Genomic DNA, 72,089 nt, shown 5'->3' on the forward strand with positions numbered 1-72,089 from the left:
AACAACGATGATCGACTTCTATTTACGACTAGCCTGGGTGCCTAGCGTTGCCCAGGTGTTTGGAGGTGTGTGTTGAGCAAAAAAAAAGTGGTAGTAGGCAGGCAGGCTCGAACCTGTACCGCGAAGTAGAATGTGAAAAGATGTGAAAAAGTGTGACGTCTTTGCTATTGCGCCCATCGCCAAACCTGAAGTGACGTAGGTTTAAATTAAATCTAGAAAATCGAAAAGAGGTGACAACTTTCGAAAATATCGGCGAAAAGAGCGACTCCTCCCTGTAGAAAAGTGGCCAGTTGAGACTGAAGAAATTAATGTTCTGGGCCAATTTTCCGATATTTGTCGTCCAACAGGTCGCGCTTGAAAACAATACCGATTTTGTGAAAATCTGTCGTCTCTCTCGAAAGTTTAAGGGAGACATACAAACATACATACATTTAAACAGACAGGTGAGATTTATATTATAGATGCCTTGTTTGATTTAGAAACAATTCATCATGTTTTTAAGTTTATTTTTTTGATATAAAGGCATTAGATATTTTGTAATAATTCTTTTTGCCACGCCATTGATCTATTTTAATAGGTGTAGAACATGAAAATATAAGTGCAGACAAAAATGCATACTATTATGATAGAAATGTTGGCCATAGTGACGTTTTCTTGTATATTTCAACTTTTTCCACTAGTAAAACAATCAAAATTAAAATTTCTAACATTTAATGGATAAACATTATAAACAAAAGCGATAATAACAACGAAAGAAAAGAAAGAAAGGATAAAGAAAAAAAGGCAAGATAGAAAAAAAAAGAAAAACAACACAAAAGACGAGGTGAAGGAATAAAAGAAACACATAGCCAAATAAATACTGCAAAATGACAAAACCAAGAAAATCACGCAAAACATTTTTAAAGATGATTAAAACATGTCAATACCAACTCTAGACATCGGGTAATGCTTTCCCTTCTATGAGTAAAAGAGTATCAGTGCCAAAGCAAATCTGCATTTATGCTACAAACTATGTATGACAAAATCGAAAACAGCTGTTATTTACAAGAACGATAGGAAAATACATGATCAATAAGTATTCCCGTCGTTCACAAGTGCGTAGAAGTAACTTTGCACAAATATCTGCCACAGTTCCTTAATTAGGAGTTGCTTCTGGCAATATTCATCCATAAAACAAGTGATCTTAGCGTATGAGGACTCAACATCTTACATGATGTGCAGATAAGCTAAACTTCTGGCAGTACTTAATCCAATTTTAAAAAGTTTTCTATGTCTGTTTGCTAAGTTAACCACTAAAATGTTTAATATTTACATATGGGATCGTAGCTGACCGTAATAAACAACTGACCCGAAAAAAAACAAAAAAAAAACACTTGCAGTTAAAAAACTATAGTGCGCTTTATTTATAAAGGTATTACTGGCAACGAGATGAATCATTGTCAAGCGCAAAAAAACTAAATGAAATAGAATACGCCAAAAATGAGCCAAAGAGTTTACAGAACGCCAATGTACTACTAAAAAACACATCTCTTCATTTGTAACATCATAATTATTAGTAGCAACGGCAAACGTCATGATAATAACATTTATAGTAATATTTTATTCTCTATCTTTGAAAAAAACAACAATGAAAATGCAGAGTTTTAAACGAACAAATATATCAGAATTAACATGATCATCAAAGGAAAATATAGAATCTTAATTCAATACTTAAAATAATCTGTTTCCGTTGGTCAAGACAACAACTATATTCCGGATTAAACCGTTTCGTTTTTGTTTAAAATGTAGTAGTAGTAGTAGTAGTAGTAGTAGTGACTTGAGTAACCTGCCATCATATTAGACAAACTGAGTCTTCAGTATGATCTGGATACTCTAGACAGAGAAACATCAGCCTCATTCCAGACTACGGAAATTTCGCTACAATTCTCAAATCGATTGACAAAAGAGATCATATAAAATTGACATTTGTCTCTTGAGGTTTAAAGTTGAAAACAGTACCAAGAGAGCTTTGAAGAAGTTCTTTTTGCTATATTCAAGGTAGCAGATTGAGACCATCCCAACTTAGCAGCTTTTTAAGTCTTGCTAGCTTCCCCCCCCTCCCCGACGCACGAATGATGGATTTTTACGCATCCAACAAACAGTTAGCTTTTATCATTTATGATACTTCTTGTACACTATCTTCATGCAACGTATGATTGCACATGATGTCTCTCGAGTTCATCAGTCGCTATGTGTGCTTACACAGTTTCGTTGGCTATGGTTGTACTGCAACACTTATTGTCACTGACACCTTTAAACGTCGGGCAGAATATCAATTGTTTTCGTCTTTTATTTTTGTTTTTTTCGTTGGGAAAGCATTTAATTTGATAACATTTTACAGGTTTGTGTGTTTATCTTATTGGTATTCCACCTCAAACAAAGCACAGTGCAACTTGGAGCCAAGAGGCTACTATTTGGGAGCAATTCCACAAGGATACTATGTAGAGAATTTAACAGCGAGATGTCACTTCGCACTACACTTGAACATCTGCATGTCAGTACCATCAGGAAAGTGATCATCTCGTTCGCATGTCGTCACATTTATCTTAGAACGTCCAAAATATTTCACATTGTTTTATTAATTTGATTTAAATGTCTTTGATCAGATCCGACTGGATGCTTGGTCAGTCACTGACTGAATCTGTTCGATAGCTGCATTTAGCGATTGACCAGTCATGCCTAGTTTGGTTAGGAATGGAGTAGTTGACTGTCTTAATGAAACCACGGCATCTGACCTCGATTGGCAGCATATGAAACGTCCAAGTTTCTCCACCAATTTGACCCGAAGACATTCATACCGATTCGCCTTTTGCTCATGCGCCCGCCTCTTCAAGGTTTTTCTCCCAGGGGAAGTAACTCCACTAGAAAAATAAATTTACTGGAGTTAGAACACACCACAATGCTACGGCGTTGATTGGTTTGAAGCATATATTCTGTTGACGCAATTTAATGATTTCATATGTTAATTGTCAGAAAAATATGTCCGATTATTTACCTGTAACAGACTAATATTCTCTTATAAGTAAACTATCCAATTTTAAATAAAATCAAGCACAACGTATTAAAATTATTCACAAATAACCCGTAATATTCTATTTAACTGGTATGATAATATATGTGAGTACAACTTTGTGTGTTGCATACACGCATGTCTGTTTGTCTTCACAAATGTTTTTATGTGATCCGTGTGTTGTGTATGTACTATGTAGGGTGTGTGTATCGTTTATGTATGCGTATCGTGTGTTTGTGTACACGTTTATAAGCAATTACGTCCGAATAAGTCAACAGTTTCCCACGGAAAGTCTCTTGCGAAATCCATCTCTTGAAATAAATAAACTAAACTATACTATGCCTGCAACTGCTGGTATTTTTCCTTCAAGGAACACACATGGAAACACTCGTGTGTAAGGCACTCACATAAAGTACCTTTCGTTTTTGTTTTCATTATAAATCAGCAGTATTGTATAATAGTAGTATGTGAGCAGAGGAACACACACACACATCTATACATGCGAACACACAGAAATCGAGTGTCTTGATGACATTTGAGAAACATCATTTTCTAAAATTAATATGGTCCTTACCGAATAACCGACCTTGGATTGATTACACTCGAACATTTCACTTTCTGAAGATCCCAATCATTCTAAACTAGTGTAATCTATATCTATCATAGCAGTATTTTTTATCAAACTTTTATAGTAGAATGCGTGAAATGGAAAAGTAAGATTATTAATAAATCAAACAAAAATCTTTAAGAGTATATTTTATATCTAATTAAATTTTAAAGCATATATATATATATATATATATATATATATATATATATATGTGTGTGTGTGTGTGTGTGTGTGTGTGTGTGTGTGTGTGAGAATTATAATGGTCGGCACAGTCGGCACAGCTCAAGGCTTGATTATGAATGCTTTTAAAAAATGAGTGGTCTTAGACATGACAAGTGCAGGTTCTGCCACACAGAAGTAAAGAGTGTGAGGCACCTGATATCCAGCTATAGAGTTCTGCTAGGAGACGGTGACTATACGAGATGACACAAGAGAGTGTGTAAATATCTTCACTGACGATCTGTCAAAAGTTGAATATCGAATGCAGCATATACGTACATATACCAGAATGATCAGTTCGAAATAAGTCACAATCCACTATGATTACGCAATTTCTACAGCTAAGTATCTAGAAAGCGGAGCCATAAAACGTTGACATACTGATATGGGACAACAATAATAAAAGACGTTAGTAGAATTAAGTGTCCTCAAAGATGCTGGGTTAAATAGAGCTGGGAGGAAAAATATCACGAAATGCCATTATCTTATGTTTGTCATGAAAAAAAAAGTGGAATCTTAGGAAGATCTCTGTCATTCCTATAATTATAGGAGCAACTGTACTCATGAAAAAGTATTTCAAAAACTACCTAGCAAATATACCCAGTGAACCAAGTGCAAAAGAGATTCAAACAATTGCACTTAAAAGGACGCCCAGAATCTTAAAAAAAGATATCTCGGTTGTAATATATAAAATAGCGGGCGAATGTTATGCATCCGGTAGGATTCCCCACCCCAGCTTGAACAAACTGATGTGAAAAGTGAAAAACCTTATGTAAATGTAATGGGCGTATCTTAAGAGTACGCGTGCTTATTTTGTTTACTAAAGGTTAATATTTCGAGTTTCTCATCAATTTCAATCGAGTAATAATAGTCTAAGGAGATGGATTATTAACTAATGCGCAACGGTTGTTTAATTACTGAGAAGGGAAGTTTGGGTGAGTTGAATATTTAACCATCTGTCTTTTCTTCAGAAGCAATTGAGTGATAATAGTGATCGTTGTATTGCAGTTGCCGAAAACTGAATCTATATCTGACACATGGTAATATCCTCAACAAGTGTCAAAAATTAAAAAAAATAAACATAAAAGAAACGCTTCACATAATCCCTGCGGGATGCCGAGTGGGTAAAGACCGGATAGTTGACAACACTTCGGTTAGAATAACCGGAGTGAGACGATAGAGACAAAAGAAGGGTGAATGGGTAAGATGTTTGTTTTTCGCCTCACACATTTCCCTAGAGATGCGGGTAGCCATTTTGTTCGCTCTCTTATAACGAAAGGTTTATTCGGTATTGCACGATTGAATGACCGCGTCTCCCACGTGTGGCCTTACGCAAGACTGAGGTAAGTTTTAAAAATGCTTATATGAGCGCATTGAATACTGCTCCCATACCAGCGTTTTTAAAACTTATCTTTTAAAAAATTAAGATGTGATTCTAATCTCGCTCAGGGGCGGGAGGTCACCAAACTGCGAGCCACGGGCGAAATCCGAATGAAGGCAAGTATAAGTTAAAGAAAGTACAATAGATTCTGACCATAGTCCAGGGCAACAGTAAGGTTTCCGTTTTCAATATTCACTACACAGGGAAGACGCTACTTCTTTTTCACGATTATTTTACGTAGCTTTTATTCTCATCTCATAATCTGAGTGTTTAGCAAAAAAGCCTTAAGTACCATTTTTTTATCATTGGTATGATTCAGCCTCTTGGAAAGTGATAATGTACGTATAAACAGAGATGTGCGTGAAATATAGTGAAGTACATGCGAACAAAAATGTAAAAGATAATTTACATACAAACATAAAAGATGAGTGAACGGTGATAACGTACGTGCGAATAGAATATGTGTGCGAAAGTGATAATGTACGTACAAACATATGTGCGAAAGTTGATCAGATACGTACAAACATAAACCTGTGAAAGGTGATAAAGTACGTACGATCATAAATGTGTGAAGAGGATAACATATGTGCAAACATAAACGTCTGTTAAAGGTGATAACGTACACACAATCATATACATATATGAAATTTCTTTCCTTTCAAGAAGAGAAATGTTTTGTGAAAAAAAAAACTAAATTTAGGGATACCACCTGTTTTACCCAGGATATTAAGTACTCTGGATTATAGCTCTATCTAGGATATTGAGCACTTCTGTCGGTAAGAAGAACCCCAGAGCACTACTAAAAACAGTTTCTTACTCCTCTCTAGAAGAGAAATTATTTCAGTGATCAGGGGAGATAAACGAGGCCTGTAGAGTTTTACTAAAAACAATAACTATAATAAAGGAAGCTCCAGGGTACTACCACACTAAGTGGCCCCCTCTCCTTTTCTTTGTCAGTTAAAATGAATGGCTCTCGTCTTGAGGAGGCCTCAAGTTTTGACAAGCTTCTGGGCTTGACCTTTACTCCTGATATTAAATGGAACACGTACATCGAACCTGGAAAGATGGTGGGATCCTTCTATCGATCCAGTAGATATCTCACTGCTGATGCAATTCTCTATCTATATAAGAGCCAGGTACGTCCTAGGATGGAATACTGTTGCCACATCTGGGCAGCAGCTGCTAGAAATGACTGCTCCTGCCTTGATAGAGTTCAAAATAGACTTCGTAGCCTCGCAGGAGATATCCTTTTCTCTTCCCTGCAACCTATATCGCACAGAAGAGATGTTGCGAGTTTGTCTCTGATGTATCGTTATTTTCATGGAAAGTGTTCGCCTGAGCTTCAGTCTATGATCCCCCCTCGCCAAACTTTCACAAGAAACACTCATCTAGCTAAAAACACTATCAATAATCCCCCACTCGTTATCTGTGCCTAAACCTAAACGTAGATTCCACGAAAAAAAAGCTTATTTCTTAGAACTGCACGTCTGTGGAATTGTCGTCCGTTTTCCTGCTTTCCAGCTAACTACAATATGGTTGTCTTCAAGTCTAACGTAAACAAGTTCCTGATGAGTCGTTCCACTTGTTAACAAATTTACCGAATTTCCATTACTAACGATTACTATACTGTCCAATTTCTACTGTACACTCTTTAACCCTTATCCTCGAGTGGCCGCTTGGCCTTGATAAGTGGTGATGCCTATGTAAAAAAAACAACTTAAAAATGAATTCACATAATATACTTTTCGACTTCATTTCAACATGAAAAGTTTGCTAAAAATGACTCTATCATGACGTTAAAAGTTGAAACGATGACATCGTGGCAAGTTAATGCAGAGTTTTAGATTTTGGTAAAAAAAAATGTCATAGTTAAAAAAAAAGTTGTTTCTTTTAATTAATAAAAGACACCTGGATAATATCAAGTTGATATGGCTAATATGTCCAAATTCTAAATATGAAAGAGAAAAAATAATTTCATTCGATGCAAGTAATTATTACAACAAAGGAACTCATTATATTCTGAATTTCATCAATAAAAAAGCGAGGAGTTATTATCTACACGATAACTAGTGTTGCCTCTTGGTCGGAAAAACTTAATGTATCTCTCATCTGATTCTTAGGTTTGGCGACACTTGGTCGAGTCCATTATTATTTTTGTAGATTAAACTCGACAAAAGTTTACATCCATTGGGATGTTAATTAAGCTTTTGAAAACAGTAGTTCAGCTAAAGATGGCGGAAACAAAGAACATAATAAATAACTTTTGATTTTCTTTTTTTTTTTTTACAAAGACGTCATCACTTATCGACGTTTAGAGGCCACTAAAGGTTAAGGGTTAATGAGTCTACGACAGTCGTTGAAACAATAGTGTAGTAATCGTTAGTAGTGGAAATTTTGTATAATTTGATTATTTAAGGGGGCGGTTTAAGAAGAACTTGTTTACGGTGAACTTGAAGACCATCATATTGTAGTCAGCTGGAAAGCAGGCTTGCAGAACAGAACCCCCATAGCCGAGTAGTTCTAGGAAAGAAACTTTGTTCATGGAATCCGATTTATGTTTAGGTACAGATAGAGAGTGGGAGAAATTGTTGATAGTGATTTTAGCTAGACGAGTGTCATTTGTGAAAGTTTGGCAAGCGGGTATCATAGATTGAAGCTCAGACAAGCACTTGAAAATAACGATAGAACAGAGGTGGGTTAGCAACGTCTTTTCCGTCGGAAATAGGTTGCAGGGAATAAAAGGGCATAACTTACTAGGTTACGAAGTCAGTTTTAAACTATGTCAAGGCAGAATAGGGTTCTCCAAGCAGCTCTCGTCCATATGTGGGAACAGTACTTCATCCTAAGACGTACTTGGCTCTTATAGAGGTAGAGGATTGCATCGGCCGTGAGATTAGACTTAATATTAATAAATTGATTATAACGTAAGGTTCTCAGTTTCTTGAATGGGCGGAAAGGATTTAATTAACAATAAAAACACCACCCAGAAGCATCTTAATATTACATCTACATGGGGAGTAGTTTACTGCAGAAACATGAAAAATTCACAGGAGTTCTACATATGATAATTATTCTCAATGTACACCATTCAATTTCCAAATTGATTAATTCTCCGGTCAATATCTTTACTTCAATTGTTTTATCTATTGGTAGAAGCTTCAAGAATAAACATATCTTGTTCTTCGTTTATTGTAACCTTTCCAATAAGTTTGTTTCTTGCAACTACCCAGCTGGTCAATCCGCGTAGACTCCCCGCAATGTTTTTATAATTTTATTTGTATAAAAGCTCTACAAGCATATTGAACTCTTTTGAAGACACATTGGTTTTAGTTTATGTTAGCAATATTAATTAATATATATATATATATTACTAGCTGTACACGGCCACGCGTTGCCGTGAGTCAGTTTGGTTAAACGAAACAAAAAGAGAAAGTGCACGTTTCTTATGTGCTTAATTTGATACTGCTTTTAAATACACAATACTTTTGGTTGTTTGAGGTTGTCTGCTGTCCCACTCAAGAACATGAACCATATACTTATCCATATAAGAGGCAACCGTTGTGTTTAAATTCACAGTTGTAATAACGGTCATTTAGTTTTATACAGTAATGCCGCAGTAATATTTTTATTCTGCGACGCCAAACACATTTTATTCTAATAAAATAAAATTTTCAGCTTCTGTCCCAGTAGTTTTTTAAATGTCGGAACGGTGCGTTATTCACGCAGAATTCACATTAAGATTTAACATTTAAAAAACTACCGTAAAGACAACAAACGGACTTCTACTTGCTGATTCTCTGCTCCAACAACAACATGGCAAAAAATAGAAGGAAAGTCATACTGATGATGAACTATATTTTCGAAATATATTTATGCATTTCAGTATAAATTTTAAACAAAATAAATGTCTGTTTATTTTGTAATAATGCGTTGTTTTTGGCTTCAAACGTATATAATACGTATTTTATTTTAAGGAACAAAAATCTTAAGATTTTATTCTACTTTTCTAGATATATAACGAAATCAATAAATATTTAGCAAACTAATATATTGTTATAACTCAAAACAACAACAACAAAAAAAACAGATTCAAAGCATTGAAAAAAAAAACAGTTATTCAAAATATAATAAAGTATTACATTTTTTCTGTAAAATATAAAATGTAGGCAAGTTGCTTATTTATTTTAGACTAAAATAAGAAGTCACGTTTCATAAGCGCAATACTTTTATATCAATTCTCATTGTATTATTAAATGAATATAATGTCGGGAATCACTTGTTAATTATAAAGTTCTACTAAATTATATTACTCAATTTTAGGTACAGTAGCAGATTATTAAGCTGTCACGTGTCCGATGATAATTCCCGTATAATAAAATGCCCACTTCGTTACAAATAAAGTCAAATAATTTATCAAATGAAAATTTAGTAGAACGTTATAATTAAAAAGTGATTTCCAACGTTAAAAGTTATGTATGTGTGAAAGAACAGCAAGTAGAAAATGCTTTTAAAAAAAGGGGGGAAATGTTGACGAAAAAATACTTCTTGCTTGTATTGTGTGTGTGTGTGTGTTTGTGTGTGTGTGTGTGTGTATGGAAATTCTGAATTAAATTATATAGAATTACAACAACAGTTATTGTTTGACAAAAGAGTACAAATAATTTTGAGTTTTTCCTTGATCACTGAATTTTCAATTAATGGCTCATCTTATCGGAGGAAAAACTTAGCTTTCTTTATCTGCTTGAGGTTGTTCATATAGATATTGATGCTAATATTTATTTGGACTTAAGGTTTACAGTACCATATAATCTGTAATCCTACGCCATGTCACTATTTCATTATATATGTTTATGGGGAAAATATGCTTGTTTAATTATATTTCACCTTTTATCGAGCTTCACGACGGTTCTAGCTTCAATCCTTGGCTTGGGAGAAATGCTAGTCTAGCGGCACTGATGAGTTGTGATACATCGAAACAGGACTATATGTCGATGGCTACAAATATATATATGTATGTATATATATATATATGTGTGTGTGTGTGTATGTGTGTGTGTGCGTGTGTGTGGTCCGTAGAGTAAATGCGGTATTGTGGTTAAAGTGATGGGCAAATTGTTACTTCCCTTCTTTCGTCATTTGCCCATCACTTTCTAGGATGAATGGGAAAAGTGTTAAGAAAGAGTGGAGTAGGATAGACAGGCGAAGACCTACGAATTGTTTAAAATTCAATTTTCACCCCAAACAAGGCACAGTGCCACTTTGAAGTAGGGGACTACTATTGGGGACATAAGTTGCAGGGATATTATGTAGGGAGATGAGTAGCAAGATGTCTGTTCACATTACACTTGAACTTCTGCATGTCAGTATAGTTGGGAAAGCAGAATCCCGGAAGGGAGTTGCAAAGTCTAGCATTTCTGGGGAAGAAACTATTGGAGTAGAAGGCTTTCTTACACCTAGAGATCTCTTCTGTGAAGGGGTGGGATTCAGTTGCTAGTCGGGTTTACCGGGGGTATTCACGTCGAGGGGGTACTTTTAGTTCGTCAGAGCATTCACCATTAAAGTACTTGTATAACAGGTAAAGTGATGTAACATTTCGTCGCTGGGACAGAGGCTGAAGCCTAAGTGGCAGTTCAGGACCTATCAGGTTTGCGACTCTCTTTTGAACCCTGTCCAGGAATGAGAGACTAGAAGCAGGTGCACCAGCCCACTTCACCATTTAGACATTAGAGGGCGATATGCATACTTTGTAAAATTTGTTGATGTCTTTTTTGCAAATGAATCATTTAAAATATTGTTCTTATTCTGTTTCAGGTAACTCCCGGGCATTATCTACAATTCTTAAAGGTAGCAAAGGATGTATTGCTTTTCCACTCGTTTAAATGTGAAGAAATGCTGACAGAATAGAGCAAGTTACCTTTTTATTTTATTTTATTTATTTATTTATTTTTTTTTTTTTTGCGAGAGAATCAGAGTGCTCATTTGAAGGGAGCTGGATTCACGTTATAAACTAGCTTTAATTTTGTGGAGAAAATACAAACAAATGTTCGCTTTCAAATTAAAATGTGTTGTGTTCTTATGAAGTTTGCATCGGACGAAATGTGTCAAGATTAATCATTTGCCCCTCATCTTTTTGCGTCAGATATTTATATTTTTATTTTTATTCATATGTAGGCAATAAAACAAACAGAAAGTAATTGTTTTGCTTGAAGAAACAATTTTGGTCAGTATGTCCCACCCTCGCCATTTTCAGCGTTTTACAAACTCTGCCAAAAGACATCAAGTGGACAATGGAATCAACAACGGAAAATTGTCTCTCGATACTTTCTCTCCTATTTCCCTTCTCTTTCTCAATCTCTTTCTTTCTCTCTTTCTTTCTCTCTATTTCTTTTTCTCTGTTTCTTTCAACATCTCTCTTCTTTCTATTTCTCTCCCTCCATTTCACATTTTCTCTTTCTCTATTTCTATATATTTTCTTTCTATTTCCCTCCTTACGCCTCTTTCTTTCTTTCTTTCTCTCCCTATTTCACCCTTTCTGTCTTTTTCTCTACCCCCCTCTCTCTCTCACACACACACATTTCTTTCTATGTATTTCTCTTCTTACACCCCCTCTCTCTCTCTCTCTGTTCTTCTCCTTCTATCTCTCTCTTCATCTCTCTCTCTCTTGACATTCTCTCTATATATTTCTTTCCTTACACATCTTTCTTTCTCTCTCTCTCTCTCTATATATTTTTCTCTTTCAATCTCTCTCTCTTTCTCTTTTTCTGTATCTCTCCATCTCTTTCTGCATTTTTAGCCAAGAAAATAATTTGGCGAAGAACAGCAATCTCGCACTTGGTCTGCCGATGCTTTTAAATCACTTTTCCTGTGTGAGGGGGGGGGGTCGAGTTCGGCCTGGCGAGTTAAAGATAAATTGGAGAGGACCAAGGCAGAAAACTAGCCAAGAGGCCAACTCGTATGATGGCATCTTGACAAGGTAAACATTAACCCATAACTGACCATTGTAAACTTCCTCCTTCTTCAGCCAACCAACACTTTACATCCCCCCTTCTCATCGCACTTTGGACATTCATATTTATAGAAGATAGAAATTTTGCGTTGGGATAAAGGAAACAGACATGTTCCAACGAAATTGAAGTATGATACAAACGTAAAATATAGAAAAATAATTAAAAAAAATTTTTTTTAATTACATTTTCACCCTAAACAAGGCATATTGCCACTTTAATGTAGGGGGCTACTATCACGGACCTAAGTTGCAGAGGTACTATATAGGGAGTTTAGCAGCAAGATGTCTGTTCACATTACACTTGAACTTCTGCATGTCAGTACAGTTCGGAAAGCAGGAAACCGGAAGAGAAATCAAAAGTCTTGCAGTTTTGGGGAAGAAGTAGAAGGCCTTCCAACATCTAGGGATCTTTACTGTGTAGGGGTGGGATTTCGCTGCTTGTCGGGGGTATTTTCGTCGAGGAGGTACAAGGGCTTACAGTTCGTCAGAGTAGCCACCATTAAAATACTTGTAAAACAGGCAGAGGGATGCAACATTTATTCTATGGGACAGGGGCTGAAGCTTAGACGACAGTTCGGGACCTATTAGGTTGGCGACTCTCTTTTGGACCCTGTCCAAGAGCGAAAGATTAGTAGCAGATGCACCAGCTCAAATGTGACAGCAGTACTCCATACATGAGCGAATGGTGGCTTTGTAGAGGTACAGGATACTTTCAAGCCTAAGTAAGTTTTTAGCACGGTAGAGAGTCCACCTTCTTCACAGCAGCCTTGGCAATGATCTCAATGTATCTATTCCAACTCATGTTTCATGTGAACGTTAAGCCAAGGAGCTTGAACGGAGTACTTTCATATAATGTATCTTTAGCCATAGCTATTGGTGGTTGGTAAGATTTAATGTAATTATTAAAGGAAACGAGCTTTGTCTAAGCAGCATTGAACGTTACCATCCATTTTTGATCCCATTCCACTATAGACTGAAGGTCTTCTTCTAGGGTTTCTGCCATTACCTTAGATATGTGCTTATTAGTTTTCCCCACATGCCTGCTATAAATATGTCTTCGGCAAATATACCCATCTCAGAGACAATTTTATTAGGTAAGTCATTTATGAATTGAACTAAACAAAACTAAAATACAATTATAACATTTTACAATAATAAAATAAATTAGCATAAAAATAAAGGTTAAAATAGTGATTAGACTTAAATACATAAGACCAAGAAGTAACCAAATTAGAAAGTCAAATAAGAATAAACTAATAAAATTGAGACAAATTCATGAAATTAAATTTCACGAAAATAATAAAGCCAAAATATAAAGGTGTCACGAGGCAAAATACAAAACATTAATAAAGCCGAAACAAATAAAATAAAAATAGTAAATACAAAAATAGTGCGAAAACAAAATGGGGCACAGTAAAACATCTACTATTATATATAAGTATGTGTGAGTTTGTTCCCTATGGACTCCTAAACAGCAAGGCCGATTTTAAAAAAAAATTCACACAAGTGTACTTTATGTGCCAGGCAGTGTTCTTGGACGGGCTTTGTATCGTAAAAATCCACAAATACGGGATAAAGAACACATCGTAAAAAGAACAACAATTCTTGCCGAAAATAGGATTTTACAAAGACGTCATCAAAAATCCTTATCTTGCTGTTAAAAAAGCTACTAAAACGTAAACTGCGAGCTGAAATAGAACTCATAAGACGAATTGCATGGAGAATTATTATTACTGAATTAACGAGACCAAGTTTTCAGTAAGTACAAAAAAATTTTTGTCGTTCTAAAAAGCATGTCTTGCTAATACGTCTTATGGTTAAAAGCCATTAGCGTTGGAAAAAGGGGGAAACTCCTGCAAAAGTAAATGATATATTTTATTTTATTGGCTAAAGCAAGTATTTGCACAAATTAAAAAAGGCGCCGATATAAGACGCCGTGCTTTAAATAAATTAGAATCAAAACCTGATTTGACGCTTCAGAAACTGGCTGAAGATTGTCAGCGGTTCGTGGCAATGAAGCAAGATTCCCGAAACATAGAGGAAGCAGGTATCGCTCACATTAAAAAAATACGCTTTAAAAATAAAAGAACACCCGCCAGCAATTACCAACGAAGAGGCAAAAAGAACTCTTCAAAAAATTATCAGGATAGAGAAAATCCTAGGACGTCGTGGGTACAATGCATGTCAGTACCAAGGAAATAACACGTGACCTATGCAAGCGAGCAGGGTACAAGGCCTCATATTGCAGAGCAAAAGTAGCAAAAAAGAGCTACGTAAAAACTGCAAAAATTTACCCTTCACCATAAACGCCGTGTTGCGGTGAGAATCAGAAATAAAGAAGTAAAACTGCAGCTCGATCCAGGGTCGGATTTATCAATTATAAATTTTCACACGTGGAAGAGAATAGGAAAGCCCACGATGACAAGGCGAATAGAGTCGCAAGATCGGTAAATGGTGAAAAAATAAATTTTGAGGGTAAGTTAGTTATTAATGTGTCACTAACAAGAACGACAAAAAAGCACAAAGTGTTTGTTCTAAGGAACGCAACAAATTTATTCGGGACCGATTGGATTCAGGAATTTAAATTATGGGACTCACCAATGAGTGATTTTGTCACAGTCGAAAACCTAACGGCCGAAGCCGACAAACTCAAAACGGATTTCAAAAAATCTCTCTCTCTCTCTCTCTCTCTCTCTCTCTCTCTCTCTCTTTCTGTCTGTCTCTCTCTCTCTCTCTCTCTCTCTCTCTCTATATATATATATATATATAGTTTTAAATCTATATATCTATAAAAGTGAACGTGTCTGTCTGTGTGTCTGTCTGTCTGTCTGTCTGCGTACATTTCCCTACGCAATAACTCTGTCAATTTTTAGTCTATAGACTCGAAATTTGAAATACCGGGTACTGAGATTTGGGAAAATCGATGTGACGGGTGTCAGCCAGAAATTTGGCTGTTAAGGGGTCAAATTTCAACGATTTGACCTTTAAGAACTCTACCAAACTCCTCCGACAATTTTGGGTCTGGACACTTGAAATTTTAGATTTAGGTTCCATGAACATGGATCTAACTTAATAAAGTGATTAGACCCCGAAACAATAAATTTTAAGGGGTCATAATAGGGGTCAAAGTTTTTAAAAATTAACCATTTTTTTTGTTTTTTTGCTATTTTTGCACAGCATATACCTCCAAACACCCGAGCAACGCCGGGCCCCCCTGCTAGTATATATATAAAAGTGAAAGTGTCTGTGTGCTTGTGTCTGTGTATCTGTGTGTCTGTGTGTCTGTGTGTCTGTGTACATTTCCCTATGCAATAACTCTGTCAATTTTTAGTCTACGGACTCGAAATTTGATATACAGGTTACTGAGATTTAGGAAAATCGATGTGATCCGTTTTTGGCCAGAAATTTGGCGATTAGGGGTCAAAGTTCAACGATTTGACCTTTGAGAACTCTACCAAACTCCTCCGACAATTTTGGATCTACGCACTTGAAATTTTACATATAGGTTCTTTTGACATGGATCTAACTTAATAACTTGATTTGAGCCCAAAACAATAAATTTTAAGAGGTAATAATAGGGGTAAAAAAAATTGACCTCTGCGGTCTCTTCCAAATTACTCAGAAAATTTCTGGTCTAAATATTTGAAATTTTACATAAAGGGTATTCAGAGATAGGGCAAGTTTTGTCATCAGTATGGATCGAAAATTTTTAGTTACCAATATATAAATGCATGTATGTATGTCTGTTTGCATATCTGCCTAAAACGTTCAATAATGGCGACGGATTTTACCAAGATCAGTATCGTTTTAAAGTTCGATCTTTCATACGACAAATATCGAAAAATTGGCTAAAAACATTAATATCTTCCCTTTAAACTAGGCACTTTTCTACAGGGGGGGTCACTTTTTTCGCCGATATTTTTTAAAAGTTATCCTCTCCTTTAGATTGACTAGCCTTAATTTTAAAAAATGTCGCTTCCGGTTTGGCGGTGGTCATAACAGCATAAACGTTAGGTTTTACCCCATTTTTTTTCCTTCTTTGCGGTACGGGTTTGAGCCTGCCTTTCTACTACCACTTTTTTTTTTGCTCAACATACACATCCAAATACCCGGGCAACGCCGGGCTGAAATGCTAGTATTATTCTAAAATGAAAATATGTATTTAATTCATACTTATAAGGTTGTCTTTAATTTTTATGTAGTACGTCTTACATGAGTTTCATAGAATAATGGGGAACTACTAAACAACTCGTCAGAGGCAAATGTAAGTTCTTCGAAAAACTGGAAATGTTGGTTTCTTTTTATACGGAATGAAAACGAATTTGAAAAAGAAAAAAGATAAAAGGAAATAGTGATATGTAAAGTCTGCAAAAACATAAAATAAAATAAAAACACTTATAATAATGTTTATAGGCACCCACGCAAAATATTTGATTTTAAAACACACGTAGGAAAACGTCTTATAAACGTAAGTCTCCCCCTCCCCTCCCTCTATCTCTCTTTATATACATATATATATATATATATATATATATATATATATATTTATATATATATATAACTACTTAATTTACTCACATAAAATTAATATACGAAAGTATAGATTTATGCGTAAACTTTAAGTATTTACTTCAAAAGTGCTCAATACGTAGGTAGAGCTAGTTAGTAAGTTATAAAATGTATATGGCGATTAAGCTACACTGAATATTCCGCGTTTCATCCACTCAAGGATCATTCAGGCTTATGCGCGGATTCTGTGGTTGTTTGTCGTTTTCATATGCGCCTCTTCTATTGAAGTTTTAGTTAGCCAATCAGCTTTCTAGTATCAACCGCGCCCTTCCTATCAGCCAATGAGAATGCATTTGTCGGACAAAGACAATTTCGCCTCTGGTTGACCTGTTCCTAGGACTCCTCAGGCTTATGCGGAGTCCTAGAGTGGATGAAACGCGGAATATTCATTGTAGCTTAATCGCCATATATATTTTATATCTTACTAACTTGCTCTACTTACGTATTGAGCAATTTTGAAGTAAATACTTAAAGTTTACGCATAAATTTATATATATATATATATATATATATATATATATATATATATATATATATATATATAATTACCATAATTATTTTTAATCGGGAATCATCAATGCAGGGAGTAGCGATTATCCCCTTCGGGATATTCGAACCAGGCCACAAATCGCTCTCATGGTTCCATTACCAAGGAACAAACCGCTCAGCCAACATGAACCGTGGTGAGAATATAGCTGAACTTAACATTTATATAAAGCGTAAACATCATTCATGAAGGTCGAGAATGACGAAATGCTTTTTACATAACGATCTGCGCACGTGGGCTTAGGTAACCGAAAGTTTCCATTTCAACGTAAAATGTTCAACAAGAAGAACCTAGGCAGACATAATTTATACTATAACTATTTTTAATAGCTGCAGACACTAGTGCAAGAGTCACGATTACCGCCGATCGGGAGATTTGAATGACAAAAAAATCTATATTCCAAATTCCAAGATATTTTTTATCTTACCGCTTATTTATTTCGGCGTATTAAAATGTTCAATTCTTAACAGTACCTGTTTCGTATCGCAGAAACAATCATATAATTATTATGTCAAAACAGGAGTTGTCAAAAATTGGACATTTTAACACGCTGAAAGATACAAACGGTAAGAGGAACATGTTGGAATTTTGAATATAGACTTTTTGTAATTTATTTGTATATGCTCTGTGCTTACCTTTCACATACATCGAGCTTCATCAATAAAAGGCTTGGTATAAATAAAGGGAAAATATAATTATATAAGCATATTTTCTCATAAGCATATATATATATATATATATATATATATATATATGTATATATATATATATATATATATATATATATATATATATATATTCCTCCCTCGCTCTTGCTCTCTCTCTCTCTCTCTCTCTCTCTCATACACATACATACACAGACAACCATTTCACCACTACGTTATTCATTCTCTAAAATTCGGCCATATTACACATTTTAGAGGCTCATGAAAGAGTCGCATAAAAATTCCAATGATTCTTATTGGGTTTTGTTTTACGGCATATCAATTCTTTTTCATGTTATTTAATATCCAGGCATTTTTTGTGCACGTGTTTATGTATTAATGTTCTAAACCAAATAAGGATTGATACGCTCTGTCTGTCTGTCTGTCTGCCTCCATCTGTGTGTGTGTGTGTCTCTCTCTCACTCTCTCTCTCTCTTACACACACACACACACACAACAACAACATTCAGTTTCTATGGTGTTCATTGCTTAAAATTCGGCCATGATACTCATTTTCTGTGCTCATGAAAAATCTACATAAAAATTAGAATGGCAGAACAATGATTCTTTTTGTGTGTGTTTTGGTTTCGTCATATCAACTCTTTTTTTTCATGCTATTTAACATCCGATCATTATTATAAACGTTGATGCATATCAATGTTTTCAACTAGAGAAGGAATAATATTATCTCCCTTTCCTTCTTTCTCTTTCTCGCTCCTTCTACCCCCTCCCTTTCTCTCTAACTCACTCACTATATCTTTCTATACAAATTTAAAATATCTGTTCTTGATGTAAATATATACATAAACCACAAATTGAAGTAACATTTTATACACAGAGCAGATTCTATTTAATACATGGATGGAACATTGTTAGGTATTATCATGTCATGTGAGAGTGGACCTGGGAGTTATGACCAACTTTTCGAATTATTTAATATTCAGTTATTTTGGTGAAGGTTTAATGCACCAAGATCTAATGCATTAAAATGTTTTCTTTAACAATTAATTAATGATGTAAATGTGTATGCGTATCATTAGATGCCGAATTTCTCCGCTGACAGTCAAACGCAGAAGAGATATTTCATTGAACTTACGGATCGAACTCAAGCAGATGATATTAATTCGATTACGAGTTGAAATGGCAACAAAAGGGTAGCTTCACTCTCAGACAAGCTGACCAACTTCGTTCCTTAGACACATTTTCATTTAGAGATGTTGGCAATCATCACGTGTCTTCTCCCGTAAATCTATCTATACTCCTATAAATTCGTGTTTCTTTTGTGTGCATTGATATTCATATTAAAAACCCTATTTTCTATTTAGTTAAAAATAAAATAAAATTTTCTTATACATGGGTCATGGAATTAAATTCAAAAAGATCTAGCTAATTTGCATATTAAACATTCATTTTAATTAATTCCCTATTAGCTTTTTCGATTTTCTTATGGGATTATCATCTTTAGTTAACTATTTCGTGTAATTATATTCATGCAGATATTCTACATGATTTATACTTACATAATATGTGCGTAAAAAGTTTACAGGACACACACTATTGTTTCCATATATATTTATGTACACGTATATATTTTTATTTAATCTATCTATCTATCTGTTTGTTTGTCAGTCTACCTCTGTACATTTCCTTACGCAATAACTCTGTCAATTTTTAGTCTACAGACTCGAAATTTGATATACCGGGTACTGAGATTTGGAATATCGATGTAATCCGTTTTCGGCTAGAACTTTTGCTAATAAGGGGTCAAAGTTCAACGATTTGACCTTTGAGAACTCTATCAAACTCCTCTGCAACTTTGGGTCTAAACACTTGAAATTTTAGATATAAATTCCTTTGATATGGATCTAACTTAAAAACTTGATTTGAGCCAAAAACAATAAATTTTAAGGGGTCATAATAGAGGGCAAAGTAAATTTTTTTTGCTCGACATACACCTCCAAACACCCGGGCAATGCCGGGCTGAGATGCTAGTACTATATGTTTTTATAGTGTTAGTTTTCTTTTTATTTTGCATTCGCTCTTAACATTTATTATTATTTTTTGTTTGAGTATTAGTTTTTGTAGTTTTTTTTCTATTATTCCGGCAACAGTAAAATAGAATACATCAATGTAAGTATTTTAAAGCATGCTCAGCCATGATTTTCTTTTCATCTAAATGTTGTTATATGTTTCATATAAACCTGATATAACCTGTTTCATCTTGTATCAGTCGCATTCTCTATTTAATCGCAACTTACAAGTGAAACGAGGAACAGGCGAGAATTAGAATAAGATATTTCCCGCCTATTTGTTGCCGGATATCTACATCATTCTTATCTTCTTATCTATCTCCAAATATGTAATCTTTATCATTCAGTTTATCTGCTCCACCCTCATCTGTTGCCCCACCTCACACCTCTGTCTCTCGCACATACACACACACGCACTACACACACGCGCGCATACATATGAACACACGCACACACATACGGACACACGCACACAGTCTACCACTAAAAAGAAACAAAACCAACTTCTGTAGCATCCATTCTTTATATTTTGTCTTTCCATCTCAATAACTTTTCGTCTTTCTCGTTTCTTTTTCTTCATCTCAGCAGACTCCAGGTAGAGCTTTCTCTTGTAATTATGCTGCTTGGTGGTTTCATCTTGCCAAAATGCAGCTGTTGGAGCAGATGTTTAGCATCGTCAGTAATCAATCATAAAATGCATCTGGAAACTAAATCAATTGGCAACATAATGTAAATATCCAAGGGGATGATCGGAATAGATAGATAGATAGATAGATAGATAGATAGATATAAAACAGCTCCGTTCAGCCTTGTCAGACTATGGAAACCCACTGAAGAATGTATGCGCATGAAATTCTTGTGAAAAGAGTTGCGCAATCTCTAACCACACCTCTCCTCATTCGGCACTGTTTTGATTTCAGATGTAAGTAGATGTAAGTTTAGGACGACTGGAAACAATGCCGAGATAAGCGGAGAGCATATACAGCGCCTAGCGTTCCCAAATGGTCACCCATCTGGTACTGGACAGGCTCATCGTTGCTTAACTTCGGTGATTTTACGAAAACCGGTGTGCCAACTTGACCGCGCCCTATAGAATGGTAAAACAATGATTAATTATTTATGTGCGCTTTCTTTACGGCATATCAACTCTTTTTTCATGATATTTAATATTGGTCCATTTTTGTAAAAGTTCTTAAACATCAATGTTCTAAACTAAAGAAGGGCTAATATCACCACTCTTTTCTTCTCTCTTTCCATCCCCTCTCTCTCACACTTACTCTCTCTTTCTATACACATCTTAAACTATCTAATTGTAATGTAAAGGCATGCATAAACGATGAGATGGAGTTTCATATCAAGCCCACAGCTGATTCTATTTAACTGATGGATGTGAGGATTTTCGTTAAATAATTTCATATATGGATAGAACAGATAGAAATGCACGTATGAATAAACTAATTTGTTCGAAATACAGCAACTAAGAAAAGGGCAATGTTTCTTAGAATAGATAAAAAACATCTATTGTGTTTAATGAAATCTGCTTTGTATATATATATATATATATATATATATATATATATATATATATATATATATTGAACAAAATATTTGAATTTGTTTGTCGCTGTCTCAATATTTTTACGTCGTGACATCATTTCTAGCAAACTTTTTAAGCTTAATCACTAAGGTATGAACACTATGTTTTGGTTTCGATTCTAGCTTGTAGCACCCACTTCATATTCTTTTTAATTTTTGAAATCACTACTATGTATTGGATACAATATAATAATCAATGTGTCATTGGAACTATAATAAATACAAAATATGCATGAATTAAAATATATTTAAGCGTATTTTACGACCGGTCACACGGGGGGGGGGGACTCTACAATACATTTGGTATAATGTTATAATCAACAGAGAATTAGCTCTTTAATAAAATATACGAAATCTGTATTTAGTGATGTATCATATTTAAGGGTATCTTACGATCGGGTAACGCCAGGAATCTTTTTAGTATATATATATATATATATATATATATATATATATATATATATATATATATATATATGTATATATATAGGGGGAGTTAAAAGGTTTTAAAAAATGGGATCGATTCTTTAGGAAGAGACTTATTGGGATAATGCAAATCTCAACAGATTGCTGTGAAGCTTATATAGAGTATTAATAAAATAGCTGTACACACTATCAATAATTCCCCCCACTCTTTATCTGTGCCTAAACCTAAACGTAGATTCCATGAACAAAGCTTCTTTCTTAGAACTGAACGCCTGTGGAATTGTCTTCCGTTTTCCTGCTCTCCGGCTGACTACAATATGGTTGTGTTCAAGTCTAACGTAAATAAGTTCTTGATGAGCCGTTCTATATAAGTTATCAAATTTACCAAATTTTCATTACTAATGATTACTATGTTGTCCAATTTCTACTGTGCACTCTTTAACCCTTATTCTTGAGTGGCCTCTTGGCCTTGATAAGTGGTGATGCCTATGTAAAAAAAAAGGAAATCTATATACTAATGTATATACAATTACTTTATTCAGTAAGGATGAAACGTCGATTAGTTGATTAAGATAAGCAAACCACTTTATACCATGGAATTTCGAAGTCTAATGCTTCTCATCAGAAGAGGAGATTATATGCTAGGTAGCCTAATAGGGACGATGAGGGATCTCTTAACTGGCCGGCAATTCAAGCCGAAAAAACAGCGACTTCCGCTAGTGTCCAGTTAAAAAAGGGAAAAGGGGCAGCGATAACTCTTCCGGTTTCCCCCCTTCCTCTCTGCTTCACAATCTCCAGCCGGTAAAGTCTCTGTAAGTTTTAATGGGGTGGGTGGACATTAGTAGACGCTTGCTCAGTTCCAAAACGACTACTGCACTAGCCTATCTTGTGAGAATCGTGTTTTATTTTACCTCGGTGACGAAATATAAAAAAAAACAAAACCGATATATCTCGTCAGCCTAAAATTAAGTATTTAAATTTTGATTTAAACACATAGCCCAATTTAAAGATCATGTCACAATATATATATATATATATATATATATATATATATATATATATATATATAACCCTGTTATATATATATATTAAAGGTTATGACGGTTTTTTGAAGCATGAAAAACGATGTTACTTTTTGTATTTAATATTTTTATTGTTATCTTTTTAATATTTCAAGCTGACCTCCCCTCTTGGTCACAAAAAAGTATCGAAATGAAAAAGAAAAACAAAATGAAAACCGTTATAAGAACTGGAAATTTGTAGCGTGGACAACATTCATTCCTAGCAATCATGTTCGAAAAAGTCCACGTGAATTATTTTAGCCGTTTGTGGAAGGAGATTGTATCTTTTATTTATTTTATTTACTTTTTTAGTGTTTGATTTTTTTTTAATGTTGCAACGCAAAAGCGTTTAATTAAAACGGCAAAAATGAGACGCAATTGATTTCAATATGTATAATAGAATTGAAATGAAATTGTTAAACGGTACAAATAATGTAATTAATAGTTATGAATAATAGTAATAATGAAAGTCCCGAAGAGGGCAGCGTTAGAGACAAAGTGGCTTTTTAATGGGGAGTAAAATCCGTCTCTCTCTCAATAAAGATGGCACACAGGATAGGGACGAAAAAAAAATAAAATAAAAAATAAATAAAATAAATAAAAATAAAATAAAATAAATTAATAATAAAATCAATAAAATTAATAATTAAATGAGAATAAAAATAGTCTCGGTCTTGAAGGAAAATTATCTCAGTCCTGAAGGAATTCTCATACATAGACCGAGGATAATATCAGAGCAGGTACTTAAATGTATGTGCTTTTTGGCTCGAAACTCACTCTGTGTGTATTGATAATAATGACAATATTTATAAAATATTGATAATAATAATAATAATAATAATAATAATAATAATGATACTAATACTACTACTACTACTACTAATAATAATAAAAGTTATAGTAATAATAATAGTTATAGTTATGATAGTATAAATAATAATATTTATATTTAAACCATAGACCAATAGTAGCTTTTACATAAAAAAACATGTGCATAAGGGCACAGATATATATGCATGCACAATTAAAATCCATATATATGCATCCATTACAATACATAGTTACATGCAACGACCATACATATATAATATATGCACCCCCATACATACAATGCATATATAGTCATATCCATAAACAGACATGCACGCAGGCACATACATACACGCATACATACCCATACACATGTATATAGATACATAGACAACTACAGATCCAGGCATGCATATGTACACCCATACGCATAGTAGATATTATATATATATATATTACACAGTGGTCACCACTTATCAAGGCCCGGAAGCCACTCAGGTATAAGGGTTATTGCAAGTACATTACGTTAGTGTGGAGATTTGATGAAGTGTTTAATTAAGGAGGTGGTTCATTAGAGATTTGTTAACGTTGGACTTGAACACATCCAAGTTGTAGTCAGGTGGGAAGCAGGCAGACGGAACAGAGTTCCACAGGCGTGCAGTTCTAAGAAAGAAGCTTTGTTCATGGAATCCACGTTTTGATTTAGGCACAGATAAAGAGTGGGGGAAAATTTTCACAGTGGATTCGGCTAGACGGGTGTTTTTCGTGAAAGATTGGCGAGAGGGGACCAGAGATTGGAGTTCAGACGAGCACCTGCCATAGAAATAACGATAAAACAAGGATAGTCTCGCAACGTCTCTTCTGTGGGAGAGAGGTTGCGAGGTAGAGAAAAGGGCATCCCCCACTAAGCCACGAAGTCTATTTTGTACTCTGTCAAGGAAGGATAGGCTGTTTTTAGCAGCTCCTGCCCAGATATGGCAGCAGTATTCCATCCTTGGACGTACTTGGCTTTTATATAGATAGAGAATTGCATCAGTAGTGAGATATCTTCTGGAGCGGTAGAAGGATCCCGCCATCTTTCCAGCGACCTTGGCAACAGACTTGATGTACGTGTTCCATTTCAGATCAGAAGTAAAGATAAAACCCAGAAGCTTGTCAAAACACGGGGCTCTCCCAGACAAGAGCCATCCATCCCAATTGATGCCAGATGGGGATCAGAGCGTTGATGGTGTAAAGATAGGAGTTTGGTTTTAGATGCATTAAAGGTAACCAGCCACGTCTTCCCCCACTGAACAACGCGCTCGAGATCAGAGGAGAGAGAATCAGAGAGAACTTTGTCATTTACAGCCTTTGATGTGTCGCCGTAGATGGTCGTGTCATCAGCATAGATGTCAATGAATGATTTAAGTATGTGTTTAGGGAGGTCATTGATGTAGATCAGAAAGAGAGTTGGGCCCAGGATTGAAAACTGAGGGACTCCAGCATTAATACTGCAGGCGTCTGATTTTTATCCATCGGCCACTACTTTTATGAGCCTATCGGAGAGAAATGATTTACTGATTGAGAAAACATTTCCAGTTATACCGTAGCTGGAAATCTTGTGAAGTAGACCCTTATGCCATACCTTGTCGAAGGCTTATGATATGTCAAGAGCAATTGCACTAAAAAGGAAGCCTTTGTCAAGAGATTCGCTAATCCTGTGAGATATAACCGTCAGCACATCTTAGGTAGATCTTGCAGAGCGGAAACCATATTGTGTGTCACTAAGAAGGTTGTTTCTGCTGAGGTGGTTGACTATCTCTCTATCTAATAGTGATTCCAGCAACTTACTTACATATATATACATACCCATACATACACACGTATACATATAAATATATATATATACATATATACATACATATACACATGCGCATATATATACGCAAACACACAGAATCGCACTTACACATCCATATACATATATACACATTATGACATATCCACATAACATACATATACATATATAAATAATATACTACCATATATATATACAGATATATGCATACATATCCCCACATGATGATTGATTGTAACGTCCTGTCAGACGAGTGCCACTCCCTCAGACACTTAAAATCCATGAGCCCAAAAACGACTTTTTTTTAGTCCTACAGGTGAATTCACGTGCTCAAGCAGGCATGACACTGAAGACGGTCATTGAGATCAATTATTACATGCTCCAAGCATTTCAAGCCTCCACTCGTCACAACTTTTCCATCGCCACAGGACCATTTTTATAGACAAATGTCTGAGGGAGTAGCTATACACAGATCATGTTACAGTGTCTTTGTTGGCCGTTGACCCCCCCTCCCCCCCAAAAAAGGGTTCACATCCACAAAAAGGGCTCATATCCCCATATAAGCACATGCATACGTAGGCGCATATGTACATAGTTATTTAATAAAATAAAGTGAGTGAATAAGTAGAGCTATGAGGCTAACGATGTAAACATAGATGCAAACATATATATAGGAAAATGGTGCAGGAAGAAGGTTAGGTATAACGAAATTAATAGTAGTAGTAGTGATAATAATAAAAATAATAATGAAGATAAATAAAGTAATAATAAGAATAACAAGAGAATAATGCATGTGTTAGCTATAAAACGAAAAGATATAATATACATAATGAAATCAATATAGAACAAGAACAGGTTAATACATACGTATATATGTATGAGTAGGTGATTGTGTTACTTAATTAGTTTTTGAAGTATTTGTAGAATTTTAGTTGGCCAAGTCTGTGTTAAGACCTGTCTTATGAGTGTTTAGTCGGATGATCCATGGTATTTCTTTTTGTTTTCGTATTTTTGTTGATGGGAAATTTGAGTCTATTAGAAGGCACCTAATATTGTCTATAGTGCGTACACGTAAATTGAAGTGGTTTGCCAGTGGGGTGGTGGATTTTTGTCTGATTGTCGCCTTATGATTGTTAAGGCGGATTCGAAAACGTGTTAGAGTTTCGCCAATATATCCTCCATTGTAACAAATGGAGCAATATATATATAATATTTGACATTAAAACTGTCACATGTCAGATGCGGTGGTTTTATGTGAATGTTACTTTCAGGTATATTGAATAGTGGTGTAGTATTGAGGTGTATGCATATAAGGCATCGCGGTTTATTGCATCTATAATTACCATTTTGTTGTGTGTCCTGTGTGGGTTTGCAGGTGAGTATGGTTGAGACATGGGGTGGTTGTTTGATCGCATTAATTGGTGGAAGGTGAAGTATAGACTTAATAGTGGGGTTATTTTTTTGTTGTAAGTTTTCGTTAGGTGCGTTGTAATTTTATGCGTGTGTTGGCCTTGGTAGAAACCCATTGAGATACGTTTGTTAATGTTGTTTGGTTTGTACTGGAGAAGACGGGATCTGTCAATTTTATTAGTGTTTTATGTCTTGTTTAATATACTTAATAGGATATTCATTATTGAATAATTTTTGCGTAAGCTTTGTGATGTGATGTTTGTAGTCTAGGGGTCGGAGACGATGCGTTTTATTCGTATGCATGAACTGTAAATGATAGATTTTTTTTAGGTTTAATGGATGGTTGCTATAGAAATTGAGGAATGTCTGATTGTGGGTTTAATACAGAGGGACGAAGATAGTCTATTGTTATGGGATATGATAGTGGCATATAAGAATGCAAACACACACACAGGACAACAAAAATACGAAAACAAAAAGAAATGCAATGGATCATCCGACTAAACACTCATACTAGCTTTTACTAGGAGTGGTGCACGTTCTCCAAGAGATGTTACCTCAAGTAATAGCACGAAGCTGGATGCTCCACCAGACTAGATAAATTCTTGTCCTGGAATCCAATAAGACCAAGAGACCAAAACGAAAGATATACTACAACATATGAAAATGTGGAGAGGAAAATTATGTTCTCAATTCCTTTACTAACTCAGTGTTTGAGAGATAAAGAATTTTAATGGAGCATTCGAATATCTATGTATCTCATATAGAGTTTAAGTGTAAGCCCCAGGTTGTGGGCCCCTTGACTACTGAGAATTTCAACTGAAGCAAAATAGAACAAAACAATGTATTATTATGTATGCAGATATATGTGTGTGTCCTGTATATATATATATATATATATATATATATATATATATATATATATATATATATATATATATATATATATATATATATACGAAGGTTGTTCCAAATGTAAAGCTCCTGTTTGTGTGTTTGTATGTGTGTGTGTGTGAGAGAGAGAGAGAGTCTAAAAAAGAACTGATGTATAAGGTATTCGTTAAATAAATGTTTCCGACAGCTGATAGATAAGTAGATACCTAGCATATATGTAAGCGTCAGTTTGCGGTGGAATATTACTTAATCATCTACGGAATAACTGTATATCAAAGTATGTGATTCATCTGATATTACAGCGAACCATGTGCTGAAACACCTGCACTGATTCATCAGTGATTCTTACTCTAGTGTAATAATAAAATGCTGATCTACTGAAATAAAAAAAATGATTTTATTTAATGCAGAAAGCATTAAATAGTGCTTATTCACATTAGCACTTATAGCAATAAACAAAAATGAAGAAAACCTTTTATATTGTATCTACTTGTCACGGAATGAAGATGCTTATATTCCAAAAGTCACAAAAATTAATCAAGTAGTTTTTTGCTGTTTTTTTTTTTCGTAAAACAAGTTTTCCATTTTTATGAAAAAGTAAAAAGTGAAAAGTGAAGGGCAAAGCCATTTTAATATTCTTTCAACTTTTGTTTTTTACTTTTACAAGATGACTCTTTTAATGTTTTCATAATTTTAAAATTTTATTCTTTGAAAAAAATACACGTTATGTTAATAAATTATTGTCTTGTTTTAAATTTTACATATCGTTTGTCTTTCCGACATTATAAAAAAAAAAAAAAAAATTGAAATGAAAATCGATAGTCTACCCTGGAGTTTACCATCGTCGCTAATTTTATCCTTTTATGGACACGGAGTGAAATTTGATTTTCTTAAACAATAAAAAAAAAAAAGCAGCTTCATCAAATTACTTGATTTTTGGAATATATCATCTTCGTTCCGTGACTGGTAGGTGCATCATACACATTTTTCAATATTTTTTCTTTACTTTTAATTGCTGTTATAAGTGCCATTCCGAATAAGCACCATTAAACGAGCAAATGTATCGTATGGTATGCATTTATTGATTGCAAAAGCAAATAGATGTTAGGTGCACCTCACCCCATCATCCTCCGAGAAATTGGTTCGTTTTTATTATCGGAAAATCTAACTACCCCAAATTAGCACCCTAATCTAGGTTAAAATTTTACTTGTTTCAGTTTAGGTTTTCTCTTTCACTGTCAAAGAACAGGCAAAAACGAAGTGCAGTATCGAACCAGATGCTACGCTTTGATCCTAAAGGGTAATCTTCAAATCTCATGTCCACAAATACTTACCGAGTAGTCTTCTTAAATAATCAAATTCTGCAAATTTCACCCAGCGTTCCTAATCTGTACATAATCCAAAACTGAAAATGTCATTCACTTTTATTCTTGACCGGTTTTCGCCTTGGTAAGTGCTGAACATTAGTATATAAAAAAAGTAGTTGCAATATTTTGGATACAATGAAAGAGTATGATTGAAGAAAATTGGAAGTTTTATTTAAAGACACTGGCGATACGAACTGACTAATCAAATAGAGCCATATTCTGCTAGCAACCAACCTGAAACCGGAATCGCTCCATAAAAATAAAATTCCTGTGCATAGGTTTCCGTATCCATACAAGAAAGACCTTTACTCTTCGTCTGCAAACTTTTACAGTTTATACAGATCAGCTACCCAACGAAAACCCTTTTTCATTTCCATGACTTATGCAGATTAGTTGCCCACCGAAAACACTTCTAAAATTAAATATGGCTTTCAATAAAAAAAAGTGGCAAATAAAATATGTATGTTACCTCCACACATTTTCAGATATCTATTGTCAAGCTGTTCTAACTAACGTTAACTTTTTTTCATTTGTGAACAGATAATATGACATTTTGTCAACAAAAATGTAAAACCTAAAGATAAGTTTTTTTGGGGGTCACAAGTTGAAGGTTATATTTCTAGATTACGTTCCCTGATTTTGCGATACTCATATTTTATTCTTACAGGCTCTTTATATCAAATGGCTTCATGCTGTGTCTAGAGCGATTTCTAAAAAATGTTGAATATGGATTCGTGTAAATAAAACTATTTTATTATTACAAATATTTCAATCAAATTTATATCTTCATTTGTATTAATAACGTGATTTTAATTCATTTTTAATCCAATCATTAATAAATCTGAATAAAATCTGAATTTGATCCTACAGACATTTTTAATTCAAGCAATAAGAAATGTTTGCGTAATAAAGGTTTATGCAGACCATCAGTTCAAAAACCATTTTAATATGCACGCATATATATATATATATATATATATATATATATATATATATATATATATATATATATATATATATATATATATCATTATCTGAGATGTACTTAGATTGTTCAGATATTCTATCACACAACGGGTTTCTAACCTGGTTTGCTCGTACTCTTTAGGGATGCGAAACGATATTCCATCGGGTGTGAGAAAAATTCATATAGAGTATAAAACAGAGTATTGGCTATATGTTACTCTTTTGTGACTTTTCGTTTGTTTCTTTCTTTTTTTTTCTTTTGCAATGTACTAAGTTCTTGCTTTAATTTTAGGGTTAAGTATTGTTAATAAGTGGCCATTTACATTCATGGCTGAATAAAGTTACGATGTTCTTTTGATAAAATTTAACTTGAAATTCACAAAACTTGTCCTTGAACATAAATAAGAATTTTAAGTGGAGTTCTTGGTGGTGCGGACCCCCCCTTCCTCAATAGAAAAGGTTGGAAATTACTTTTCTAGATATTTAAGTCATGAAATCTTCGAGAATCAAATAAATTTTCGCTCACTGAATAAAACGCGATGACCGCGTTGAGATGTAACAATATTTGATGTGGATGTGTAATAATGGTATTAAAAGCGGAAGAAACTCTATAATACATTTGGAATAAGTAAGAAACTGGAACGTTCTATTAGAGATCAATTTAAAAAGAAAACGTTAATATCTCTCAGAAGTTGTGACATGGAAGGTAGTAAATAAAAACGAGATATATTCAGCTTTTTGGAAGTTTAACGTCAAAACGATCGATCGGCTGATTTCGAGTATTTCGTCAGCTCTTCGGTGGTTACAAAAAGTGCTGCAGTTCATTTAGATGCAAATTGCTGCAAAATATAAACTAAATACCAGATCACATAATGGGGTTATTTATTGTTTTTATTGCTTCTCTTATTCGAAAAATGAATAAAAGTTCCATACAACTGCCGCTGAGAGATGTCACTATCTAAGGAGCCAACTATTTCTTAGCATTTTCTTTAGTTTAGACTTGGGTAACTACACAGGCTGTGCAAGATAAAATTTTGCTATAATAATAAGATGGTAATCATACTCAAATAATATGAATTGCAATCAGTCATCGAAATGCCTTAGACTAATTATTTATATACCAGCAGTTCAATATCACAACGAATAACGAATGGACAAGGAAATATCTGATGCATCCTCCCCCAGGATAACAGTGAGGACAGAAAACGATTTTTAATTTGTGAAAACATGATTAGCCGTTGGGCAAAATACAAACGGTGCAGTCGAATATATGTGCAACTATTGGAGATCACATAAAGGGTGGAATATCGCATTCTTCCTACCAGAGGGAGCCAAACAGGAACAATAACAAATTGATACTGTCTCTCCATCACTAAGATACGCGCGCTTAAATATCTACTACTTATTACCACGTCTGTCATATATCCAGGACATTCATTTAACTAGTTTCATTATATACGAATATGAAAAGAGGATACACGCCGACGACTGACGCGTCTTCAGCTAGACCCATGTCAAGGCTGGGGTGTCATCCTTCAGAGGCTGTCGTACAGAAACAGCCTCTCTTCTTATTCTTATTCTTCTTCTTCTTCTTCATATCATTATTGTTATTATTATTATTATTGTTATTATTATTATTATTATTATTATTATTATTATTATTATTATTATTATTATTATTATTATTATTGGTCTCCCCCGACAAAAGGAGGATGGATCTGTAAATTCACCCTTGTCCGTTCGTCTGTTCATCTGTCAGCATTTTTCTCAATAACTACACCTTGGCATTTTTTGAAATTTTGCACAAACATTAAACATGATATGAGTAAAAATAACAGAACTGATTTTCCGGGAAAACCCCGGTTGCTCCTCCCCTAGAGGTGCCTTTCAGGCTAAAATGGTTAAAATTGACACTTTTGTGATTATTAAAAAAATTTGATGCCTTCGATTCTTATAAAACTTTCTGAAAAGTTTTAACTTACTGATTTTTATATAATTTTGGTTGTCTATACTTCGCGATAACACTTGGGTGTACCCCAGGGGCTCTTTTAGGGCTAATAAAAATACTCAATTTCGAGGACTATTTTATCATATTTGTCCAAAATTTTCTGTGTATGTCTACTTAGCAGATTTACACGGTGCTAAACTCAAATTTAAATATATTAAGGCCCTGGGGACTTTTGGGGCTAAATGGGGGGGGGTGCAAATGATGGACTTAGTCATTTCTTTTTTTTTTTTTTTTGTATGGTGCAGAACTCAAATTTACATATGTTAAAGCCTAAAACTGCACCGTTTGTTCATTTCCACTAGGATTTGACGCCCCTTGTGGACGTTTGGGGCTAAATGGGGGGGGATGCTAAACTGATCATTTTTCATGCCTCGTTCACTGGGCCCTCACGGGGGATCATAGATGCTTCACTTGTTGTTATTATTATTAATATTAATATTATTTTATTATTATTTATAATAATGATTATTATTATTATAATTATTAATCTTACTATTTATAATTATAATTATTATTATTGTTGTTGTAATTATTATTATTATTTATAATTATAATTATTATTATTGTTGTTGTTGTTATTATTATTATTTATAATTATTGTTGTTGTTGTTGTTGTTGTTATTATTATTATTATTATTATTATTATTATTATTCGTTTCTTCTTTTTGTAGAATTAAAATGAATATGTGAAGAATAGATGCATCTTGTTTTTTTTTTAAGTTAAAAATTGATTTCGTCTACCAACAGACAACAGTTAACACAAATACATTCAGCTTCTGCTGACGGCAGGGTTTTCTCTCGTTCTCCTATCAGATCCATCCGAACATTAGAAAGAAAACTTAAACCTTTTCTATCACTCAAATGCTCTTTCTTCTACTCTTTCCCCCTATTTCCTTTTTTCTCTCCTCTGATTAAACCTAACGCAGTGTATGTACAATTTATACATTTTAAAAAGTTTAATACTCGATTTTGTATTTCATTCGACCAACAAGAGAAGTTCGACCACGAGGCAGAAGACGATCACCCATGCGAGAAGTCCAACCGACGACACTACAAATGATAAAAAATATTCCCGATATCATTTTACTGATGTGTCCCCTTTTAACAAGGCCAAACTCAACTCGAAGATAAGGGTTAATGGTATTGAATGATTGTCAATTGAGGGTAACTCTCGCCTCCCTTATTTTGTCCTTTAGTCCTCACATTCCATGAGCAATGTTTCTGACAAACAGGGAAAAATTGCTGTCTTCTTCCGCGTCAGAATCTATTTCTGCTAATACTTACCGTTGGCAAGTTTTTACCTTGTAGTATATATATATATATATATATATATATATATATATATATATATATATATATATATATAAGAGCTAGTATATATATATATATATATATATATATATATATATACTAGCTCTTTTCATCAAGTGATTGCATGTATTGTCTGAAGCGATTTCCATAAAGAAAAGATGAAGAATATTCTTAGAAGTTTTGGAAAGAGTGATGGAATAGACCAGGTTCAGATACTTGGGATAGACCAGGTTCAGATACTTGTGGGTGGGGGTCATAACAGAAAACTATTGGCATTTGGGTTTTGAGACGATAATGTTGTAATCTGTATGGAAACAATCCCGTGGTAATGCGTTTTACAGAAGGGAAGAATTGTAAAGAAGTTATGTTTGTGAAAATTCCTTCCGGCGCTATGGCCACAAACGAAATCATTTTTCGTGATGGAAAAAATAGTTCTTGCTGTGAATATTGTTATAAAGAAAAAGCAGAGATTTGAGCTCAGTCGAGCACCCTATATGAAAAACTGGCAAACTACGTATATTTACTTTGTTTATTTGCTGGTGCTGCTGTTGTTGTTGTTGTTGTTGTTGTTGTTGTTTTCATTTTTACTCTATTATCTGCGGGAGGGGACAGCTTTCAGCGATTGTGTTCTTCTTACTGATTATTATAACCTCCAGTCACCTTGATTATAGGATTTTATGATTTTCATCCTCGATTAGTTTAGTTTGTTTTTATATCGATTGTCTGCGTGTTCAATATACAGACGTTTGCATAGTTTCCATTTATATTATTTTGTCAGTGCATTCGTGTCTGTTTTTGTATCCCTTTGGAACTAAAAGGTTTCATTCTTTTTTTATCTTATTCAAACTTTTTGTCTCTTTTACTTCCTGGTCTATATTCACCAATTTCGTGGATTTTTTTTTTTTACATAGGCATAACCACATTATCAAGGCCAAGAGGCCACTCAAGGATAAGGGTTAAAGAGTGTACATTAGAAATTGGACAATATAGTAATCATTAGTAATGAAAATTTGGTAAATTTGATAACTTATATGGAACGGCTCATCAAGAACTTATTTACGTTAAACTTAAAGACAACCATATTGTAGTCAGCCGGAAAGCAGGAAAACAGAAGACAATTCGACAGGCGGCGTGCAGTTCTCAGAAAGAAGCTCTGTTCATGGAATCTACGTTTAGGTTTAGGCACAGATAAAGAGTGGGGGGAATTATTGATAGTGTTTACAGCTAGACGAGTGTTTCTTGTGAAAGTTTGGCGAGGGGGGGCCATAGATTGAAGCTCAGTCGAACACTTTCCATGAAAATAACGATACATCAGAGACAAACTCGCAACATCTCTTCTGTGAGATAGAGGTTGCAAGGAAGAGAAAAGGGCATCTCCTACGAGGCTACGAAGTCTATTTTGAACTCTATCAAGGCAGGCCAAGTCCTTTCTAGCAGCTCCTACCCAGATGTGTCAACAGTATTCCATCCTTGGACGTACCTGGCTCTTATATAGATAGAGAATAGCATCAGCAGTGAGATATCTACAGGATCGATAGAAAGATCCCACCATTTTTCCAGCGGCCTTGGCAACAGATTTGATGTACGTGTTCCATTTAAGATCAGGAGTAATGGTCAAGCCAAGAAGCTTGTCAAATCTTGAGGCCTCCTGAAGACGAGAGCCATTCATTTCAATTGATGCCAGATGTGGGTCAGAATGTTGATGATGTAAAGAGAGAAGCTTGGTTTTAGATGCATTAAAAGTAACCAGCCACTCCTTACCCCATTGTACTACGTGCTCAAGATCAGAGGAGAGAGAATTGGAGAGAACTTGGTCGTTTACTGTCTTAGATGTGCTACCATAAATGGTAGTGTCGTCAGCAAAGATGTCTACAAATGATGTAAGGATGTGATTTGGAAGATCATTAATATAGATCAGGAAAAGAGTTGGGCCCAGGATGGATCCCTGAGGGACACCGGCATTAATACTGTGAGCTTCTGATTTTTGTCCATCTGAACTTTTGCATAGTTCGCTCTGATTGCCTTGATTTGTTTAAATGTCATTAACAATCATGTTTCATTATGTAAGTGTCTTTTTCGTATATTATTATTATTATTATTATTATTATTATTATTATTATTATTATTATTATTATTATTATCGTTGACTTCACGGTGTTGTAATTCTTTACACCGGTTAATTTTTCACTCAAAAGCGAGCTTTTATACCTAAGCTAGTAAGCATGGTCAAAGGGTCAATTAGATGGAAAACACTAGGCGCAGGATGTTTGCAAAGTACAGTGATGTACTTGATTTCCAAGAGGTTCAACAATGTCTCAAGCTGATGATTGTCACGATGGAAGTTTTCTTGTTCCACAACCTAGCAATCTCAACTCTCGGTTTCTGATAGTTCCGTTTTTTTTTTCATCTTCAAGAGGATGATCAAAGAGGCAATCAGATGGAAAGCATCTGGCGTAGGATGTTTGTTGAGCCAAGCAGATCTGACTTCTGGAGTAGGGTGATATTGTATCTGATTCCCAGTGAGTTCAGCTATTTCATAATATTATCAGGAATTGAGCCAAGTGCACCACCCTCAGTTTCTAATAGTTCTGTAGTTTCTTATTCTTCTTGCCTGTTAAGCTGATGTCGTTTGGGCAAGCCACATCAATAATTTTGCATCTATTAGTCTTTTTGTTCGCAACTACAATATCCGGGTTCCTGTGAGTTATCTCTCGGTCACACTGGATCATAAAATCCCAGAGAATTTTAACGTCTGCATTTTTCACTACTTCTGTGTGATGTTGCTAAAATTTGTCCGTCACTCGGATTCCAAACTTTTGGCACAAACTCCAGTGCAGATTTGTACAAACTTTGTTATGGCGACGTTTGCACTCTTTTTGAGCAAGTATAGAACATGCACTACAATGTGTGACACTGTTTGAAGAGATATACCACATAACCTGGACTTATCAGAACAGCCCTTCCCATAGATGTTTTTATTTATCGCGTTTGTATTTAGTGCTTGTTCCTGAGCAGCAAATATAAGATTTTCTGTTTCTCTTTTTCAAGTCACCTTTAGACAGAAAATTACGTGTACTGACATGTTTTAGCTCAAACTGACAATGAAGTTTCGTTCTTACCAACTCAGTCAACTTTTTTGCTTCGATTCTTTTCTTGTGCTTCTGCTTATCTTCCAATGAATCTTTATTTAGCTCTTCCTCTTTCACCATTGTTCGCCAAGTAGTGGGTAACAATTCTAAGCTCTTCAATCGCAATTAGCCCTCTTCCTCCTTTCTTTCTTTGTGATATACAGCCTGGGCACATTATTATTATTATTATTATTATTATTATTATTATTATTATTATTATTATTATCATTATTATTGGCTCACAAGGGGCTTTCACACAGGTCATTAAGGACAGCCGCTTATCATTGATTTCTCGCTAGCAGCGGCCATTGGTCTCCACTGGAATTTGAATGGCAATAAACCTCCCCGAACCCCCAGTTCTCTTCGCACTTGTCCAGCTGATGTTTGGTCAGTGCTCTCTCCTCGATCTTTCCATCCTTCTTGATCCTTCTCGGCTATTTGGTATCATTCTTGGGGAGGGGCGGTGATTGGCTACTGGGGGGGGGGACGGGATAGAGAACTTATGAATATCCATCTTCAATGTTTTTGGTTTCATGTAACGCTTCTTCATATTTTGTCTCTGCAGTAGCTCGTCTAGCCGTGCATGTGTCTCACGTGTATTAGTCTCTGTATTTAAGTGGTTTCCTTAATATTTCAGCCGTTTTCATTAATTTTAATCGTTGTATCTTTACAGCAATTCCTCTGATTCCAATGTCTCCAATTCTTTTTTCAAAGATTTTCTGAATTGTTCGTAGTGCTCCTACTATTATAGGTACTATCTTGATTTTTTTATCATCCATATCACTTTCAGCTATATGGCTAGCTCTGTGTATTTGCTCTGTTTCTCCTTTTCTTTGATATTCACCCTGTGGTCAGCTGGAGCAGGATTTTTCTTTTTTGTTAATTATTACGACATCCGGTCTTCTTGCTTGGATTGCTTTATCCGTTTGTATGTTTATGCCCCGTAGGATTTTGTGATTTTCGTTTTCAATTATTGTTGCTGGCTTATGCTTGTACCATTTCTCCGTGCATTCGATGTGCATTTTTTTTGCACAATTCCCAGTTTACTACCCTTCCTACTTGGGCGTGCCTGTTCTTGTATTCCCTTTAAGCTAGTTTGCTACATTCACTTACTATATGGTTTATCGTGTCGTCTCTTTGTCCACAGAATCTGCATTTGCTGTTTTCTTGTGTTTTGTAGATATTTGCTTGGATGCGATTCGCTCTTATTGAGTTATCTTGTGCTGCCTTTATTAGGGATTCAGTTTCTCGGTTTGCGTGTTCTTTTCGCATCCATGTTCAGGTGTTTTCTTTACTCATCTTTCGTTATTCTTGCGAATCTTCCGTCTCTTTCCATCTTTATTTTCTTGTTTTATTCGTTGTCTCTCTGTTTTCTGTTTTGTTGATTTTTTCCGTGTCTCTCGCTGCCATAATTATACGTTCAGTGTTTTGCATGATGCATTTTTAAAATTCTTTTTTGATGTCATTTAAACAGTCTACTATACAAAGCAGTCACCTCTCGCTATCTTTCCGTTTCACGTAGAGTCGGTTAACATTGTCCTTCTGGTGTAGTGCGTTGTGCAGGGTCAAAAGTTTCCTGGTCTTCTGATCGAGCTGTCTCTGTTCTTCTTTAGTCCGCCCTATGAACGGTCCAGAGTATCTTACTAGTGATACTGCCCATGTATTTATACCTTTTATGAGGTTTCTCCTATATAATTTAGTTTCTAGAAGTTTTTTTGTTCTCCCGAGGTATTTCCTTTCAATTCTTTCTTTCATTTCTGTGGCTTTGATGCTGTTTGCTTCCAGAACTTCTAGGTATTTATAGCGCGTCTTGTTCCTCTAGTCCCCTCATCTCCGTTTGGTTGGGTAGTTCCATGCCTTCTGTCGTCTTCAGTTTTCCCTTTCTTATAACTAGTAGTAACTTTTCCAGCCTAATTCTATTTGGAAATCCTGGCTGATGATCCTGGTAGTATTTATTAGTGTCTATAGTTCATTTTCGGTCCTTGTGATAAGTTACAGATCGTCCATGTACATCAAGTGGTTCATTTTTTCCTCTGTATTGGAGAACTTGTATCCGGCTTGGCACTTTCTCTATATATTGTTCAGGGGCATCATGGCTATGATGAACAGCAATGGTGATAATGAATCTCCTTGGAAGATGCCTCTTTGTATATTAATTTCTGTTATGTGTTGTCTATCAGCTGTCAGTTCCAAACTCCATGCTTTCATTGCATTTTCTATCACGTCGATGATCTTACTTGGTATTTTATACAATTTTAAGCATTCTGTTAACCATGTTTTGGGGATCCTGTCGTATGCTTTTTTGTAATCGATCCACGCCATGGCGAGATTTTTTTCTCCTTTTTATCTCCTTTAGAATCTTTTGGTCTATATATATATATACATATCTATCAGATCATGTGTTCCTCTTTTTCTTTTTTGGAGTCCTTTCTGTTTTTCGGGAAGAAGTCCACGATTATTCAGGGAGTGGTAGATTTGGTTTCTCAATTGTGTTGTTAACATTTTCCACGTAGTGGGTAAGCACGTGATCAGCCTATAACTGCTGGGGGTTGTTCCTTTCTCCGTGGCTTTCTGTATCAGTGTGGTATTATCTTTTGCCATTCAATCTGGCACGTTTGTTTCCTGTATACATCTTTTCAGGTTTTAAGCTAGCCTTTCGTGTAATGTTGCGAATTTCTTCAACCAGTATGCATGTATCCTGTCGTGCCTCGGTGCCCTCCAGTTCGCCATTTTTCCTGTGGTCTTCTTCATGGTTCCCTTGCTAATTTCATTCACTGTTCCTGCTTCGATATCTTGTAATTCTTCTTTCATATTTTCCAATCATTCGGCATTTCTATTGTGACCCCGTCGTTCCTCCCATATCTTACTAAAATAACGTTTTGTTTCTATCGGATTTAATTGTTCTTTTTGTTTTTGCTCCGTTCACATTGTGGTAGAACTGTATTTCATTGTTTTCAAATGTCTGTTTTGCTTGCAGTCTTCAGATTTGTATCTATATCGTTTCAGTATCCCTTCTTTGGCTGCTATTTTTGGTTCAGTTCTTCATGTTTCTTATTTAGCCTGTCTCGGTTAGTTATATTTCCATTTTTCCATCTTAACCACGTCGCTTTCTTCCTGTTTATCGTTTTGGCTTCATTTTTATGTTTGTTTATTTGGTTTTCCGATTCTTCTTCTTCTTCTTCTTCTTCTTCTTCTTCTTCTTCTTCTTATTATTATTATTATTATTATTATTATTATTATTATTATTATTCAGATTTCACAGAGGCCATCATCTAAGAATTCTCTTTGAAAGCAACCTGTGGTGTTCTTTGGGGTCTGAGTGACAAGTTTCCCTAGATTTCCAATACTCTTCATCTCTTTTGATAATCTTTACAAATTAATTTACGCAAAGCCATCTATCATTCATTTTTCCTTGGTAGCTATCATTAATTTTCAGTGAGATTTGGATAGTCATAAGCCTCCATAAGGTCCCAGTACTTTTTGTACTCATCCAGCGGAGGTCTGAATTATTTTTATTATTATTATTATTATTATTATTATTATTATTATTATTATTATTATTATTAGCATCAGCATCAGCATCAGCATCAGCATTAACATTTCTATGCTAAAAGATAATTAAATAAATTTCACCAAACTTTACGTAGATGCTTATTGGAATGTCGGATTTAATAAAACCAAATATACTAAATACAGCACCGAGAGAAGCACTCCCTCGAAGACTAAACGACACCAATTAAACGACATTTTGTCTCGTATTTCCAATCTATAACACAGCATAAACGAGTACTTCAGCTAGTATAACATGAATCATTTTTCACATTGTGGCAAGAAAACAAAAAAAACAAACCAAAGTTTTTTAAAGCGATTTTCTTCATCGTCGGATTAGGAATTGATTTCATTGTTTCTTGGATTAGATTTCAAAACAATCCTGGATTTAAACAACAAAAAATTGTCTGAAAGAAGCAACTGACAGCCTGCACTAAAATGATATGAACACCATTTGACATAACTGTGTGGAACCGGATTGATTCCACTGATCAGGAAAATCGGATTATTCTAAACTGATTTTTCGTAAGAAAAATGAATGGAATATTTTTTTTGTTTGTTTGTTTTGTTACGCCAATGAAAATTATTTTCACTCATTTTTTATAAAATCTGCCGTTTATTAGTTGTCAAATTATCTTCTTTACTTTTTATGATAGATCTCATTAATTGTGTGATTCAAACCTTGCAGATCGACGTAATAAAAGTTTACTGAAAAGATCTGTTTTGGACGGTTTTTATACGGAATTATATTATTAAGTCTCGATATTTTTTAACAGTATATAAAATATATACATCATGTAGTTAAGCGATATTTATGACATCAAAGCACAGTTCTTTGTGAAAGATCAATATTCTGATGATAACAATAACCTAATTAAATCTTATATTGATAATTCTTTAACCATCCTAATCCGTAGACGTACATGTCACATATACTATAAAACTACGCATTCGTTATATAAAAAAAACAACTATATTAAAGTATTCCTAGTGAACATTTGATAAAATGGTTATTAAACTTTTAGTCTAATTTTAATAAAGTTTTTAGAACTAAAAATGATTTACAAGGTAAACAGTAGCAGATTATCTTTATATATATATATATATATATGTTTGTGTGTGTGTATCTTAGATAATGATATATATCTATATATGTTAGTTAAATATATATATATATATATATATATATATATATATATATATCCTCACTGTAATCTCTGAACGTATATACCATTCACTGGACAAAGCGGGGGAGGGCAGAGCGGTAGCTCTAGATATATCTAAGGCTTTTGACAGGGTATGGCATGAGGGTCTCCTCAGGTAAATTAAATCATACGGTATCACTGGTAGAATACTTAACATAATTAAATCCTTCTTAGATAAGAGAAAAAACCCAGGTTGTCCTTGACGGTCGTACATCTAAACAGCGTGATGTCTATCCTTGAACCTTTATTATTCCTGGTATTCATAAATGACCTCCCTGATAAAATTGTTTCGGAGGTGGGTATATTTTCTGATGGTAAATTAAACAGGCAACGAAGTTGGCTGACGAAAACACGCTTTCTTCGAAACGTTGAAAATGGTTCAAAATTCAAACTAAAAAACAAAATCGTGATAGAAATCCACTCAGTAAGTGTCATTGTGACACTTCCTGGCACATATTGGGCGGATTTCTATCAGTATTTTATGTATTTCTGGAATTTCGAACCGTTTCTGCGCCAGTCAATTTGATTGCCTGTTTAACTTACCAGCTCGACACTAGTTCTTTTTCGAACCGAGCAAACGTTTAAAATATCGTTAAACCCACACAACGTTTTTAGGTAAATATATTTTTTAGGTAAATATATATTTGCTATATATTTGTGTTTCTTAACTATTTTTCGTTTCTTGGTTTCCCTGCTAAATACCCACAGAATCCATTAAATATTTCTGCTCTCTGTCTCTCTTCCCCTGTCTCCTTCGTCTGTTCTGTTACGCGACATTGCTCGGAGAATGTTAACTGCAAACATGATAGAAGAGCGATGTTATGTTATACGTTTGCCTGTCACAGCGTATGACAGCTCGTACGAAACCTTACACCTTGTTCTGTTAGCATGGAAGAATAATGCACATAAAAATAGAGGACTCGCACGCAAACACTACACACATACATATATTTAACTAATTAATGGTATATATATATATATATATATATATATGCGTGTGTGTGTGTGAGCGCACGTGTGTGTGTATACGTGTATACTTTGGAGTTTATATATATATATATATATATATATATATATATATATATGTATGTATATATAAGCGAGATAAGCCACTGATAGTATTCAGATGAAAAATCCTGATAGATATTACTTGAAGTAATACTTTCAAGGAGATCCTAGCCTAAAAGAAAAGCTTAATATTTAAGAATAGAGCAATATATAAGTGTCGTGGTTCAATTTGAAATTCTGAAAAAAAACTAACTTTTTCTATATATTCCTTTATCAAGCAATAAATTCTTAAATCGAATATATGTCTCTATATGTTGTTTTTTCAGAATTTAAAATTGAACCGCGAAACTATATCGGGTTTCGATCCTGGCTTGAGGTAGTTGCTTGTCTAGCCGCACTGATGAGTTGTGAAACAGCGAAGCAGCACTGTATGTAGATGACTATAATGCTCCATATCTTAGGTTGAGCATCTGGGAAGCGATATACAAATTGCCATTACTGTATGAAGCAATGCTTTTTAAATAAAGTTAGCTTAAGTACTTTGGACAATGTCAAAACATTGTAAATTCACTGTCCGAATAGCAGCAGCCATATAGTTAGAAGCTCCGACTGTCGTTTGGGTGATCGGCTTGAGATAATTGCTTTTCTTGCCGCACTGATGAGCTGTAAAACAGCGAAACAGTACTGTATGTGAATGACTATTGCGTAGGCAATTATTATATTATCTGCAATTATAATTTTTAGACTGTAAGTTGGCTACGATACGATGTACTTTAGTATCTATTAGAATTTCTACTTTTTTATGAGCTAAGTATCTCGTTAGAGGATCATCATTTTTCCATATTTTCTGTTAGCTATTCTACATATTCAATCTTAATTTGATACGCTCCCACTAACTACACTATCTTTTCTAGGGACTCTTGCTTTACTATTCAAAGTACATTATTTCACATTCTCGATTTACCTGCTCACCCACACTGAGACGTCTTTTTCATGGGATAGCTATTTACGTAAAGTTACGCGTTTGACCCCATCTTCTGAAGCCATTCTTTTACTTGGATCCGATAAAAAATACAGATGGGAATATAATTTTTTGAAACTGCTTCAAAGACTCTTGAGAGTTTTCACAAATCTTGGTTGCTTCGATGAAGCGAATTCGTCGACCTCGACCTTTGCGTGGTCTTGTATAACATCAATGTTTTGTCTAGTCCTAGTGCTTATCCTCGACCAGATGACGTATCCCTCAAAGTTTAGAATTAAGGCTTCGTACAGACGTAAATGCTATACGTTTCGGAATCCAATCTAAAGTTATTTTGCTTGTAAAGCTCTATGTAGATAAGTAAGATTTGTTGAAGAATTAGATCTATACACAAGCTATTTAACGAACACATATTAAATTTCATTAACGTGCCAATGTTTTAATAACAAATTTTATATTCGCTGAAAAAGATCAATGAAGAATAACAGTTTCTCTTTTTAATTTTTGAGTTTTTATTTCTGGATTGGGGACTACCAATTACATGTTAAATAGTAATGGGTCGATTTTAATCTTTTCCCGATTCCAATACAGTTACTGATTCCGTACTAAATTCCCGATTCCGATACAATTACCGATTCCGATTTCGATTCTTCATAGATCTCTTAATATATAACGATAAATTTGTTATTTTTCCCAAGTACTGTAAAAACTCATATTAAATGTGCGGATATCTTCTTAAATGTAAAAAAAAATACACTTGTGGATGATGATCTCTAGATTTTAGTTTTACACGTAATTTAAAATCAATACATATTTACTATTTTATGTTTACTACTAGCAGTGGAAGATTTTCCTTTAAACAAAATCAAATAAAAAAACAATTTAAAAAATCGTTATTGGTATCGGAAAATAAGCACAAACTTTTCAGATTCCGATGCCCCTAAAAGTTCTGATTTTTTAATTTTCGATTTCGATTAATCGACTCAACACTAATTTTAAATGGGTATTTTAATACTTCCAGATATCTCAGCAGTCTGTAATTGAAAACACATATAAATACATGATTTCTCTTATATTCCTAATGATGATCTACAGGTGTGATTGCTGACTACTCTCAAAGCGATCTGGTTTCGAATTTCAACTTAAAATACTTACCATGTCTAACCAAACTGAAGAATCATGACACAGCGAAATAGCTGTCTGTAGTTGCCGATATATGTATTATACAATTAGGTCATAATCTTGTCTGCAACGAGTATTTATACAAAATATAGACATTTTGGTTTTCCCAATAAAGAGGACATTTGGCTCACAAACAGTATTTGTCTTTTTATTTATTTTTTTTATGTTTGTTACACTCTTGAATATTTTTCAAAATATTACTCGGAACGTTTTTTTTTTGCTTGCAGACTATATACATTTATGTTTGTGGGTGTATATGACTGTCTTTATATTTGTATATGTGTGTATGTGTGTGTGTGTGTGCGTACGTTTAGCTTAATCCCATTTCTCTCATGCCCGGATGTAAATGGCACCAACTTAATGTTTCTTCCGGGTTCCTTTGTCCACCTCTCCCCCTTCGTTATTTTGTCTGGAAATTATGCTTGATTTCAGCAATTTCTGTTAATGACATGTTGAATTCATTTCCAACCGAGAGGAAAACATTAAATTGAAAATCCCAAAGTCAGTATCATGTGAACCACTAATATCAAAAGTGATGTTTGAGTGCTCAATACTTTTACATATAATAATATTAATAATAATAATAATAATAATAATAAAAAAATAAAAATAATAATAATAATAATAATAATAAAAATGATGATGATGATGATGATAATAATAATAATAATAATAATAATAACAATAATAATAACAATAATAATAACAACAATAATAACAACAATAATAATAATAATAACAATAATAATAACAATAATAATAACAATAATAATAATAATAATAATAATAATAATAATAATAATAGTAATAATAATAATAATAATAATAATAATAATAATAATAATAATAATAATAATAATACACATGAGCTTCAGGTGCAAGCCGGAAACTGCTACAGATGTAAAACACGAAGAAACACTATATGGAATCATGAAAACTGAAATGGTTTTATTGTAAGTTGACTTCTCCCCCCCACACACACACACATTTTTAGTGTCACCGTAAACAGGCGCTACTCCAAATAAATGAGAAAGGTGAATGAGGATAGATAGACCAAGGAGAGAAAGCATTATACAGACTCCACTGGACGGCTGCGAAGAGGAACCTGACCATAGGGAGGCTTCTTGCAACCAAATTCCAGTGGACATCAATTGCAAGCGGATCTTGCAATAACACAAATTCAGTTGCAAAGTATCGTTTCAAGTAGAGTTAATTTTATAGGCTAGGCTTTTTGCTTAATTCTCAAATGCACTTGAGATGATAGGTTGTAGAAATGTGTCAAAATCGGACTTATTTCTTCAATCGGATTATCGATTGTCGATTTTCGATACTCATCGGACGCATTCCAATGCAGAACCTACTAAGACAACCTCAAAATACATCAAGTATCTTAGTGTAAATTTTTTAAATCGGCCCAGCCGTTTCCGAGTGCATAGGGAAGGTACTCTCACACACACTGTATATATATATATATATATATATATATATATATATATATATATATATATATATATATATATATATATATATATATATATATATATATAGTGATGATCATATTTATTGGCACGGTAAAATAAAAGTTAAATTTTGTCTAATAAATTCTAAAAAAGGGATTAAATTAAAGAAAATAACAAAGTATATTATGTATTTTTAACTGGCCTTTCCGATGCAGCAATCGGATTTTAGAAAAAATAAATAACAAAGGAACAACAAACATAATTGCAAAAAACCCTTGTTCAAAATTATTGGCACGGCTTTAGTTTTCTTTTAGTATCAGTATAATATCAATCAATTTCCGGTTTACGTGCTTTCTGAACTTTTTATAGCCATATTATGCTTGTTTAACGCTAATTCAGTGAATAATTTTTTTCAGATAATTTTTAGATAGCGATTTATTTAAACTATTATAAGTGACTAAATTATAATTTTCAATCGCCATGGTTAAAACTAAGGAACACAGCGAAGACGTCAGGAAGCTTGTTGTAGCATGCCATACCAATGGGGAGGGCTATGATAAGATTTCAAAGAAGCTAAACCTTCCCAAATCCACTGTTAGAGCCATAATAAACAAGTTCAAATCGCAAGGCCACGTTATGAGTTTAGAGGGTAGAGGGAGAAAAAGGATTCTTTCCCCAAGAGATGAACGGAAAATTGTTCGACAAGTAAAACAAAACCCAAGGATCTCTGTTGGGGAGATTGTTGATGAACAGAGCACCTCTGGAGTGAATGTATCTCGACATACAATTGGTAGAGTTTTGAAGAGAGCTGGTTTAAAAGCATGTCGTCCGAGAAAGACTCCCTTATTGAAGCCTATGCACCTGAAAGCAAGGCTAGCCTTTGCAAAACGTCATATTGATAAAGATGTTGCATTCTGGAAACGTGTTCTATGGACTGACGAAACGAAAATAGAGTTATTTGGCCATAATAAAGTGTCTTATATTTACAGAAAATCTGGCGAAGCTTTCCTGCCTAAGAACACCATACCCACAGTGAAGCACGGTGGAGGCAGTTTGATGTTTTGGGGATCCTTTGCTGCCAGGGCGACTTGTTAAGGTCACAGGTAGCATAAAAAAGGAAGATTATGTTAAAATATTGGATGAAAACCTGAAAGACTCTGCTAAAGAGCTCTCACTTGGTCGTCGTTGGTGGTTCATGCAAGATAATGACCCAAAGCATTCGGCTAAACTGACTAAGAAATGGCTTGAGGACAATCATATTAATGTTTTGGAGTGGCCATCACAAAGCCCAGACCTTAATCCAATTGAAAATTTGTGGAGAACATTAAAATTGAGGGTAATGCAAAGGAAGCCTAAGAATCTTATTCAATTGGAGGATTATTGTCAGGAAGAGTGGGCTAAAATTACTACTGAAGAGTGCAACAACTTGGTTGTAAACTATGAAAAGCGACTGAGGAAGGTAATCAAGGCCAAAGGCTATACAATTGATTATTAAATAAATCGTGCCAATAATTTTGAACAAGGGTTTTTTTGCAATTATGTTTGTTGTTCTTTTGTTATTTATTTTTTCTAAAATCCGATTGCTGCATCGGAAAGGCCAGTTAAAAATACATAATATACTTTGTTATTTTCTTTAATTTAATCCCTTTTTTAGAATTTATTAGACAAAATTTAACTTTTTTTTTACCGCGCCAATAAATATGATCATCACTGTATATATATATATATATATATATATATATATATATATATATATATATACTAGCAGGGAGATTCGATGTTGCCCATGATTCAATGATGATGAACGAATATTTCATACTCCCATATTTTTATTGTCAGCGAAATCTGTGAAATCGTCTATTATTAAATCAAATCAATTAATTGCCTGCTCTAGTTGTGACACCCCGCGGTGCTCCGGGTGAAAGCATTACGTGCCTCTCCGCAGTGAGTTAGTTCACAATTATAGTTACATTGCACTGTAGAGAACCTGCGTTTAATTTTATAAAAATATTTTTATAATGGTTTAATACTTGACTTTTGTATTTTAAACTTTAATTAGTTTAAACTACAAAGTCAAGTATCATGCGTCAATTGTGCTCTAAACAGAATCATTAATTAGAAAACGCTCTTATATCAAAGAATATACTATTGCCTTTTTGTTCCAACAAGGAGTACGGATAAACTAGAACGACTTTATTCCGCGGAGTTTCGAAAAATGCTATTCTTGTTATCAAAGGAAAGAGGTTTGCAAAATATATAATAAATTTTGCAGATTAGTGCATTAAAAGAAACTACTAAGATAAATTGAATCATATTTTCATAAAAGAGTTTTTAACATTTTGTGAAAGTTTATAACGTTTAATAATGATTATGAAAGCAGCAACACGAAAAAAAGTTATAATTAAAAATACATATGGTGAAAATACATTGAATAAGAAGGTAAAATCCAGGAAGGATACGTTAAATCCAATACTTTGTCTGTGTATGTGTGTGTATGTGTGTGTGTGTGTGTGTGTTTGTGAGTGTTTATACATTGTCGTAGACTCTTGAAAATTCAGTATGATATTGGTATACATCTGATGAGATGACTGCCCAATGTTTTATGATTTCTTGTTCAAATTTACAACTTAAAATATTGCAGTATTAAGAATTTAAAAAATTCAATTTCACATTATATAATCAATTCTTAACGCTGCAATATTTTAAGTTATCAATTTATTATATTTTTTGCTAGAATACCTTGTCTTTTTCTTTTCAAGATTTAACAACTAGTCCTTTTATTTTTCTAAGTTTAATCTAAACCATCTTACTTTCCATGCTCGCATTTTTCTATATAATCCATGTTTTTTCTAGGCTTTGCTTTGTCAACAATACATTAAAAAAAAATAGTACCAACTTCTTAAATTGACTAAATAAAAAAATCAAATAAAAAACGTATTTAAGTAAATAAATAGTCAGCAGTCAGTTTTGGCAGGTGAACAGGTGAAACGTCGGTTAGCGATTGAACACAGCGACGGTGAATTATTAGTGACAATATAGCTGAGCAACAGATCGGGACAGCGGTGAATTATTAGCGACAGTAGTGGTTGAATCGACGTAATATATATATATATATATATATATATATATATATATATATATATATATATATATATATATATTATTGTTGTCTTTGAGAATTGGATATCCCTATTTTTCCCTACGTTAGCACTTTTCTACAAACCCGGGACAATTTTCTTTTTTTTTATATCTTCTTAGGTCATCATCTTCGCCGTTTCCAACCGATTTGAGGTAGCGTAACAGATTTGGTTGTTATGGTAACAAACAGCCAATCAGAAAAAGAAACAACTTTCCGCTTCTTACAGATTCTGAGAACATTTGAACACCAGTCATTTTATTTTAACTTTTGGTTTATTGAACAAAAATCGAATTTTCAAAATATAGCTGAGAAGGTGACCTATGAACTGTAAAAAATGTTTTAAATTTGGTTGCAAAATGAAAAAGCGGTGAAGCTTTAAAGCAGTTCTAAATGAGTAAAACTCACATTTAACCATGTACTCGAACACTACTGTGTTTGAATTATATATATATATATATATATATATATACTAGCCTGGGTTCCCAGCGTTGCCCAGGTGTTTGGAGGTGTGTGTTGAGCAAAAAAAAAAAAAAGGCTCGACACCCGTTATGCGAAGGTGGAAAAGAAAGTGAAAGAAAATCTACGTCTTACTTCTACTCCATGACGCGACCGGAAGTTCGGAACGTTAAAATTATGCAAAGACAATCAAACTGATACGATGCCTTGCAAAAATGGCAAAAAGAAAAAAAAAAAAAAAAAACCCTCCTTGTAGAAAACTGACTAGTTGAGAGTGAAGGAATTAATGTATTTGGCCAATTTTTCGATATTTGTCGTCCAAGACGCCGTCTTTCAACATGATAAAGAATCTCATGAAAATCTGTTCTCTCTGTCGAAATTTTTATGCAGACATACAAACATACATACATTTAAACAGACAATTGATATATATATATATATATATATATATATATTTATATATATATATTTATATGTAAAAAATATTTTTATAAAATAAACATATATATATATCCATTTGACGTAAGGAGCTACTATTTGAGCTACTATTTAGGAGAGATGAGAGGTATATCAATGTACATTTAAACTTCTGCATGTTGGTACAGACAGGGAAGAAAATTTCAGTGTCAAGCAGTCAAAACGAAGAATCTTTTAGAGTAGAAGGAACTCAAGCATGAATGGTTTTGATTTTGTTGCTAAGCAGGTTTATCATGAGTATACACGTCAAGAAGATGCAAGTGCGATGGGTTCATTGAAATACTTGTAAAACAGGCACAGGAATGCAACATTGGGGAAGGGGTTGCAGTTTAATTTACGGAACCTATTAGACAGGATACTCTTCTTTGAACCCTGTCCAAAAGGATGCACCGGCCCAGATGTGGCAAAAATATTCCATGCATGAGCGAATAATGGCTTCGTAGAGGTACAGGATACTTTAAATTACTAGTGACATGGCAACAAGGACAGACAGAGACAGAAAAATTTCCGACATCTCAGACTACTGTTCACCAAGTACTACCGACCTTTAAGCAGCTTTTTCTTCACCCTTTGTCAGAAAAATCACTCATTGAATGAGGACTGAGGGACAAAATAGGAGAAGCGAGAGTTACTGGAGCTGCCGATAACACATCCACTGTATTATCTACTCTCCATAGAAAAAATTGGAGGAGGGGAATGGGTACTTTCAGGGTTGAGTAATTTTTTAGCCGACTATGGAACGGACTATCCTTGTAGCAGCCTTTGTAATGTCCTCAATGTTTTGGTTCAAGTTCATATTTCATGCGACTATTAAGCCAAAGAGTTTGAATGAATAACTCTCAGGTAGGATGTAATTAGTCATAGCTATTAATGGCTCGGACGGATTCTTGTATTTATTAAAGGAAAGCAGCTAAATCTTAGTAGCACTAAATGTTACCATTCATTTACGGTCCCATTCCATTACGGACTGGAGGTCGTTTTCTAAGGATTTTGCCATTCTCTTTTATATGTGTACACCCGTTTTCTATTGTGTTTATTATAGAACGGATTGACATTTAAGTAAGTTCTTTGATATGACAAGGGCGCGTTCAAAATGATTTTTTCTGTTTAAAGCACAATCGCACAAATATACTGTAAGTTTTCATTTTAAACTTAAATTCAAGCCATTATCACCGCACAATCAGTAATGTCAGGCATATAAAACCAACGGTTGGTTTTTTGATATGACAAGGGCGCGCTCGAAATGAATGTTTCTCAATTAGAGCTCAATTGAAACATATGTGATTTTTGCATTTTAAACTTTAATTTAAGCAATTATATGTAAAAAATATTTTTATAAAATAAACATTAGGTTCTCTACAGTGCAATGTAGACTACAATGTCATATGGACTAAGTCACTGCGGTGCATCGCAATGCGTCTCAAACTAGAGCAGGCAATCAATCGATTCAACAATAAAACATGGGAGGTTAATCAATCGTTTTTCAAATCCCGAGTGACGTAGAATTTTCTGTGTGAGTATACACACACACACACACGCACGCACATACACACACAATATATATATATATATATATATATATATATATATATATATATATATATATATACTAGCTGTACCCTGCCACGCGTTACTGTGACTCAAATTGGTGCAATGGAAAAAGTTCCCGAATGAGAAAATGCATGCTTCTTATAGATTTAATTTCCCATTTCGTATGGGTACACAGTTTTTGTTGTTCCATTTTTCTCAGTTGATATAGACATTTTCTAGATTGATGATTCTTGAACACGTAACATAAATTGTCCATGTGAAAAACAGTCAGTGTGTAATTGTAAGCCACACAATTGTAAAGATTGTTCCCTGAGCTTTGTTGATAGTTATGGCAAACGACAATAAAATTGGAAAGTGCAATTTCCTAAAGTGTAATGGTGTATCTGGTGGAATCATAGGAATGCGTGGAATGGAAATATATTCAGCTGTGAAAGGTCCTGTTAAGATTGTTGTTTCTATGATATTGTTTGCTAATTTTTTACTGCAAGCCATGTGCGATTGCAAAGCTCGGATTGGTTTATATTTCACAACATGATAATTAGTATGCCAATTTTCAGTTGCAGTACATGCGGTGGCATCCCTGGCAAATATAGCTGTTGAATAAGTAACCACTTAATCTGCTTCCACAACAGTCTCGATGGATTTGTATTTGACTACCTCATTTGGAATTTTACGTTGAATAATAATGTTAAGTTCATGAACGTCTTTGTATTGACCTGCAAGAATAGCTCGTTCACTCAGTCAAGTGGAATTCGTATAATTAATTTCAATATCTGCAAAAACCTTTTAAACCAATTCTTCTTTTGATGTAATAAAATTACAGAAGTTAAGAGTTAAAGAATTTCGTCCGCCCTTAACTTGGATCAGCCGGCACTTTTCCGTACCTAATTTCCCACAAGTGATGCAAAAATTTCTGTCCGGATCAAACAGTCTGCAACTGGACACGCATATTTTGAGTTAAGTTTAATGTCTTCACATAGCACCAAAAAGCAGAATATTTGAAGTAAGCATTTATTTCATCTGCTGGTGTTAATTGAGGAATTACAGGTTACATTTGTCTAAAATCTCCTGCAAGCAATATTGCTGCATTCCCAAATGGTCCGACATTGCCACGCAAATCTTGCAAGGATCGACCAAGAGCCTCAAGTGATTTTTTGTGTACCAGTGTGCATTCACTCCAAACAATAAGTTTGCATTTCTACAATATTTTCCCCATACTGGATGTTTTTGAGATGTCGAACATGAGATTTTTGAAAAATTGAATGTTTCAAAGTAGAATAAATAATTCTTCTACTTGGTAGCAAGGTCGCAGGCATTCCGCATGCAGCAAGGGCTAATGTGATTTCATTATGTCATCGAATAGCTGCCAAAATCAATTTAATTAGAAAGGTTTTATCAGTTACTCCTGGCGCTGTTAAAGGGAGCAGTAATTTTCATATAACTTCTATTCTCACAGTAAGTAAATTAGGTGACTAAAATAGGATTTATCCATGTTTTTACAATGCCTTATTCACTGTAATTAATTTAGGAGACTAAATTATGATGAGGCATTAGAGATGGATAGATAAAGAGGAGGATATGTAGATAGAAAAGAGAAAGTGAGAGAGAAATAGAGAAAGAGAAGGAGATAGAGAGAGATAGAGGGATTGAAAAATAGACAGAGAGAGGGAGAGAGTTAGAAACAGAGGGAGCGAGACAGAGGAAAGGAGAGAACGGGAGAGAGATAGAGGGAATTAGAGAGAGAAAGAGACTGAAAGAGAGATGGAGAGGGTGATATAGAGAGAAAGATAGATTGAGAGAGAGAGGGGGGAGAGGGAGAGGGAGAGAAACAGAAGGTGAACTACACTTCATCGTTTTTTCCCTCGATCAGTAGAGGATAAATCCTTCGAGACTGAAGCAGTTTTTATTTTTGTTACTATCCAGAGTACCCTTTATTTCGGGAGCTAGATTTTCCACACATTAGAAACCGACCGTGTTATCTGTACTTTCACCTAACAATTTAATAAACAAAAAGATATTGTAAAACTTGAATTTAACGTGAAAATACTATTTTTAAAAAATAAAAATTTTAAATATTTATTTTCTAAAGGACTGCTTGAATAAATCCACAATGAATAAAAATTTAAGTGTTGTGTAATTATTTTTTCAGCGCTCGGCTCGGCTTAACACTAGGAAAAGTAAAGTAAAATTCTAAATGCAGAAGCATCAACATAAAAAAATAGAGAAAAACAACAAAAAAAAACCTACCGTGCATTTGTATTTTTTATTTAACGTTTGTAAAAAATGTTATTTTTTTGTCAAATAAATAAATTTTAAGTAATTTTTACAATAAATAATAGCAACTATGTTAATTTTTACGACTTGGCCCAGCGTATTATAAACACCTCAACCTCACCATGTTAAAAACGGCTTTCGGAACACCTCCCCCCCCCCACTAACCTCCCAACAATCAAGATATCAAAGAATGGATTGATAGCAACAAATAGTGTATTTCATCGTTCATTACAATTGTTTCAAGACCATTCGGACAAATTCAAACCCTATATCGTTCGAAAATTTTCCCAAGAACAGCCTCTCATCAGACGTTTTGAAAAAAAAAAACAACACTTTTACAATGAACAATATGGAATCCATTTCCCTTTTAAGGAAAACTATGAGAAAATATTTTTCTTACATCTTTTCTTTAAAGGTTTTTTTTAATAAAGGTACCTATTTACAATGCCTCGCCACGGGGCAGAGTTAGACACCAGGGTCGTTTTTTAAGGTGGAGAAAATGTACAAAAATAAAAATTGTCTCAGTCGTGAAAGCTGTGTCCTTCACTGACAGAGAACAAGAAATTGAAGTGCAGCATCTGAAGAACAGATACTAAGAGTATAACATATCTGTCATGGTGGGTGTAATAGGTGTACAATATGTGTGATGAAAGTCTCGGGGAGAATATAGGATAAGTGAATTGAATGAAGATTCTTATTTAATCGTGTGTATTAATAGGCTATAGCTATGGACGTGGTTTACTTGAAATAGGGGATTTATGCTATGTCGGTATATTTTAAAAGAGATATCTGAAATTATGAATTTATTTAAATGAAATATAAATGAATAGGAAAAAATACTATAGTAAGATAATAAATGTGATGGGATAAATTATAAGGGATGCGATATAGAAACATTTTTAAGTAAATAAGGTAGAGGATGAACAGTTGATAGAATAAGGGGATAAAAGGTACAAATGAGTATCGGATAAGTATTCTCCTAAAGAGTTTAATCACACATATTGTACATACATATTAAACTCGCCATGGCAGATATACTATGCCTACCTTCGTTATATAATAAAATATATATCACAGAGATCCCTATTATGTTACTTAGCATGTTATATCCTATACCACCGTATAAAAGCAACGAGAAGAGTTCTTACTTACCCTACACCCCTAATTGATGCATCAACTTTATTGAATACATGAATAAATCCATATATATTAATATGTATTTTATATTGTCATTTTCTTACTTTATTGATATCTATATAAGCTCCAAAACAATTGCTGAGCTTTGCATCATCCTGATAAGTCTCCTCTTAAAGAATCGATATTATTCTTTTTTAACTGCCCATATATATATATATATATATATATATATATATATATATATATATGCATATATATATGTATATATATGTATATATATACATATATATACATATATATATGTATATATATGTGTATATATCTTCTCGTTGCTTTTATACGGTGGTATAGGATATAACATGCTAAGTAACATAATAGGGATCTCTGTGACGGTTCTAGGTTCGATCCTCGGCTTGGGAGAGGTGTTAGTCTAGCGGCACTGATGAGTTGTGAAACAACGAAACAGGTCTGTATGTCGATGACTAAAATATATTTTATAAAGCTCCCCTCTTCGGTAGAGCACTCTCGTAAATTATCTTACTCGCTACTTAATTTAGCTGAAATAATGCGAAGCTCGCAATTTGTTTACAAACAAAACGTTTGAGCCCTCTACGAGTAGCGGACGGATGTTTATTTAAATACGCATTCGGATAGTTTAATTTCGGCCACCGATTCCGTAGTCAGGGGGTAGGACTGCCGACTGTCATCACGACGGTTCTAGGTTCGATCCTCGGCTTGGGAGAGGTGTTAGTCTAGCGGCACTGATGAGTTGTGAAACAACGAAACAGGTCTGTATGTCGATGACTAAAATATATTATATATATATATATATATATATATATATATATATATATATATATACATGGTGTTAAGCGTGACACCCCGCACTGAAGATTCTCGAAAGGATGAAACACTAGTGACTGGTGTCTGTGGGCATTTAATTATTATTGTAAATAATCATGTCAGCCCCTTTAAGGAACTCGTTTCTTATCATTGAGCACTTTCAGTTGAATAAGGTCAGTCAATTTAGCTCTTATGCATAGATCATCATATAATGATTAGATCACTCTGACTGACGTAAAAAAAAAATTAAAAATAAAATGTTTAAATTCAACGTTATTTCACGCGGTTAACGGTAGCCGAATGGTTACCATCTTTGCTAATCAAGCCAGAGATGACTTGTGTCGCTGGGCTCGAATCTATCGACTGGTGCACTAAAGATTCCCGAGAGGGTGAAACACTAGTGTCTGTAGGTATTCAATTATTATAGTAAATAATTATATATATATATATATATATATATATATATATATATATATATATATATATATATATATATATACACGGTTTTTAATCTGAAATTAAAAACAATATACCTATAAGGATTGCGTATTGTTTCATTTTTTTCAAATACACGTGAATATTTACAGACACATGGTGAACTCGAATCAGTTTAAGTATGATTGTGAAGGGAAGCTAAAGCTTTGAACCATGCAAGAGCAACTTATGAGGAGCGTATTGTATTGTAGCCGCTGGCAAAATTGCTGTCAAAGGCTTCACTCAGACATCTGCAAACGGAGAAATCAATTTAGGTGCCAACGCAAATTGCTGTTCAAATTGAAAATTCGATTGTGAAACTTCATAGTGTATTATGGACACCTGGATTTTCTTTTCTTTTTTTTTTTCAAAAGCCATTCGCAAAATTCCTGAGTAAAATAATTAAAAACAATAAAAAAGGTTAACAGCATATATGCATTCAATCTATGCGGAAGCGTGACATATCAACAAAGATGCTATTTCTGACTCGGATGTAAAAGAGGAAAAGGATTTATTATTTCAAACTTTGCTGTGACAGATCAAGAGGATATGATGTTTTAAACTCAAGTGTGACAGAGCAAAAAGATTTGGTTTGACATATAGAAGACGATATGCTATTTTGAACTCTAAACAATAGCATGTGCTATTTCAAATATGTTAGAGCAAGAGGATAATGCTATTTTTAAATTTAGGTGCAACAGAGAAAAAGGGTGTGCTGTTTTAGATTCTGGTATGGCCGAACAATAGGATATGCTATTTTAAAACTCAGGCGTAGCAAAGCAGGAAATCTGTCTTATCACTTGCAAGCATAAGAGAGTAACTAAAACGCTATTTTAAGCATCATGATTAGATACCAACGATAATACTATTTGAAACATGCTAGATAAAAGAAAATCCTTTTAACATATACGGATCGAGAGACATCACTTCTTATAGAGATTCGTGTACACAAATTAAATTAAAATCTATGCGTCAATAATCGAAAATTCTATTTGAAATTGAAATGTGTCCCAACAATTCACAAAGACTGTTGTTGATAGTAATTGTCTGTATTTTTGAGATGAGGTGTTTTCATTGATTGAGATTGTCGGACTGACTTCCTCATCTTGGTTGTTATTGTCACAACGTTTCGGCCGTTTTGCCCTCCAGCCTTCATCAGGTGTTTTGTATCGAACTGGGAAACCGTTTGTTAGTAGTCTCGAACCCTGTTCCGTCTGCCTGCTTCCCACCGGACTACAACTTGGATGTCTTCAAGTCCAACGTTAACAATTTCCTAATGAACCGCCCCCTTAAGTAAACACTTCATCAAATCTCCACACTAACGTAATGTACTTGCAATAACCCTTATCCCTGAGTGGCTTCTGGGCCTTGATAAGTGGTGATCACTGTGTAAAAAAAACCCCAACCCTTTATTATTATTACGAGGGTACCGTGTTCCGACTCCAGCTAGGCTCTGGGACATAGTTGCTGATTCTCTGTTTTGAATGTTACTTTTTCACTGCCTTCGTTCAAGGTTGAACTCAGCACCTTTGGGTAACTGTAAACTTTGATACAACGCCTAGGACCACTCGACCATATGTCACTAGGACAGAGAATCAGCAACTATGTCCCAGAGCCTAGCTGGAGTCCGAACACGGTACCCCCGTAATAATAATTGTTGTGACAATAACAACCAAGATGAGGAAGTCAGCCCGACAATCTCAATCGACTGTTGTTGAGTTGCGACAACACATCCGTAAATTATAAAGAAATAATTGAGGTCTTATAAGATAGAGGTAATTAGCAGATAAGGGGAGTTAGTATTTATGTGAGGCCAGTGGCATTATTTATGTGGTAAATAACATTATATATAGCTTTTATGATATAATGAAGGTTGGTGTATAACATATCTGCCATGGTGGCTTTAATATGCTAAATTAAACTCTCAAGGAAAATACTTATCTCATACTCATTTGTACCTTTTATCCCGTATTCTATCATCTGTTCATCCTCTACCTTAGTCACTTAAAAAATCTTTCTTTATTGTATCCGTTATAATTTATCCCCTCACATTTATCTTACTATTATTTCGATTAATTTATATTTCATTTAAGTATGTTTATAATTTCAAATACCCCTTTTAAAATATACCGACATAGCATAAAATTGGCCGTTTGTTTAGATATGTTTGTGGCTAACTTATTGCGCAGTCGCGATTGCAAGTGCTACACAGAATTTCGCTGATAATAAAAGAAGAACACGGCTAGTCATGCAAAACTAAATGAAATGAATTCTAGAAAAATGTATAATTCAAGTAAACTATTGCTAAAAGTTTCAAGTCTTCATTTTAATTTTCATCTAAAATAAACCAACTATTTTCGTTGGTTTCGTTGCCCCTCGTCTATTTGCAGGAATGGCAGAAATTTTGCGCCTTTTTAATCCACTGTATAACAAGTGAAGTATGCAGGCCCCCCGTGAGTGCACAGTGGACGAGGCATGACAAAAATGACTAAGTTCAGCATTACCCCCTCCTCCCACTTAACCATAAAGTCCCCAGGGGACATCAAGTCCAGGTAAAAATGAAGAAACGGTGCAGTTGTAGTCGTTAACATGTGTAAATTTGAGTTCTGCAATATGCGAAAAAAAAAAAAAAAAAAGAAATGACGAAGTTAATCATTTCCCCCATTAAGTCCCAAAAGTCTACAAGGTCTTAAAATATTTACATTTGACTTCAGCACAAAGCAAAAACTGCTAAATAGACATATACAGAAAAGTTTGGACAAGTATGGTAAAATAGTCCCAAAGATGGAGTGTTTTAATTAGCCATAAAAGAGCCCCTGAGGCACGAGTAAGAGTTATATCGAAGTATAAACAAAATATATAGAAATCAGTTAATTACAACTTTTCAGAAAGTTTTATAAAAATCGAAGGCATCAATTTTTTTTTAATAAGCACAAAAGTGGTTATTTTAGCCATTTTAACCAGAACGGCAACCCTGAGGTGGGGAGGGGGTAACCAGAGTTTTCGCGGAAAATCCGTTCTGTTACTTTTTACTAATATCATGGTTAATGTTTGTGCAAAATTTAAAAAAATTCCAAGGCATAGTTATTGAGAACAGTGCGGACAGACGGACGGACGAACAGACAAAGGTGAATTTACAGGTCCACTCTCCTTTTGTCTGGGGACCAAAAATAAATTTAAACTATCAAAACAAAAATTTCATCGAAATAAAGAAAATGATAATCGCAAGTTTTTATACTTAATCAATATCATCTTCAATATTTTGTTTAATTCGATAATAAATGAACATCCATGAGTGGATTCGCTATCGTACATGTCCGCCATTTTGTATCTAATAGGAAACAGATAAATAGAAATCACAAATCAACTATCTTTCACACTTTACACTTTTCCAAACATACACATGTTAATTGAAGAAAAAAAATAAAATAACCAACAAGCAAAAGGTAAACACGGATTTTTATATAAATAAACTACAATGAATGGGTATTTCTTTAGTATTATTTCTTTTGGTTTGACATTTTGTCAAGAGCATTTTTAACGTACTTTGTTACACTATGTTAAAATGCAGTTGACAATTTTTAATCCATTATTCGTGGCCATATTTTTACGTAAATTTATTACCAAACATTTTGTAAGTACAATATTATTTGACACTAAATATGTACTTTCGAAGTTGACTCTATAGGATAGTTAATGCATTTACTTATTATAATAGAAAAATGCGAGCATGTAAAGTAATATAGTTAAGCTTAAATATTGAAAAGTAAAGGACAAGTTGTTAAAACTGGAAAAGAAAAGGACAAGATATTCTAGTAAAAAATATAATAAATTTACAGCTTGTAGCATTAAAAATTTATTATATAATGTTATGAATTGAATTAAGACAAAATTCTTTCTTGCTCGCATTTTTCTATTGTAATCCATGATTTTTCCAGGCTTCCAATAAATTCACTTTTCCTTTGTTTAATTTCAATCTTTTCCCCCAATAAACACATATGTGCAAACAATGTACGGCACTCGTCTACTTTCAATAAAATCCCCCAATTATCTCCCTTTCATGCTTATATTCTCTTAGTTTCCTTTTGATACAAGAGTGAATTATTAACAACAGTAGTCGTTGAAGCGACGTGGTTGCTATGGAAACCAGTCATAAAAAGCGTCGCTCACTTCCTTACATATTTTTACGATTTTGAACACCAAAAAATTCATCATAACTTTTGTTTTACTGAACGAAAATTGAATTTTTTTCACAAAAGGTGATCCATAAACTGTAATAATTGTTTGAAATTTGGTTGAAAAATGAGTGAGTTATGAAGCTTTAAAGCAATTCTAAATGACTAAAACTGCCACTTTACCATAAATCCAAACACTACGGTGTTTGAATGGTACTACGTATGTCTATAAGAACTATTAATGGATATTTTTTTATTGAATAATAGATAAAACTGTATATGCTCACCCACTCTAGGCTTTCACAGTATATTGCAAACTGAGATGACAGTGTTCCCAAAATACATCAAACAGCATGTGTAATTTTGGAACGGTACTTCTGATTAATTATAGATATCTCTGAAAATGCAGATGTTTCTAAAATATGGTTAATTATTCTACTGGCCTTTTAATGGAACATGGATGCTAATAGGTTAGATAAAATTTAAGCCATTATATATATATATATATATATATATATATATATATATATATATGTGTATAATTGTATATGTATGCGTGTATATATGTATATATATATATATGTATAATTATATATATATATATATCTTTATAATATAAAGCTGAATGTGTGTGTGTTATGTATCTGGTCACGAATAGGCTCCTATATTGTGGAGTATTTAAAAAAACTGATTACATATAATGATACAAGATGTATCGAGACACAAGAATGGAAATGTTTGATCTGGCAGAACGGTGGTTCATTAAAATTGTGGGGTCTGCGTTCGCGCCTGGTCCACAAAGTATGGAAATAAAAAATTTAAGAATTAAAAAAAAACGTTTACAAGTGTTTTTGATATAGATGTACATAAGAATCCTTTGATAAGTATGTTTTAACTTAAATAAGGATGGTAAAATAAAATTGTGGGGTCTGCGTTCGCGCCTGGCCTCCATAGAATGGAAATAGGCACAAAATTTAATAAAGACTTTTCATATCTATCTGCGTAAGTATACTTTGATGATTATGCTTCAGTTTGAAGAAATATAGTATAATAAAATTATGGGGTGTTCGTTCGCACCTGACCTCCATAGAATGGAAATATGTCACAAAGTTTAACAAGTTTTTTTTTTAATATAGATCCACAGAATATTGCGATAAGTGTTTCAGTGTGAACAGGTATGGTATAATAAATTATGGGATTTATCTATTTTATTTTTACTTTCATCATATTTTGCTTTGGTTTTCATACCCCCAAATGCAACCCAAATTTACAACCCTTCCTTTTCATAACGTATCATACTTTTAACCCACTCACTGTGAACTCGCATCTAGGATTATTTTTGCACATGAATTGATAATGCGGTCTCCAAATGGTTTATGTCTCCTATACTTTCTTGATACATCATAGCTTTCAAATGACTCCAAAAATAGAAATCAAGAGGGGTTAAATCGAGGGATCTTGGAGGCCACTCAGCCGACAAACGTCTACCAATCCAGGCGTCTGGAATTATTTGATTCAAGTATTGTCTCACTTAAATATCATAATGGGTGGGGCACCATCTTGTTGGAAATATGTTGGAAGGTTACCATTTTCGCTTAGCAATGATGAAAATTGTTTTCTTGTAACATGTTCAAATACTTATTGGCAATAAGATGTGCATCAATTAAAATTGTTTCAATGACTATGTCGCCCCAAATTGCATCCCACACCATCATTTTACCAGCACCTTGTATTTTTTTTTGAACGTTTCCAATGAGGGTTAGGTTTACTTCAATAACGCATATTTTGGCGATAATCTCACCATTGACATAAACGTTAGCTTCGTTGGTAAGCATGATCTTTTTGAAAAGTTTAATGATCACTAAATTTGCCAACTTCCCATTCACAAAATTGCAGTCGTCCATCTGGATCAGATTCACTTATGCGGTGCATCATTTGTAATTTGTAAGGATGCCACTTACTTGTTTTTAAAATGTGAGTGATACTTGGTTGACTAATTCTAATTTCAACATACAGCCTTAGTTTACTTTTGGGGCTTTGTGTTAATGCTTCTAAAACTCTAGCTGTTGTGTTTTCATCCGTTGCTGTACGTGGTCTACCACTTCTTCTTTGATCTTCAACAGATCCAATTTTTTAAACTTCACAAAAAGTTTTGCTACAGTATCGTGTATTATGCTGATTCCACGTTTTCTGGTAAATTCTTCAGCAATTTTGCAGCTATTTCCAGATATCAATATGAGTTCAATTCTTTATTGTTTGGTCAATAACATCTTTGGGATACCTAAAAACAAAATATAATAGAAATAAAAAATATAACTAAACAATAAATAATTTATTTATTTGTATGGAGACCAGAAATCAGCATTTTGTTTGTATCGAGCCTTTTGAATCACCCTGTATATATATATATATATATATATATATATATATATATATATATATATATATATATATATATATATATATACACATACATATACATATACATATATATATATAAACACATATATACATATAAAGATATATATATATATATATGTTTATATGTATATATGTGTTTATATGTATATATATGTTTATATGCATATAAATATGTTTATATACATATATGTTTATATATCTCTCTCTCTCTTTATATATATATATATGTATCTATATATCTATCAGAAGAAGTCTCGAATAAAGACGAAACATTGATGAACACATAACTTGATTTTATCCTTTTTATTTCTCTATTTTGTCTGAATACTATTTCCATTATTCTCATCATATCTATAGATATAATCTAAAGAAGCTTTGATTATTTTACAAGAAATACTAAAGTAAAATATAAAAAAAAGTCATTCGAATTCTTACGAACATCAATTAAATTCAAGATATGGCAGACGTAGCTTTTGCATAAACCAATTTTTCGTAAGAAAATCTAGAATAAATAAATTCAATTATATAATAATCGAATAAAATTTAAATTGTTAAATAAATGTAAGAACTAATAGAAAAACAAGATAAAATAAAACGTTATATTTCACATGTTTTTATTTATTTGATGATCAAATGAATTTTATTGAACTTTGAATTGTTACCAATTGTTTGTCAGAAGTAATTTGAGTTTGGGGTGTGTACTCTTCATATAAACATGTTAAATAGGATTTTATTTGATGGATCAGGCTTCAAGGATTAAATTAAATGAGTTTCAAATTCAACGCATCTAAAATAAAACACTTGATCGCCAAACCAGACGATTAGTATTTTCACCTGAAAAATTTATATTCGATAAAACTGGAGTTTGTATTTCGAATACATGTATATTAGATGTTAAATGTTCAGTAAAGTTTACGACTATTTTGCCGGTTTTAATGTTTAATAAATTTTACAACAGCAGTTTAATGCTTTAAATTTAACCACTAGATTTGTTAACTTTTACCATTGTGTTGGCTGTTTTAATGTTTTGTAAATTTTTCTACTATTTTCTCTCAATTTAATGTGTGTACGAACCGATAAGTGAAAAAGAACCAAATGTTTCACGGCTATTTGTTTAAACGGAAGTGCTGGACATAGATGTCCACACAAATTACGGGATTTTGAACATTTTGTTTAGGAAATTCTGATCACTATTTCAAAATTTTCAGAATTTTTATGTGAGACTAAAACTCTTTTAAACGCAATGAAAAATGTATCATTACGTTTAATAAGCTTTTAGAATTGTAATATAATCAACTAAATGAATTGGGTAGTTAAGAATCAGAACCGTGAGAACGGAAGTAGACATACGAGAATGGGGAAAGTGACATCGCAGAGTTAAAAATAGACCGTAGCTTCCCTGCAACCTCTTCCACACAGAAGAGACGTTGTGAGCCTGTCTCTGCTTTATTATTTCCATAACAGGTGCTCGTCCTAGCCTCCATCTATGGTCCCCCCCGCCAAACTTTCACGAAATACACTCTTCTAGCCAAAACCACTACCAATAGTTTCCCACACTCTTTATTCTTGCCTAAATCTAAACGTAGATTCCATGAGCGGAGCTTCTTTCTTAGAACTGTACGCCTATGGAACTCTCTTCCGTTGGCCTGCTTTCCAGCTGACTACAATCTGATTGTCTTCAAGACCAATGTAAACAAGTTCTTGATGAACCGTCTCCCCATGTACTCCAACTTACAAAAATTCCGCTACTTATGTTTACTACGCTATAATCACATTGACTAATGTATACCCATTAATCCTTATCTTCTAGGTTTCTCCGGGCCTTGATAAGTGGTGATTCCTGTGTAAAAAAAGGAATAGAAGTCAGTCAGTTAACAAATATATAACTTAAAAACTTAAAATCTATCTCACTCGTCTCTTTATCTCGTTGCTTACCATTTTTATCCACGGTGTAATTACAATGGTGATATTAACCAACACTAAAGCAATTTACTAGCAACGATCGATCAAATGAAACTGTCTGAGTCGTAAAATAGAACACTGATTATCTGCTCGACATGGTGATTATCTGAATTATTTATGTTTGTCTTTAAGAAAATATGTCCAGTGTGAGTGTAATTTTAATTGTCCGTCGATACACAACATCTGTCAACAGATAGAGTCGGTCCATAAACTGAGTGCCGCTAAGGAGAAAAGAACAAGGTACCAATTTTGTTAAGTAATACAATCGTATCTTGATTCGACACACTCGACTTAAGCGTGAAATATAATTCAAGAAAAATGAATATACAACTCGTAAGACATGCATGGTCCCCCGTGAGTGCATAACAAACGAGGCATAAAAAATTGACTAAGTACAGCCTTTGCCCCCCCCCTTTTAGCCCCACAAGTACCCTGATGACGTCAAATGCTGGTGAAAATGAACAAACAGTGGAGTTTAGGCTTTAACATATGTAAATTTGAGTTCTGCACCATGCAAAAAAAGAAATAACTAAGTCCATCATTTTCACCCCCTAATTTAGCTCCAAAATCCCTAAGGCTTTAACATATTTTAAATTGAGTCCAGCACCATGCAAAACTGCTAAATAGACATACACAGAAAAATTTGGAATATGGTAAAATAGCCCCAAAAATGGAGTGTTTTTATTAGCCCTAAAAAAACCCGGGGGCAAACCCAAGAGTTATCGCGAAGTATAGACAAACAAAATTATAGAGAAGTCTGTTAGTTACAACTTTTCAGAAAATTTTTAAAAAATCCAAAGCATCAATTTTTAACTAAGCACCAATGTGCCAATTTTAGCCATTTCGACCCGAAAGACACAACCGGAGTTTTCCCGGAAAATCCGTTCTGTTACTTTTTTATTCATATTATGTTTAATGTTTCTGCAAAATTTAAAAAAATTCCAATGCGTAGTTATTAAGAAAAGTGCGGACAGTCGAACGAACAAACGGACAAAGGTGAATTTACAGGTCCACCCTCCTTTTATTGAGGAGGGGGGGCAACAAAATCATTATGCTCGCTACTAGGGCAATTCCAATATTTTTTCTGATTCCAATAAACTAACCGATTCCGTATTATATCCCCGATTCCGATACAATTACCGATTCCAATTCCAATTCTGATTCTTTATAAATCTTTAAATATTTAACAATAGTTTTTATTTACTTCAGCTTACCGTAAAAGTACATGTTTAATGTGGAGACATTTTCTCAAGCGTAAAAATAAACTTGTGCCGATGATCTGTAGATTTTAGGTTTTCTCTTAGTTTAAAGCTAATAAATATTTATGATTTTATTATGACTACCAGCAGTGGAATATTTTCCTTTAAAAATGAAAAAAATAATAACAAGAATCGGTACATTTTTTTCTGATTCCGATACCGATTATATGTGTAGATTTACGACCATGTAGTGAGGTATCGTATTGACTAATTCTTTTTCATACGAAAAGTTAATGAATATTTCCAATGTGTTTTTATGACCTTTTCTAGCTTTGTATTTTAGGAAACTGAGTATGTTTGTTAGAAGTATTCAATGAGGGACAGTTTTAAAATAAAATACAGAAATACAGGTGTTAGGAATCGGTTGAGTCGGTTTCATATTGATACGCCGATTGTTTTCTTGTAGTCTGTCTCCTTAGATCTATCCAGGGGAGGGAGTATCCAGACGCACATACAAACCGACGAACCTCTTTTATTTGTATAGATGAATCGCAACAAGTTGCAAAAACAGTTCTAATCCTAGCAAGTCACGCGTCATCTAGTATGTTTGGATTTCTTAACTTGCGTAGACATTTCCATATGTCTTCCCTCTTTACACAAAAATACCTACGAAATGAAAATAGTCATTTATTTGTTTGTTAACAAAAGGTGAAATCACTGTTATGAAATATTATCCCAGATGACAAGAAGAATGCCTACACTCAGACGCAAATATGCCTATTGTTTTAAAAGTAAACGAAACAAGAGAGAGAGCCGAAAGCGAAAACTTTCTGGTAAAGCAGCCAAGCAAAATATCATGTGTATTAACAAATGTAACTTGAGTAGAGACATTTGGTCGTCTCCAATGACTTGTCAACGAATAACAGAATGCTTACCGCGTGTGTTTTTTTATTCACACAAATCATCACTCATCAAGGCACGGACGCTACTCAAGGATAAGGGTTAATAGGTACCGTAATTGAAATTTGATAATTTATTTCAGCGGACGGCTCTTTAAGAACGTGGTCATGTGGATTTGAAAACGCCCATGTCATAGCCAGCTGATAAGCAATTCCGTGGTATTGTGCGTCCACAAGAAGCAGCTCTGCTTATGGAATGTTTTGGTTTAGATTTAGGCACAGATAGAGAGCAAGAACTTTTCTAATATTACTTTGAAATTTTGATTATGCGTAAATTAATCGGTCGCATCATAATCATTGGTCGGTCTTCTGGTCCACACGTGATCAGGAGTAGCTGTTTGCATCATACCGGTCATTGTAACTCTCGATCATACGTATAGAAGTATATCCGATGATGACAATTTAGTCTTATTGATTTATTTAATCATGAATATATCTTCCTTCACTACGATTTTTTCCTGGCTAATATAGATATGGATGTAAACGTGCTTTCTTTTTTACAACAGTATAATCTGTTTCCAGTTCCTTTTTTCATGAGATTTCATATATAACAAGGTCAATAGCCATTAGTCGCCTGCTCTCGTGTAATAAATGAAAGCGTGAATGTAGGATTGACATAAAATTCTTAAAGATAAACTAAAATGACCGAAAAATGGGCTGAAATGACTTAAATAAATAAAAAGTAAATGACTTAGAATGACTTTAATGAACTTAAGGATGAATCGAATGACCTTAAAAATGACTTGAATGCTTAAAAAATAACTGGAATCCTTAAAAAACAGCTTGAATGATCTGGAGAATGACTTGAATGGCTTTGAGACTTACTGGTCGTAAAGTGGGTGATCATTTTACATTAAATTAATACAGAAAAGTGATCCCCCACTTTATATCACAAAGTAAAAACATAAGTACAGCATGTAGTAAGAACAGATGTTACTCTTTGATTTTGGCCAAAACGCCAAGAAAAGGGTATTTATTTGCTCCCCCATCGAGCAAATTAGGTAGAAGGCCGATTTTTAATGTGAGGAGTGAAGGGGAAATGAGGACCAGCTCCCCGGGGAGTGGGGGAGATGGATAGTGACAATTGGTATGAAGGGTTGCCCCTACATTGACCAAGGTCTTATATGTAGGGTTGGTATTTATTTGCTCCCCCACCGAGCAAATTAGGCACAAGGCCGATTTTTAATGTGAGGAGTGAAGGGGAAATGGAGATAAACTCCCCGGGGAGTAGGGGAGATGGATAGTGACAATTGGTATGAAGGATTGCCCCTACATTGACCAAGCTATTATATGTGGTGTTTTCCCCACATATGGTCTTTGCTTGCAGTATCTGTTCTGGCAGATACTACACTTTGAACTTTATATATAATTTATTTCGTGAAAATGAAAATTACAATAAAAATAATTCAATGTAAAATTAAAATAAATTAAAAGCAAAATTCAAATTTACAAAACAAATTTAGGCACAAGGCCCTTTAAGATCTGGGTGGGGGTGTTATAGGGTCTTTGTTACAGTGAAAATGGAGTCTTTGGCGACTTTACTCTTGACTGGCAACATTTACCACAATACCCCATTCACTCTGTGGACTCTAAACTTACTAATGAAAACCCCAGCGTTTTGGCAAAAAAGAATATATTTACAATTACTTTGTGTGTGTGTGTGTGTAATTTTTTTTTTTTTTTTTTTTGTAATTAAAATGTGTGTGTGAAAAAAGTTCAATTCATTGGCAAATAAAAATTCTTGAATTTTGGAAGAAAAACAGTTCGTGTTGGGGAATAGGGAATCTAGAAGAATATGCAAAAATAAAATTGCCTAGTTCATTGTTAGTAAGGTCTCTCCCTGAGCTAATCTAGAAGGTTAGATCACCAACTGTTTTCCGGGGCACCGAAAACAAGCGGGAAGATCCCTGGTGGGGATTGGGAAAGATTCTTATTAGGTGTAGGGAGGAAAAATAAATAATTGTCAAAAAAGGGGGGAAGATGGGGGGTAGGCAGCAACCTTCAAGTAGGGGTTTACCCGGGGGTGATAAAACAAAAAGATAGGGGGTAGTGGTAGGGTAGCCTCGGAAGGTTCTGTAGTGCCAAAAAACAAACAATTGGGGGACAGGATCTCATTTGTACCACCAGTCAAGAGTCTCTTTACTTTTAATTTGTATAACTTAGTGGGATAGGCTCTGTAGGACCAAGTACCGTATGTGCCATGCTTATGGTGCTAACACGAATTCAACCTTGCGCCTCGTCGGATGCACAAGCTAGCGTCATGCACCCACCTCTTGTCAAAGGCCACTCGAGGCAACCTCTTCCAATCGCATCTGATCTTTACTTTAAGCAGATGTTTAAACTAGACGATCAGATCCCGATCCGGAACAGATATCCCTTCGCGGACTCGCTTGAGGCGTGTGATCCATATGACCATTCTCGCTACTGCTAGTATTGCTAGAAAAACCATTCTTTTCTCCCTAGGCAGCGGTGGATCAATGTTCTCCACAAAATATGATTCGTCGAGTTACACTTTCATCTTAGCCAAAAGGCTAAGAAAAACTTTAAAAGCTAAAAACAGCATCTATTAACAACAGACCTTTGATCTTAACCAAAACGGCCAAGTACAAAAGTGTTACGGACAGACGGACAGACGGACAGACCGACCGACGGACCGACAGACTTACTTATAGAGTCGCTTGCATTCGACTAAAAATGAGTTCCGAATATTTTAATAGCTCTCTCAATTTAAATACTGTTGAGACGTAGCTCGAACACGTGCCTACGAATCATGTATATTTAAGTAGAGGAAAACTTGTTGGAGTCGAATCGCGAGTTGGAATGCGAACATTAGTAGTTTATTTGCCATTTGTTGCTACGCGACACGGACTTCTATTATTGTACCGAACAAAAGAAATATATTCTATATTTAATATCTCTGTATTGATTACCACTAAACAGTACGTATAATAAATACCAATAATCTTTACCAATTTAGGACATTTATAAGCTAGCATCAGATCTTGTACGCTTGTGATGTTAACATAGATATTCCTCTTGGTCCTGCACTTATATCCCATTGCTCTTGCTTCCACTGAAATGTTCTAATCGTCAAATTCAAAATTTAAGACAGTTGAATAAAAGTCCCATTGGATTCTGTTTAAAGTTTAAAAAATCCTTTTCTTCCCTTTCTTTTCCTCTTCCTATTTCTTTTTTTTTCTCATCTACTTTCCTTTTTTAGAATCACCTCAATAATCACGTCTGTTTGTTTGTAAAATTATCGCTGATGGGTAAGCATCTCGTTTCTCTTGTCTAAAGAAGATACTAGGTGCTTTCAATAACTTTCCAGACTTTCCAGTCAAACATTTAAAATTGTCGGAGACACTTGAAAATTCAGTATGTTATTGCTATTCATCTTATGAGATGACTGACCAATTTCGTTGATTTCAGGTCTAAATACACAGCTACATCAGGAATTGGAATACACCTTACTAAAGCCTTATTGTCGCAGCCTGTGAATTTCAAAAATGCAATCTGGACGTGCGCACGCTATAGAAGAACGATATGTAATAAAATTCTGTTTTAAATTTGGAAAAATGACACAGAAACGTATGGAATGCATCAGACTGCTTTTGGAGCACCTTGCATAGATCGAGCATCAGTTCTTGAGTGGCATAAGAAAGTCAAGGGAAGCAGAGAGTCTGTGAGGGATGATGAGAGGTGTGGAAGGAAGTTAGAACACCAAAGTTGATTGACCAAATAAAGAATTTCATAGATAAGAACCGTTGTGTGTCTATAGAGACAATAAGTGCACAGCTTGATGTCAGTGTGGGAACTGTACAGACAATTATTCGCAAGGAACTTAAGATGCGGATAATTTGCGCGAAGTTTATCTCAAGGGTGTTCAGATAAGATCAGAAAGAAAGACGTTGTCATGACAACAAGGAGATGGTCGAGCTGATTAGATCAGATCCTGCAGTTCTTGGTGCTCTGATGACCTGCGCTGAAAGCTGGATCTACTGCTATGACCAAAAGACCAAGAGGCAGAGTTACCAGTGGAAGCATGTTGGTTCTCGCAGAATCAAGAAATCAAACAGAACAAATCTCAATTTTATGATGATCCGTTGTTTAAAGCACGGGCATGATCTAAATGCACTGGGGTCCCACTGGACAGACAGTCAACAGGGAATACTATGTTAAGGTTTTAAGAGAGTTCAGGAAGAAATTATGTCGGAAAAGATCAGCACTTTTCAAATCGAATCAGTGGCATTTCAACCAGGACAATGCACCAGTCTACAACTCCATCCTCGTCATAGACTATTTGACTAAGATTCTTTCACACCTTGCTCCCTGTGACTTTTCGTTATTCCCTAAGCTCAAGGGAAACCTTAGAAGCTGTCGTTGTGAGAAAATATAAGAGATGAAAAGCCTGTGACGAGGGTTATTGATACGCCTGCACAAAAGGAATTCTATGAGGCCTTTCAGAAAGTGTTGGAACGGTACAAGAAGTGCATTGCAACCGAAGGAGATTACTTCGAAAGGGGCTAACGTTTTCTTTGTGTACTATTAAAAAGTGCCCATATGAAAAAGTCTAAAAACTAATTGAAAACATTTCATATGAATTATACAGAAACGTCATATTATAATATTATGACGAACGCCATTATAAGGTAATATAAGGCGTATTAATAATTGAAACATAATAAAAAAAACAATATTTAAAATGCAAAG

This window comes from Euprymna scolopes, chromosome 1, assembly GCF_053919585.1.
Source record: "Euprymna scolopes isolate OS-2025 chromosome 1, ASM5391958v1, whole genome shotgun sequence".
Taxonomy (NCBI): Eukaryota; Metazoa; Mollusca; class Cephalopoda; order Sepiida; family Sepiolidae; genus Euprymna; species Euprymna scolopes.